The sequence below is a fragment of the Nerophis lumbriciformis genome, linkage group LG07 (assembly GCF_033978685.3).
Source record: "Nerophis lumbriciformis linkage group LG07, RoL_Nlum_v2.1, whole genome shotgun sequence".
Taxonomy (NCBI): domain Eukaryota; kingdom Metazoa; phylum Chordata; class Actinopteri; order Syngnathiformes; family Syngnathidae; genus Nerophis; species Nerophis lumbriciformis.
In genome coordinates this window covers 7,737,295-7,809,383 of record NC_084554.2, presented here as the reverse complement: position 1 = coordinate 7,809,383, position 72,089 = coordinate 7,737,295, and the positions used below count along the sequence as shown (strand labels likewise).

At 40.8% G+C, this 72,089-nt stretch overlaps 2 protein-coding genes across 2 annotated transcripts; both read right to left on the bottom strand.

Moving 5' to 3' along the window:
- Positions 1-13,323: 13,323 nt before the first annotated feature.
- On the bottom strand, positions 13,324-34,768 carry LOC133623590 (major histocompatibility complex class I-related gene protein-like). The gene is made up of 6 exons (XM_072913592.1): positions 34,558-34,768; positions 19,440-19,706; positions 18,688-18,956; positions 14,227-14,530; positions 13,988-14,061; positions 13,324-13,350 (listed from the first exon to the last, which is right to left on the bottom strand). Exons 1-6 carry the CDS (start codon positions 34,766-34,768, stop codon positions 13,324-13,326), a joined length of 1,152 nt encoding a protein of 383 aa, XP_072769693.1.
- Positions 34,769-58,036: 23,268 nt separating this feature from the next.
- Positions 58,037-63,794, bottom strand: LOC133609137 (class I histocompatibility antigen, F10 alpha chain-like). The gene is made up of 5 exons (XM_072913591.1): positions 63,666-63,794; positions 62,713-62,979; positions 61,853-62,131; positions 58,510-58,845; positions 58,037-58,062 (listed from the first exon to the last, which is right to left on the bottom strand). Exons 1-5 carry the CDS (start codon positions 63,718-63,720, stop codon positions 58,037-58,039), a joined length of 963 nt encoding a protein of 320 aa, XP_072769692.1. The 5' UTR covers positions 63,721-63,794.
- Positions 63,795-72,089: the final 8,295 nt, after the last annotated feature.

Genomic DNA, 72,089 nt, shown 5'->3' with positions numbered 1-72,089 from the left:
TCTCTGTCGCCATCTAAAGGCCATACTCCGCCATCGCAGTTGCAATGACGTTAAATAAACTACACATGAATGTAAACGCCGTCAACGAGACTAATTATCTCTCAATTGACCCAGAAACAACTGAACTTAGCATACGATGCACCAAACATGTGCAGAAGTAGCAAGGCACGACATTCAGTTTAAATGCTGTAACAGTATGTGACAAAACTTACATTTAGTCGTCAACGCACACAAGGCTGGCTGCCACCATTGATTGAAACCGGCTATTCTGACAAAGACGTGCTTTAAAGGGGAAATGACGTCACAGATTGACCTATCAACTTAAAGACACAGGAACATTACAAAACTGGTTAAAGACACACAATAGGCTTTCGTACACACACAAAAATATGTTTTTATTAATTCTTTCTTTTCATTTATATATATTTTAATGTTAGAGCTTTCTACTTTTTCAGATTATATTTTTATTTTTTACAGTTTCATTTAATTTTTCCAAGTTTCGCATCTTTTTCAGATTCAAATCTGTTAAGTTTTTTTCCAGGTTCCGACTTTGGCCCTTTTTTACATAATATTGGATATGGAGAACATTCAAACACTCCATTTGAATATAACATATTGACATTCAATGATTTGGTGCTTTTTCAAACAGTCAAAATGAAGTACAAAGAAAACTAAGCAAAAAAGTACAACAATTCTTCACAAAAATGAAGATAAATATAACCTCAGAGAAAAATGTCATCTAAAAAAAATTGCAATTTTGATATTGACAAGACTTTATTCAGCCCTTCAAAAACAGAGAGAAAACGTATTTTTCAATACAAAAATAAAGTTATAGACATTGTAAAACCATTATATGTGAGACATTAATGACTTAGTATATTAATCAATGAATTCATCTCTGCCTTCTTTTTATTCTGTCCTAACTTTTATTCACATTTTCATGCACATATAAACACATTTTATTCTTACTTGTTCAGTGTATTGGTATTTATATTATTATAATTCGGCTAAATTCTTTAAATTAGGGAACAAATAATAAATATTGATTTCACAGTTACAGCATGGGGATATGTGACCACCTTAAGGAGGATTTACAGTAAAAACATACATATACAATTATTTCCAATATTTTAGAGTCATTCTTACCAATACACTATTTGTTTGTGTACATTGAAATGATTCTGATCCTCATCTAATGACAGCTACAAGCAATTATTTTGTTGCTGAAAAGAAAAAAGGGTTAAAAAAGAGCCATAAATCCAAAGTCCAGAAGGCAGTTGCAGAAAGAAACACAACAGGAAGTAAAAGAGGGCCTACAGTGACCCCTGCTGGAATGATTAAGATAGTGGCAACAAATCCTGGAAAGAAACTAACACCATAACCATAGCCGGAAGCTATTAGTAGACTTCCTGTACTCTGCTGATGGTAATCCACGTTCTGATATTGCTCTGCAAAATATTATATATTACACTAAAGCTAACGTGAGATTTATTGTAAGATACAGTTATTTAATAGCAGTTGAAATGCTACGTTGTGGAATTTTCGTTTTGAATTGGTTGTTGCTCACGTCAGATGTATTACTATTTTGCACTGAAGTCGATATTATTTTCCCCCTGTAGACATCGAAATCAGCAGAGGTGTTAACCACATATTGTGTGTATGTGCGTTCTGATCACTCATTGCAGGTAATAATTGTTGCACTATGTGCGTTTTACGTGTCAAGACGTTCATATTTAAATTTGTATTGTTCGCCATTTTAACATGCGAACAACGTGGTCTGTCATATTCGCTAGTCACCACCAGAGGGTGCTAAAAGTCCATTTAGTTATTTGTGTCATGTATTGTATTTTGTATTTTTTTATTTTCTATTTCATAAATATTTAAAAAAGGATGATGTTGGTTGAAAACCAAGTTAAAAATATGTTTTACTGAATTAATTGTAATACCAGTAAAGATAAAAGCAAGTTAAAACCACTATACGATCACACACGAAAAAAGTATACTGTTAAAAACCATTGTATTAAGTCACATCTGTAATTGCATTTCATGTAATTGTAAAAATATGAAAATGTTATGTACTTGAGCAGACTTCCTGTACTGTTGATGACATCGAAATCAGCAGAGGTGTTAACCACATATTGTGTGGATGTGCGTTCTGATCACTCATTGCAGCTACCAGTAAAGAACCACATCACCCAATCCAGCCTGTGTGTGGGTTCTTGGCGGGACGGGTACACAGCAGTTACATATATATGCTTTTATTATTAAATCAACATAAAAAACACAAGATACACTTACAATTAGTGCACCAACACAAAAAACCTCCCTCCCCATTCACACTCATTGACACAAAAGGGTTGTTTCTTTCTGTTATTAATATTGTGGTTCCTACATTATATATCAATACAGTCTGCAAGGGATACAGTCCGTAAGCACACACGATTGTATTTTTTTATGACAAAAAAAAAAAAAAAGAAGGATAATAAATGATACAGAGGGAGGTCTCTAACAGCCTACAATGAAGAGAGCTTGGCCATGGCAGAATTCAAGCTGCAGGGTAAGGAGTTTGAAGTGCCTTAATGAACTCATATGGTGAATATCTTGGAGAAAGCACACTGTCAGAAAGTTTTTTAGTCTTATCTTATTCTGACGCAGTTTTGAGATGTTAGATTTCCTGTGCTCTTAATTTGGCGATCCAGTCTGAGACGTCATTTCCTGTTTGTAGCGTTTCCGCGTAATATGGGCTCTTGTGTAAACAGCATTGTGTGCGTTCCTGACTAAAATGTAAGTATACGTCGAATATAGCACGGTTATTAATGCTAAAATGCCTATAATGTGTTAGATGTAGCCTTAAACGAGTGTTTGTTTGCAACAATGTTTCTGCTTGACGACGTAATTCGCCAGCTCAACTTTCGCCCTGTTAATACTTCTTGTTACACAGTAGTTACCCTATCCTACCACTAGAGGGCGACACAGACCACGTTTAAATCACTGTCTAAATCACAGTGCTTATTCTCCATTCATCTCTTATGGACTGCTTTAATAGTCCATGTACATTTGTTTGTATATTTGTTTTATAACACATTGTAGAGTATATTATATTATATATAATATTATACATATCCTGTTGTATTATTGCATATTATATTGCCTAAATGTATCCTAATCATTATTTGTATGTGTTCCCTTAGACCAGGGGTCGGCAACCCAAAATGTTGAAGGAGCCATATTGGACCAAAAATACAAAAACAAATCTGTCTGGAGCCGCAAAAAATTAAAAGCCATATTACATATAGTGTGTCATGAGATATAAACTGAATTAAGAGGACTTAAAGGAAACTAAATTACCTCAAATATAGCTACAAATGAGGCATAATGATGCAATATGTATAGAGATGTCCGATAATATCGGCCTGCCGATATTCTCGGCCTATAAATGCTTTAAAATGTAATATCGAAAATTATCGGTATCGGTTTTTTTTATCGTTTGTTTTTTTTATATCAACATAAAAAACATAATACACACTTACAATTAGAGCCCCAACCCAAAAAACCTCCCTCCCCCATTTACACTCATTCACACAAAATGGTTTTTTCTTTCTGCTATTAATATTCTGGTTCCTACATTATATATCAATACAGTCTGCAAGGGATACAGTCCGTAAGCACACATGATTGTGCGTGCTGCTGGTCCACTAATAGTACTAACCTTTAATAGTTAATTTGACTCATTTTCATTAATTACTAGTTTCTATGTAACTGTTTTTTATATTGTTTTACTTTCTTTTTTATTCAAGAAAATATTTAAAATTGATTTATTTTATTTTATTTTATGAATTTTTTTAAAAAGGACCTTATCTTCACCATACCTGGTTGTCCAAATTAAGCATGATAATGTGTTAATTCCACAACTGTATATATCGGTATCGGTCGGTATCGGTAATTAAAGAGTTGGACAATATCGTAACATCGGATATCGGCAAAAAGCCATTATCGGACATCCCTAAATATGTACATGTAGCTAGCCTAAATAGCATGTTAGCATTGATTAGCTTGCAGTCATGCAGTGACCAAATATGTCTGATTAGCACTCCACACAAGTCAATAATATCAACAAAACTCACCTTTGTGCATTCATGCACAACCTTAAAAGTTTGGTGGACAAAATGAGACAGAAAAATCATTGGCATAAAACACGTCCTAGAAAGTCGGAGAAAGTTATACATGTAAACAAACTACGGTGAGTTCAAGGACCACCAAAATTAGTAGGACAAAACGGCGCTCACCAAATACTCGAATCAGTGAAGCATGTTTGATACAAACAGTGTGCTTTATAACAATTAGGGAGGTTTGTGTAATGATTGTCCTCCAATACACTATTTGTTTGTGTACATTGAAATGATTCTGATCCTCATCTAATGACAGCTACAAGCAATTATTTTGTTGCTGAAAATAAAAAAAGTGTTAAAAAAGAGCCATAAATCCAAAGTCCAGAAGGCAGTTGCAGAAAGAAACACAACAGGAAGTAAAAGAGGGCCTACAGTGACCCCTGCTGGAATTATTAAGATAGTGGCAACAAATCCTGGAAATAAACTAACACCATAACCATAGCTAACGTTGCTAGCTAGAAAACATGGACATAAAACAAAATGAAAGTACATTTATACGAGGTGACGCTTGAGTGCGACGGCGTGCAGGACGATGAGGACAGTGGTAGATGCGATGCTCAGCTTTTCCGCAATATAGACAAAGCAGAAGACGAAGGCGACGATCTCTCTCTGCTTGAGAGAGACGATTCCCTCCAAGCTGCATGGGTTCCTCCTCCCGTGATATCGGCAAGGCATCGACAACGGGTATCGGTGCGGACGTTGTTTGACGAGCTCCATGGCCACGCCCACTATACGTCGAGGTGCGAAGTCCTTGCCGTCGGAATCTCTCTCTCTCCCAGTCAATGAGGCGATTCTCAATCTCCACCGCCAATGCGACGAGCTACTGCAATTTAATGTTGGCCCCCGGGTCTTGGCTTTGACAGCCGTGCTCTACATCAGTGGTCCCCAACCACCGGGCCGTGGATCGATTGGTACCGGGCCGCACAAGAAATTAAAAAAATAAAATAAAACAAATATATATATATTTTTATTATTAAATCAACATAAAAAACACAAGATACACTTACAATTAGTGCACCAACCCCAAAAACCTCCCCCATCTACACAAAAGGGTTGTTTCTTTCTGTTATTAATATTTCTGGTTCCTACATTATATATCAATATATATCAATACAGTCTGCAGGGTTACAGTCCGTAAGCACACATGATTGTATTTTTTTATGACAAAAAAAAAAAAGAAGGATAATAAATGATACAGAGGGAGGTCTCTAACAGCCTACAATGAAGAGAGCTTGGCCATGGCAGAATTCAAGCTGCAGGGCAAGGAGTTTGAAGTGCATTAATGAACTCATATGGTGAATATCTTGGAGAAAGCACACTGTCAGAAAGTGTTTTAGTCTGATCTTATTCTGACGCAGTTTTGAGATGTTAGATTTCCTGTGCTCTTATTTTGGCGATCTAGTCTGAGACGTCATTTCCTGTTTGTAGCGTTTCTGCGTAATATGGACTCTTGTGTAAACAGCATTGTGTGCGTTCCTGACTAAAATGTAAGTATACGTAGAATATAGCACGGTTATTAATGCTAAAATGCCTATAATGTGTTAGATGTAGCCTTAAACGAGTGTTTGTTCGCAACAATGTTTCTGCTTGACGACATAATTCGCCAGCTCAACTTTCGCCCTGTTAATGCTTCTTGTTACACAGTAGTTACCCTATCCTACCACTAGAGGGCGACACAGACCACGTTTAAATCACTGTCTAAATCAACAGTGCTTATTCTCCATTCATCTCTTATGGACTGCTTTAATAGTCCATGTACATTTGTTTGTATATTTGTTTTATAACACATTGTAGAGTATATTATATTATATATACTATTATACATATTGTAAGGAAGGGATAGTAGTTCTTTTAGAGTTGGGACACAATGGACAGATTCCGGCCAGAGAATCCTTTAGTCATCTTTATTGCTGAAAGGTAGATGTGAATGCGTGTGTGTGTGTGTGTGTGTGTGTGTGTGTGTGTGTGTGTGTGTGTGTGTGTGGTCTAAACAAATAGAGAAAAGAGGAAAAAATACAATCCAATCATATACGCATTAATAGGCAGTAATATACATGTATATGCATACATAATATAACATAATATAAAGGTGTGGATAATGCATTTAACTATGCATGAACTTCAAACAAGTTTCTAAGCTTCAGAGCCATACATGGCGATTATGTGGTCTCTGTCGCCATCTAAAGGCCAAACTCCGCCATCGCAGTTGCAATGACGTTAAATAAACGCCATCAACGAGACTAATTATCTCTCAATTGACCCAAACACAACTGAACTTAGCACACGATGCACCAAACATTTGCAGAAGTAGCAAGGCACGACATTCAGTTCAAATGCTGTAACAGTATGTGACAAAACTTACATTTAGTCGTCAACGCACACAAGGCTGGCTGCCACCATTGATTGAAACCGGCTATCTTCTTCTTCTTCTTTTGTTTTTATGGCGGTTGGCAAGCAACCTTGTGGTGTGCATTACCGCCACCTACTGTAATGGAGTGTGGATCGAGGTGGATCCCTACTCTATATTCTTTTATTTAACCCAGTATTTTTTAAATATGTGCATATTGCTTTATAACCTATGTGTTCTGAGTGCAGTCCTAATATATCTTCCACTGCTAACCTAATATTCTCTTTCGCTAACTTACTTTCCAGTATTACCCTTTCTCTATTATATTTCCTACAATATATTAAAACATGTCCTACACTTTCTAGCTGTTGGCAAGAATCACACAGTCCTGTAGTATGTTTCCCTATTAATTGTAATGAACTATTTAGATATGTATGTCCTAATCTCATTCTAGTAATAATGTCTTCTTCCTTCCTATTTCTATTGCCTCCTCTCATTACACCTACTCTCCTCTGGACTTTGTAATACTCTCTACCTGTTGTTTCCTTATTCCAATTATCCTGCCACTTTTTATTGTGTTCCATCTTAATTATGTTCTTCACTTCCTCTTTACTGTGCTTAATCTCCATGTTTACTTCTGTTTTAGTGGTTGCTTGTTTTGCGTATTTATCCGCTAGTTCGTTCCCCTCAACTCCTACATGAGCAGGAACCCAAAGAAATGTTACCACACCTCCCGCTTTATTTATTCTGTAATTTGCCTGAACTATTTCATATACTAAATCTTGTCTTGTTTCTGATGCTATGTTTTTTATGCTCATCAATGCACTGCTTGAGTCCGAGCACACGACTGCTTTTCTTGCTTTATTTTCTTCTATCCAATGAATTGCCATATAAATTGCTACCAATTCTCCCGTAAAAACAGATAACTTATCACTAATTATTTTATTTAATACTATGTTTCCTTGTGGGATAACAGCTGCTGCTCCTACCTTATTATTTATAGTTTTTGATGCATCTGTGTACACCATGATGTTGTCTAAAAACGTTTCCTCAATCCATTGTTCTATCTGGTAACTATTTAAATTTCTATTCTTTAGTAATTGCATGTTTACATTTGGGTTTTCATACATCCACGGTGGTATTGCAGGGATTGGTACTGTAGGGCTAACTTTAATATTATCAATTTGAGCTTTATTACATATGTCTCCTATTATCCACCCGAAACTATTCATTTTTGTCTTCTCTTTTTCTTGGCAGTTTAATAACACTTGATGGGTTGGATGTCCTTGCTTGGATCCTTTTAAGTTTGCCCAATAAACTGCTGACAATTGATCTCTCCTCATATCTAAAGGTTTTTCATTCATCTCTACTTGTAATGCTGCAACTGGGGTTGATTTTGTAGCTCCACAACATAACCTTAAAGCCTGTGATTGGATCCTGTCTATTTTCCCAAGTAATGTTTTTGAAGCAGATTGATAAATAATGCATCCATAATCAATAACAGATCGAATTAAAGTCATATATATTGCTTTCAATGTCTGCCTATCAGCCCCCCAATCTTTACCCCTCAAAGCCCTCATTATATTTAACACCTTTTTACTTTTCTCCACTATTTTGCTGATGTGGGTTGACCAGTTAATATTTTTATCAAACCATATACCCAAATATTTAAATACTTGTACCTCTTCTATATTTTCTCCATAGAGTTTAATTTGGAGCTTGTTTTGTACTTTCCTCTTTGTAAAATTTATGACTTTTGTCTTTCCAACAGAGAATCTTAAACCCCAAGCCGTTCCCCATTCTTCAACATTATTTACCGCTTTTTGAATCTTCTTTTCTATATGATTAGTATTTCTACCTCTCTTCCACATCACACCATCATCAGCAAACAGTGCCACATCCACTAACCCTTCTACTTCACTAAAAACTTCATTTATCATTATTGAAAATAATACTGGACTTATTATACTTCCTTGCGGGGTCCCATTTTCCACTTCATATACTCTGCTGTATTCATTCTCTATTTTTACTAATATTTTTCTACTTGTTAAGAAGTCTTTTATCCATCTATACATTTTCCCTCTAATCCCAATTTTATTTAGTTTTATCAGCAACCCCTGTTTCCACAACATATCATAAGCTTTCTCTATATCAAAAAATACTGCAATTATACTTTATTTATTTATTTGTCCCTTTCTAATTTCCTCTTCCAGCTGCACTGCTGGGTCGTTTGTGTTTCTTGCTTTGCGAAATCCACTTTGGTAGTTTTTTATTATTTCTTTTGACTCTAAATAATATACTAGTCTTTCATTAATCATTTTTTCCATTACTTTGCCCAAATTTGAGGTCAATGCTATCGGCCTATAATTACCTGCCTCTTCTGGATCTTTCCCTGGTTTGCATATTGGAATTATTACAGCTTCTTTCCATTCCGCTGGTAATTTTCCTTCTTCATATATCCTATTATATAATTCCAAGACCACTTCTTTGCCAATACTACTTAAATTCTTGATCATCTGATAACTCACCTGGTCTTTTCCTGGTGTTGTATTTTTAACCTTTTTCAATATTCGAACCATTTCATTCAAAGAAAATTTCATATCTATAGTGTTGGTTACCCTATTATCGTTGTCTTCCATCATTTCCCCAATATTTAAACTAATTGTTTCTTCTCTCTTTTGTATTTCTACATTTCTCAAATTATCATTACTGTGCACTTTAACAAATGTTTTTGCTAAAAGTTCTGCTTTTTCTTTATTTTCTACCACACACCGTGTCCCATCTTTCATCACATGATTTTTATGTTCATTTCTGATCCCTGACATTTTCTTGATCATTCCCCACACTTGGCCTAAAGGAGTATTTCTATTTAATGATTCACAAAACTTTCTCCAGTAGTGTTTTCTTGTCTTTTTAATAACGTACCTTACTTTAGCTTGGTGCCTTTTATATTGGATCATATCTTGGAAATTATGTGTTCTTCTCAATATTCTAAATGCTCTATTCCGTTCTTTTATTGCGTCTGTGCACGCTTGTGTCCACCACGGCACTATCTTCCTTCTTTTCCCTATACTACTCCTTGGTATACTCTTTTTGGCTGCTTCCATTATGCACTTTGTAATATCTGTATTCAGTTGTTCAATATCTTGATTTATATCCACTTCCTTTAATGTCATGTCGGTACTTTCCCTATATTGTCCCCAGTCACCGTGATTATACTTCCATCTTCCTTCTATTTTAGTGCTTTCTGTCCTTTGATTTATGTTTATGTGAATGAATATTGGGTAGTGATCACTTCCTATAGTGCTGTCTTTATTTACTTCCCACTCTACCTTTCCTGCTAACCCTTGTGACACTATTGTTAAATCTATTGCTGTTTCTTTACCCGTAACTACATCTAACCTTGTTCCCGATCCATCATTCACACACACCAGTTCTTTTTCCTCCAAAAATGCTTCCAATGTTTCCCCATTCCAGTCATCCCTTTCACCCCACATTGTGCTATGTGCATTAAAGTCACCACACCAAATGATATTGCCACTCCAGTGCTCGACTATTGTTTCTAGTTGATGATTTTGTAATTTCTTGCACGGATTATAGAAGTTTAGCACTTTGTATCTTTCTTTATTATTCCATACTTCTACCCCTACTATTTCTAGTTCTTGTTTTTCTTTTAATATTGTATATTGCATGTCTTCTTTAATAAATATGGCACATCCTCCTCCTTGCCCATCATTCCTATCTTTACGTATTGTTATGTATCCTTTTATTATAAAGCTCAATTTTGGCTTCAGCCAGGTTTCTTGAATACATAGTATATGTGGTTTATTTTTCATATTATTAATATAACCCTTTAGTTCCTGTCCGTTTGCTATTAAGCTTCTGGCATTCCACTGAACAATTAACATGGCGTTGGATTGTGGTAACATGACTCGGTCTCGTCTACTCTCTGTAGTTCACCTTGTACCTGTTCCCAAGATAGTTCTTTTAAATTTAAGAACTTTGCTGCTGCTTTGACAATTATTTTGATCTTCTCAGTTTTATTTCTTGCCTGTTCTGTGCAGTTTATTACATATGCCAGGAACACAACTAGCTTGTCCATGGAAAGTCCTGTATTTGCTGCCTCTTGTTTTTTATTACTTGAACTATTGTCACATCTGTCTTGTTCTGATCTATTCTCACTTCTATCTTGTTCTACACTTTCTTTATTTCTTACTTTAACTGCCTCTGCGTATGTAATATTTCTTTCTACTCTGATTTGCTGTACTTCTGTTGCCTGTTTCCTAATGACACATCCTCCATACGCTGCTGTGTGATTCCCGCCACAGTTACAACACTTGACCAGTATATTGTCTCCACATTGTCCATATTCATGCTCTCCTCCACACCTTCCACATCTCAACTTAGCATGGCACACACTGGCTATGTGCCCATAGCGTTGGCACTTGAAACAGCGTACTGGGGGTGGGACGTAAGCTCTAACGTAAAAGCTTAAAAACCCAATCATAATTCTTTGCGGTAGAACTTCCTCGACAAACTGTACTAATACAGATTCGCTCTCCGTCTTTTCTCCATTTCTAAATGCCATCATTCTTGTCATCATCTTGACAGTACCCCCTTTTATTTGTCTTTTCAATTCTTCTAAATTTTCACCCCTTGGGATTCCTGTCACTACTCCTCTTGCCCCCTTTCGTTCCCCCACTTCCATTTTTTCCTTTATTATCTTATTGCACAGTTTTTGAAACCGCATTGCTTTGTTCTTTTGCTCTCCATTTTTGCATTTAATCAAAAGTCGTCCGTCCCTGAGCACCTTCGCTATCTCCACCTCTCCAATGTCCTTCTTTAACCCCTTAACCAGTGTCATCAAACTTATATCATTCATGTCTTGACCTGATTTAAATGTATATATGATCCTGTAATTATCTTCCATGGTCTTTTTCCTCTTTTCTACTTCTTCATCTTCTTCGTGTACTCTTTTAGCACTCGATTTTCCTTCATGCCCTCCACTCCCCTTCTTTCCTCTCTCCCCTCTAGTCCTATCCACGTCCATACTTTCCTCATAAATCCCGTCACTATCCCCTTCCATCTCGATCCAGTCACAATACAGCTTATGCACAACCGCCAAGGAGATTTAGATACGCTCACTCGTTAGCCACCACTCCTTGTTTTACTTCCGCCTTCGTTAACACGTCACCCGTCGTCCTTCCTTCTCCTCTCTCCACTTCTTCGCCTCCGTGGGCGGGTCCTGCCGTTTTAGGTCTGATATAAACCTTAGAACTGAGTTTTGCTAAATCAATTTATGTTGGAAGTCCAATGAAATTAATTTTATCACATAAAAAATAAGTTACGAAAATATTCACACTTTTATATATATAAATAAATTGATTTATTGGAATAAATATACTTTTAAAAATAAAGTAAAAAGGACAATACCACTGAAAGAGTTTTTACAGTGTACGTCACTTAAAACATTTGACTTCAAAATATTTTTCCGGGAAAATATTGGATATTTTGTGTTTGCCTTAAAAACAAAAGGTTTTTGACTAAAAGGGCAAAAACAAATAAAAAATGAAGAAGCTGTCACGTACTCGCATGGCTGCTCTAGTTGTGACCCCAAGATGCAGGAGACAGGAGGACGACGTACAGGTGAGAGTCTTTTAATTCCCACATGCAGCACAAGGAGGTGCAGCCGGGAAGTGCACAGAAGCATAAGCAGCATACAGCAAACCAGAGTAACCTTTAACAAAACAATCCTTGAGCCCTGACTGGAGGGCGAGGCAGGCATAAATAGAAGCCAGCTGGTTAGTTCAAGTTAAAGTAGCAATGATTGTCTCACACACACTAGGTGTGGTGAGATTATCTTCTGCATTTGACCCATCACCCTCACCCCATGACCAGGTGTGGCCAGGCTGCCAATCAGCGACAGGTGAGGAGGGAAAAGCGCTCAGGGAGACAAACAGGAAGTGGGACCAAAATAATAGCGCTGACTCAGAGATAAACACAAACGCAAACATACCATGTGACACCTGATGTGACAGGTCGTCACGGAAACGAGGGATGGATCTGAAGTTTATCGAGAGACTTAAGTGTTGAAAGTAAAAAAATAAATACATTTTTAAGGTATTTTTTGATTGTCATTGTTCAAAAAATAATGAATTAAAATCAATGATGTTATGAATTATTGACCTATTTAAGATTGCAATTACGTTTAGTAAACATTATTATTTAGTGGTTTTGCCATAACAAAACAGGGTTTTGACAAAAAAGGGCATAAAATATTAAAAAAAAAGAATATGATATGGACAGATAAACCTGAAACTGATCTAGGGATTTAAGTGTTGAATGAAAAAATACAAGATAAATAAAAATGAGCTATTTCTACCCTTGTTATGAGCGAGAGCCTTCCTGGTCGCCAAGAAAGCAGTGCGAGGCGAGTGGAGGACAAACGGATTTATTGACAGAGATGTGACACAATGTGATATTGATCATAAGCAGCGGCCATTCAAAGAAAGAAGAAATCCTCGTCATGATGTCAAGGCCATGAAACGTGAGCCCCGAATGATTTTCTAGCCACCAACGTTTGATGTTGAAAGTATTTTAACGGCCAAAGAAGAATAGATGGAATAGCGTGAGGAGCAGTGGGATGAAGAACAAAGCACATCTCCATGACGTCCCTCAGCGATGGAGACATCTCTCTGTGTTCCAGTGCACAAAGCATCCTGGAGGAAGAAGATGACTCAGCACATTCCCAACAGAAGCAAGTTGAACATCATCTTCACACAAGAACATTTGGAGGTGCAGACTTACTCAGCCTTCAGCCGCCACCTTCTTGAGCTGCGGGACAAACGTAAACGGTGAAGGAAGAACATCCAGAAGGTGCCTCGTCACTCACATCAGATCTTTGAGGTGTGACTTGGAAACATGAAGAAGCAGAGTGCTGCTCTTCTACTTCCTGACTAGGATACCTTCTTGATGAGTCAGCACACTTGAGGTCTCATTTGGCTGATCCTCATCATGAGGACTCATGACAAACGTGAGATATGCCACACTTTGTATTGCGTGTGCTCACAGGAGGGTCTTTTATTGTGAAGGAGTCAGCTCAAGTTGGGATTTTCAGGCTAAACTTGTAACAAAGGTCCACATCAGACCTCCATGTGAGTGACGCTTCACCACGGCTTTGTTTCTTGCGGCTCAAAGAAAAGATGTTTTACTTACGAGCTGGATCGTACTGGGCTGAAATGAAAGTGAAACAAGGTGAAATTGACTTTTTCCTCACGTCTTTCTATGTGAGAGTGTGCGCTCTGTCTCTGTGGATCTTTGAGTGTTTGGCTGGAAGGCAACTAAAACATGCAGCCCGGATGAAAGCATCAACTCACGGCCTGGACCGAGAAGAAGAAGAAGAAGAAGAAGAAGAAGACGGACGACATTGGTGTCCCTCACCTTGTCTGTTTCTGTGACGCCTGACCATGACGATGATGATGGCCGCCAGGACGGCCGCCACAGCGACGACCGCCGCCGTGGCAGCGAGGGCGACGCTCCAGTTGTCTGTGGAGAGCAAAAAAGCACAAGTGGAGTGACAAAGCATGAAGAGGAAACCTTCATGACTACTTTGCATGCAGACGTCAAGCGTTGTCATGGTGACATGGATCAATAATGGTGACAGGTGGACTTGTGATGGGAAACATCTCCAACTAAATGTGTCTTTCTCACCTTCATGGCTTGCGTTGCTCAGGATGCTTCTTCTCTCCAGCTTGGTGACCAGGTCCTCCTTGACGCCAGACAGCTGGAACACACATTCGTACTTGCCCTCCACCTCGGCCGTCACCTCCACTTTCAGCTCCACCGACATCTGGAAGGTTCCGTCGTGGTTGGGGAGCAGCTCTCCGTGCTCCACGTCCTCGAAGATCTGCTCGCCGTCTTTCCTCCAAAACAGGTCGGCTAAGTCGGGGTAGAAACCTGTCGCCATGCAGGTGACTGGAGAGGATGGCGTCTTCTGGAGGAGGAACACCTCTGGAAGCTCTGCACAGGAAGTGATGTCACGTGTGAACAGAAGACAATGTGGGGAGAAGGTGTGGATGGAGGTAAAGATGGAGAGAAGGTGTGGATGGAGGTAAAGATGGAGAGAAGGTGTGGATGGAGGTAAAGATGAAGAGAAGGTGTGGATGGAGGTAAAGATGGAGAGAAGATGTGGATGGAGGTAAATATGGAGAGAAGGAGTGGATGGAGGTAAAGATGGAGAGAAGGTGTGGATGGAGGTAAAGATGGAGAGAAGGTGTGGATGGAGAGAAGGTGTGAATGGAGGTAAAGATGGAGAGAAGGTGTGAATGGAGGTAAAGATGGAGAGAAGGCGTGGATGGAGGTAAAGATGGAGAGAAGGCGTGGATGGAAATAAAGATGGAGAGAAGGTGTGGATGGAGGTAAAGATGGAGAGAAGGTGTGGATGGAGGTAAAGATGGCGAGAAGGTGTGGATGGAAGTAAAGATGGAGAGAAGGTGTGGATGGAGGTAAAGATGGGGAGAAGGTGTGGATGGAGGTAAAGATGGGGAAAAGGTGTGGATGGAGGTAAAGATGGAGAGAAGGTGTGGATGGAGGTAAAGATGGAGAGACGGTGTGGATGGAGGTAAAGATGGAGAGAAGGTGTGGATGGAGGTAAAGATGGAGAGAAGGTGTGGATGGAGGTAAAGAGGGAAAGAAGGTGTGGATGGAGGTAAAGATGGAGAGAAGGTGTGGATGGAGGTAAAGATCGAGAGAAGATGTGGATGGAGGTAAAGATGGAGAGAAGGTGTGGATGGAGGTAAAGATGGAGAGAAGGTGTGGATGGAGGTAAAGATGGAGAGAATGTGTGGATGGAGGTAAAGATGGAGAGAAGGTGTAGATGCACGTAAAGATGAAGAGAAGGTGTGAATGGAGGTAAAGATAGGGAGAAGGTGTGGATGGAGGTAAAGATGGAGAGAAGGTGTGGATGGATGTAAAGATGAAGAGAAGGTGTGGATGGAGGTAAAGATGGAGAGAAGATGTGGATGGAGGTAAAGATGGAGAGAAGGTGTGGAAGGAAGTAAAGATAGAGGGAAGGTGTGGATGGAGGTAAAGATGAAGATAAGGTGTGGATGGAGGTAAAGATGAAGAGAAGGTGTGGATGGAGGTAAAGATGAAGAGAAGGTGTGGATGGAGATAAAGATGGAGAGAAGGTGTGGATGGAGGTAAAGATGAAGATAAGGTGTGGATGGAGGTAAAGATGAAGAGAAGGTGTGGATGGAGATAAAGATGGAGAGAAGGTGTGGATGGAGGTAAAGATGAAGAGAAGGTGTGGATGGAGGTAAAGATGGAGAGAAGATGTGGATGGAGGTAAATATGGAGAGAAGGAGTGGATGGAGGTAAAGATGGAGAGAAGGTGTGGATGGAGGTAAAGATGGAGAGAAGGTGTGGATGGAGGTAAAGATGGAGAGAAGGTGTGAATGGAGGTAAAGATGGAGAGAAGGTGTGAATGGAGGTAAAGATGGAGAGAAGATGAGAACGGAGGTTAAGATAGAGAGAAGGTGTGGATGGAGGTAAAGATGAAGATAAGGTGTGGATGGAGGTAAAGATGAAGAGAAGGTGTGGATGGAGATAAAGATGGAGAGAAGGTGTGGATGGAGGTAAAGATGAAGAGAAGGTGTGGATGGAGGTATAGATGGAGAGAAGATGTGGATGGAGGTAAAGATGGAGAGAAGGTGTGGATGGAGGTAAAGATGGAGAAAAGGTGTGGATGGAGGTAAAGATGGAGAGGAGGGGTGGATGGAGGTAAAGATGGAGAGAAGGTGTGGATGGAGGTAAAGATGGAGAGAAGGTGTGGATGGAGGTAAAGATGGAGAGAAGGTGTGGATGGAGGTAAAGATGGAGAGAAGGTGTGGATGGAGGTAAAGATGGAGAGAAGATGTGGATGGAGGTAAAGATGGAGAGAAGGTGTGGATGGAGGTAAAGATGAAGAGAAGGTGTGGGTGGAGGTAAAGATGGAGAGAAGGTGTGGATGGAGGTAAAGATGGAGAGAAGTTGTGGATGGAGGTAAAGATGGAGAGAAGGTGTGGATGGAGGTAAAGATGGAGAGACGGTGTGGATGGAGGTAAAGAGGGAGAGACGGTGTGGATGGAGGTAAAGATGGAGAGAAGATGAGAACGGAGGTTAAGATAGAGAGAAGGTGTGGATGGAGGTAAAGATGGAGAGAAGGTGCGGATGGAGGTAAATATGGAGAGAAGGTGTGGATGGAGGTAAAGATGGAGAGACGGTGTGGATGGAGGTAAATATGGAGAGAAGATGAGAACGGAGGTTAAGATAGAGAGAAGGTGTGGATGGAGGTAAAGATGGAGAGAAGGTGTGGATAGAGGTAAAGATGGAGAGAAGGTGTGGATGGAAGTATAGATGGAGAGAAGGTGTGGATGGAGGTAAAGTGGGAGAGAAGGTGTGGATGGAGGTAAAGATGGAGAGACGATGAGAACGGAGGTTAAGATGGAGAGAAGGTGTGGATGGAGGTAAAGATGGAGAGAAGGTGTGGATGGAAGTAAAGATGGAGAGAAGATGTGGATGGAGGTAAAGATGGAGAGGAGGGGTTGATGGAGGTAAAGATGGAGAGAAGGTGTGGGTGGAAGTAAAGATGGAGAGAAGGTGTGGATGGAGGTAAAGATGGAGAGAAGATGTGGATGGAGGTAAAGATGGAGAGAAGGTGTGGATGGAGGTAGAGATGAAGAAAAGGTGTGGATGGAGGTAAAGATGGAGAGAAGGTGTGGATAGAGGTAAAGATGGAGAGAAGGTGTGGATGGAAGTAAAGATGGAGAGAAGGTGTGGATTGAGGTAAAGATGGAGAGAAGGTGTGGATGGAGGTAAAGATGGAGAGAAGGTGTGGATGGAGGTAAAGATGGAGAGAAGATGTGGTTGGAGGTAAAGATGGAGAGGAGGGGTGGATGGAGGTAAAGATGGAGAGAAGGTGTGGATGGAGGTAAAGATGGAGAGAAGGAGTGGATGGAGGTAAAGATGGAGAGAAGGTGTGGATGGAGGTAAAGTGGGAGAGAAGGTGTGGATGGAGGTAAAGATGGAGAGACGATGAGAACGGAGGTTAAGATGGAGAGAAGGTGTGCATGGAGGTAAAGATGGAGAAGAGGGGTGGATGGAAGTAAAGATGGAGAGAAGATGTGGATGGAGGTAAAGATGGAGAGGAGGGGTTGATGGAGGTAAAGATGGAGAGAAGGTGTGGGTGGAAGTAAAGATGGAGAGAAGGTGTGGATGGAGGTAAAGATGGAGAGAAGATGTGGATGGAGGTAAAGATGGAGAGAAGGTGTGGATGGAGGTAGAGATGGAGAGAAGGTGTGGATGGAGGTAAAGATGAAGAAAAGGTGTGGATGGAGGTAAAGATGGAGAGAAGGTGTGGATGGAAGTAAAGATGGAGAGAAGGTGTGGATGGAGGTAAAGATGGAGAGAAGTTGTGGATGAGGTAAAGATGGAGAGAAGGTGTGGATGGAGGTAAAGATGGAGAGACGGTGTGGATGGAGGTAAAGAGGGAGAGAAGGTGTGAATGGAGGTAAAGATGGAGAGAAGATGAGAACGGAGGTTAAGATAGAGAGAAGGTGTGGATGGAGGTAAAGATGGAGAGAAGGTGTGGATGGAGGTAAAGATGGAGAGACGGTGTGGATGGAGGTAAAGATGGAGAGAAGATGAGAACGGAGGTTAAGATAGAGAGAAGGTGTGGATGGAGGTAAAGATGGAGAGACGGTGTGGATGGAGGTAAAGAGGGAGAGACGGTGTGAATGGAGGTAAAGATGGAGAGAAGATGAGAACGGAGGTTCAGATAGAGAGAAGGTGTGGATGGAGGTAAAGATGGAGAGAAGGTGTGGATGGAGGTAAAGATGGAGAGAAGGTGTGGATGGAGGTAAAGATGGAGAGAAGGTGTGGATGGAGGTAAAGATGGAGAGAAGGTGTGGATGGAGGTAAAGATGGAGAGAAGGTGTGGATGGAGGTAAAGTTGGAGAGAAGGTGTGGATGGAGGTAAAGATGGAGAGAAGGTGAGAGAAAGAGAAAAGAGTATAAAGAGACAGAGTGTAATGTCAGTAATGTTCCTATAGGGGGAGTGCTAACATGTTAAAAGGTGAAAGTACAAGGTGTGCTTCTACCTGTTCTCATTAGGACCTTCTTCCCATTCTTCACATACTTCTTCAAGTAAGAAGGACATTCCTCAGTGTAATAATACTTCTGGTGGTCTAGTATAAATATGTTCTGGTCCCACTTGAGTTTGTCAGGGAAAGCTTGTGGTTTTGCTGCAGTATATGTCCATGTCTTCATGTCCAACGATATGAAATCTTCTCCATCATAACCTTCCTGCTGCCAACCTTTAACCTCATCAGTCTCATCATTCCATTCACATCCTGACATCCTCTGGACAATGTGAACACCTGAGACACACAAAGTGTTGTAAAGCAGTCACACACACACACACGCACACACACACACACACACACACACACACACACACACACACACACACACACACACACACACACACACACACACACACACACACACAAATACACACAAACACACACACACAAACACACACACAAACACACACACACACAAACACACACACACAAACACACACACAAACACAAACACACACACACAAACACAAACACACACACACACATACACAAACACACACAAACACACACACACACACAAACACACACACACAAACACACACACAAACACAAACACACACACACACACACATACACACACACACACACACACACACACACACACACACACACAGTATTTGTGTAGGTTATTATGGGATGGACAGAGGCAAGGTATATCAGTGCAGTAATGTGTGTTTTACTACAGTATAACAAGAGTACATCAAATATATTGAAGTAGTAGAAAGTTCAACATAAACAAACCTCCAGTTTGGTTGAAAAGCTTCTTAAGAACTTCAAGGTTGTGTTTGGTAATTAACTCATTACCAACATTGATCTCTGTTACTCTCTGCCAGTATTTTGGATCCTCTGCTGTGATTTTGTTCATCCAGTCCTGTTTGGATTCTGCTTTCCTGATGTTGCTGTCATAGTAACTAATCTCAACTCCATCAACATAACCAACACTCACAAACTCTGGGAAGTTTGGAACTTGAGAGGACGCAGTTTCGAAATACTGCAGCGTGTGAATCACTGAAAGAAGAACACAACAACAAGATGACTTTTTATTATTTAGTTTCATGTTCAACAATCTTGCACTGTGAATATTTGAGCTCATTCAGTCTTCAGTGGGGTCTTAAAGTCAACATCAAACACTGCTAGATATCACAGTCAAGACTCACATGGTGTTCTATGACAAGTACAACACATGAATAATATATTTTATTATTGGACATCTGTTGACACTTTGAACATTTTGAAAATAAACATATCTTTTCTCCAATGGAGGCTGAATATGAACACAAGCTGTTCTGCCCATTTGATGTCGACTCTTACTGACACCTTGTGGCGGGATGATGTTACTACACTTGATTACTTTCTGACACTTCCGTGGTTGAAGATTTCAGGAAGTCAGTGTTCCTTCTTACAAGCCTTGGAAAAATAAGTCTTTCAACAAGAAAAACTGAAGCGAAAACAAATAACGGATTTCTCTGCTTCTAGAACTTTCTTGGAACACTTTGAATATTTTGTTGAGTGATAAAGAAAAAAGGAAAACAATAAAATATGTTTAAAAAGAACCAGGATGAAGTAATAAAGAGCTTGAATAATATAAGAATGAATATAATTAATAAGTAATAGAAACTCTCAGAAGTCAAATAAGTGAAGGCACAAAGAGGATTGATGAATAATCATTTATAAAGTTATAAAAAGGACTTACCAGGCGTCACGCTGTGCATTTGCACGACCAGAAGAAAGAATAAAAACAAGTTCATGATGTCAGCACGAAACAAAAAGATGTTTGTCACTTTTAATCCCGCAGAGAAAGACAAAAGTGACGAACACTCGCTTGACTCGCAAACAGGACAAATGAAGCAGGAAATGTCGAGGCTCTTTTAATAATGCTCCACCTGAGCCAATGAGGAGTCAGCATTCCATTCCGCGTCACTGTTACTAGGGAAGACCAAACGCTATTGTGAAGAGAAAAGTGGCAGCAGTCAACTAACAAGAAGTCTTCTACTGGACTCACTAGAGAGCGCCCCTTGTGGCCACGTCAGGTAAATGCGTGTGTGGCTTTTCTGGGAAATCACGTGACTTGACAAACAAAAGGTGTGTCAAGTTTGCCGCCAAACTTGGAAAGAAAAGAAAGAAAGAGGAATGAAGGTGAGATTTAGAGTTGAAAGTAATGACATCCAATCAGTGATGGTATTGTAGTCCTCTCAAGAAAGCATCAATACAAATAATGATTGATAGACATAAAGTCGCTACTTCTTTTTATTTCCTCCATTATGTCTCCCAAGCGTGAGGCGTCCCTGGTGGGGTAACGGGACACGCTTCGGCCTCGCATGGGTTGGATTCCCGGCCAGGGTTGCATCAGGAAGTTTCATCCTGAGTAAAAAGTCAGCAGAAAGCATTCATGCCATTGACTGGCTGTGGCCAAAGTGCTGAACGTGGGGGAAAAGTGTGAGGCAGACGCTTCTGCTGGCACAATATCAAAGAAAGTGAAAGTGAAATTAGACACGGTGAAGCCAAACATTGACTGCATGCTTGTTTCTAAACGCAGCGACCGTCACGAAAGATAAAGATGGTTTCTTGTGACAAATAAATCATTTTTATTATGTTTTGACTTTTATTTTGTCGTAGCTGTCAAAAGTGAGCACACTTATCCACATAGGTGAGTAGTAACCAGTTACATTTACTTAGATAAGAAACACAACTTTTACTTTGCTATATAACATTGTTACATTTATTGATATCATAGTTACTTATCATCTATTTAATATTGCTTGTCAAGGCCCTTGCTGGGAATTGTGGTCCCTCTGAAAGAGTATCTTTGTGGGCCCCTCTACCCCATTCATTGCCACCTTCAATCTTTGTCTTTTTTACTCTTCTTGACAGTGCCTGGCGTCATGCACACAATTTGTTTCATTTTCTTTCACGATGAACACTTAACAAGTCAGAGTATTATTATGTAAATGCTGTATTATTATTCAATGACACATTTTACAAGAGCACATGAAACACATCATGATAAGGTAACTAAGGTCATGATTCAGTAATTATTAAGAACAATGTTTCTTACTGAGTAGAAGTTGAATGTGTCACAATACAATTGTGTGTAACACACATGCACAGTCGCATCCTTGCTCTACAATCAACTGGCGACTGTTTTTTGTAATGAACTAGTGACTTGTCCAGAGTGTAGCACAGTCAGGTGACAGCTAACGTAGGCTCCAGAGCAGTGGTTCTTAACCTTGTTAGAGGTACTGAACCCCACCAGTTGCGCATTCACCGAACCCTTCTTTAGTGAAAATGAATAAATAATTCTTAATTTAATCTTAATGTATAACTATTAATCATGAAATGATGTTATTATATTAAAGAAATACTAATAAAGATATATTTTACAAACAGAAAGTTACAGGAATGTACACATGATGTTTACATCTCATTGTGCAACATGTGAATGTTTTAGTGGGAACTAAATGCGATATCGGAAAGGGGTACAAATTATTTCCAAAGCAGGACCCCCACCCAGACATACAACACTAGTACACAGCTCATGAACAACAATATGTTGTGTTACTGTCATTGTAAGTGGGCCAAAACACTTATTTTAGAAATTAATCCCATGGAAATGACTTCTGTCATTTGATTATAATAATAAAACATTGAACTTGGTATTTAGTCAGGTTTGGGACAGGTGTGTTCCTGGTGTGGCCTCAGTGTGCACATCTAAGTTAAAGTACCAATGATTGTCACACACTAGGTGTGGTGAAATTGTCCTATGCATTTGACCCATCAAATGTTTGTTCAGCCCCTGGGAGGTGAGGGGAGCAGTGAGCAGCAGCGGTGCCGCGCTCGGGAATCATTTTTGGTGATTTAACCCCCAATTCCAGCCCTTGATACTGAGTGCCAAGCAGGGAGGTAATGGCTCCCATTTTTATAGTCTTTGGTATGACTCGGCCGGGGTTTGAACTCACAACCTACCCATCTCAGGGCGGACACTCTAACCACTAGGCCACTGAGTAGGTCCACGCATATGGAAAAATAGAGGGAACATTGTTTGGGGGTATCAAACACGGAGGCTCCAGTGTACACGAGGACCACTTTATTTACCTTCTTTCAAAAACCTCCGCTCCACTCCAACGTGTCATCACTTCCGCTCTTAGCGCCTTCAAAATAAGAGCTCAAGGCATATACTGTATAACAGCGCATAACAGGAACTTAACATCACAAAGAGGAAAGCCCATAAAAATAGGTTACAAAAGTTATTTAATAAGAAGCCAAAAAGTGCAAAAACAATAATGTTCGTGTTGGAGGAGTTGTGAATTAGGTACACCTGCAGTCTGCAGGTGTACCTAATGTTGTGGCCCTGCAGTCATTCACAACTCCTCCAACATGAACATTATTGTTTTTGCACTTTTTGGCTTCTTATGAAATAACTTTTTTAAATAGATTCAATCTTGCACGTGGAAAGTTTAAGTGTGGGCTTTAGTTGATATAACAATTCTACGGCGGGGGTGCAGGAGGCGGGATTACTGCGAGCCTCAGCCAGTTCGTCTTTTGCAGCCGTTTTATGATCGCTCAGCACAAGAAATACGTTACACACATACAGTTGTTGACAAAATACACTGTACATTATATACCTCAGCTAACTAAACTATGGAAATGTATAATATAGGTCATATAGCAATACAGTCTCACTGCACAGCAGGCCAGCAGTTAGCCGAGTCCGGAATCCCCCTAGAGAGGGGGGGGGGGGTTACCCACATATGCGGTCCTCTCCAAGGTTTCTCATAGTCATTCACATCGACGTCCCACTGGGGTGAGTTTTTCCTTGCCCTTATGTGGGCTTTGTACCGAGGATGTCGTTGTGGCTTGCGCAGCCCTTTGAGACACTTGTGATTTAGGGCTATATAAATAAACATTGATTGATTGATTGATGTTGAGGCACTGAGTGACGTGCCTCAACTGGCTGCTGTTCACCGCACCGTCTCTTCTCAGTATTTGAACGGCAAATGTGAAAATTCAGCGATTTTGAATAAAAATAATCTAAAACTGGTGAAGTTAAATGGAAAATAACATTATAGTATAATCACTGGATACATATAACAATTTAATTTTTTTTTTTCTTTTTACATTTTTTTTCTTTCCATGATGGCAGGTGAGGCCCCGCCTCACCTGCCTCTAGTGACTGCACGTCACTGGAACAAGTAGACTCATTGTTTCACTAGTTTAACTCTCTCACTATTCTCAAAAAAAAGTTTTTAATGTTACAAACCACACAAAACAAGTCAAATGTTGAATTATAATAATCAATTAACGGCAGTCATTTTTATTATAATATTTTCTAATATAAATGATATGAAAAATATCTTGTTTTCATGAGCTGTACAAGATGGCGCCGCTGTAGTGGCTGCTGGTGGCAGGAGCTCTGTGCTCTTGTGTCATCCTTTTGTGTTCCGGATGTGTCCCTCTTCTTTTCATGTGGGCTTGTTTTTGCCTTTTGGGGCTGTGTGACAAGGGGTGGCACTTTCATGACTTCTGCGGTGCTTTTTTGTGAACTCCTGGATCTGCCTCCCGGGAGCCTTTTGGCCATGGAGACCAGCTGCTGGCTCTCTGCCACACCAGAGTCCGTTTGGAGAGACTGGAGGAGATGTGGATGAAGAGACATGGCTGCGGAGCTGGTGCTGAGCGCCGGGAAGGACAAACTTCACAGTGTCTTGGCTGAATGAGCAGGTATCGGACACCTCGGTCTCCTTGGACGTATCCTCGCTCATCCATGCAGACCAGGACACTGGCCGAGAGTTAGTGGGCGGCCGAGGGTGGAGTCGGCTCTCTTGGTTGCTTTGTTGGGTCTGCTCCTGTCTCTGGCCATGCTCCGCCCACCCCAGCAGACGATGTGTAGAACACCACAGAGTGTATATGTTTGTTTTTTGTTGTTGTTGTTTTACTTTTGAGGCTGTGTGTAGAAGTGGCTGGTTGCATCAGCTCTGCTCTTTTAATGTCTTTAATGTCCTTTGTGGTCTTTGATGTTTCCCTCTTACACACATGCTTATGGGTGCTATGGCTATGAGTTTTTTCCCCCATTGGCCTCAGTCTGGACCCCCTCTCCAGGGGCCCAGGTTTACACTGATTTTTTTTTTCCTCACCCCCCAGCTTTAACCTGTTTCTCACCTTTTTTTAAGAGGCGCCGGAAGTTGGCAGACCCATCAGTGATCCTGTTCTGTCTCCCTGTAATGTTTGTCTGCTCTTCAATGGGATTGTGCTGAAAATCTGTATTTCCCCTCAGGGATTATTAAAGTCATTCTGATTGTGATTCTGTATGTGGTATGTCTGGGTGGGTGTCCTACTGCGTAGAATGTGAGACATGTAACCCTTTCAGAGATCACATTTTGTTCCCCTTCAAACATTCACATTTTTCACAATGAGATGTGTGCTGTTGCACAAGCATGGGATAAAGTGTGTAACTTTTTGTTTGTAAAATACATCATTGCAGAGTTTTTTTTATTAGCATGTATGTAATCTAGGAACAACATTTCATAACTAATATCCAAAACCCCAAACCAGTGAAGTTGTCACATTGTGTAATTCCTAAATAAAAACAGAATACAATAATTTGCAAATCCTGTTCAACTTATATTCAATTGAATAGACTTTCAAATAGATTTTCAATGGGAGACAGGTCTGGACTACAGGCAGGCCAGTCTAGTACCCGCACTCTTTTACTATGAAGCCACACTGTTGTAACACGTGGCTTGGCATTGTCTTGCTGAAATAAGCAGGGGCGTCCATGATAACGTTGCTTGGATGGCAACATGTGTTGCTCAAAAACTTGTATGTACCTTTCAGCATTAATGGTGCCTTCACAGATGTGTAAGTTACCCATGCCTTGGGCACTAATACACCCCCATATCATCACACATGCTGGCTTTTGAACTTTGCACCTAGAACAATCCGAATGGTTCTTTTCCTCTTTGTTCCGGAGGACACAACGCCCACAGTTTTCAAAAACAATTTGAAATGTGGACTCGTCAGACAACAGAACACTTTTAGACTTTGCATCAGTCCATCTTAGATGAGCCCGGGCCCAGCGAAGCAGGCGGTGTTTCTGGGTGTTGTTGATAGATGGCTTTTGCTTTGCATTATAGAGTTTTAACTTGCACTTACAGATGTAGCGACCAACTGTAGTTACTGACAGTGGTTTTTTGAAGTGTTCCTGAGCCCATGTGGTGATATCCTTTACACACTGATGTGGCTTTTTGATGCAGTACCACCTGAGGGATCGAAGGTCACGGGGATTCAATGTTGGTTTTCAGCCTTGCTGCTTACGTGCAGCGATTTCCCCAGATTCTCTGAACATTTTGATGATATTACAGACCGTAGATGGTGAAATCCCTAAATTCCTTGCAATAGCTGGTTGAGAAATATTGTTCTTAAGCAATTGTTCACAAAGTGGTGACCCTTGCCCCGTACTTGTTTGTGAATGACTGAACATTTCATGGATGCTGCTTTTATACCCAATCATGGCACCCACCTGTTCCCAATTAGCCTGTTCACCTGTGGGATGTTCCAAATAAGTCTTTGATGAGCATTCCTCAACTTTCTCACTCTTTTTTACCACTTGTGCCGGCTTTTTTTAAACATGTTGCAGGCATCAAATTCCAAATGAGCTAATAATTGCAAAAAAATACAGTTTTCCAGTTTGAACGTTTATCTTGTCTTTGCAGTCTATTCAATTGAATATACGTGAAAAGGATTTGTTGTATTCTCTTTTTATTTACCATTTACACAACGAGACAACTTCACTGCTTTTGGGGTTTGTATATTGAAAAAAAGAACATTAAAAAATAATAAAGCCTACAAAAATGTATCAATCAATTTTTTTTAAATTAGCCCCTTAAGTCGTTCAGCAGCTATAAAATGATGTTGCTGAAAAGAGGATATGTGTCAAATGTGTGTGTGTGGAGCACAAGCACTGATCCTGCAGCCGTGTGTGGAAGTGTCAGTGTGCACACTTACTAAATAAAAGCTAAATAGTGCTGGCACCACAGCGATGAGTGTTGATAAATCATATTGGGCGTGATAAATCATTATATTGGCATTTTCTCCCAGTATCGTGGCTGTTTTAATGATCAGCATATATTCTGCATATTATTTTGCATATTCTGCTCACTTAAGAGACGCCATCCACTTTGCACAGGTTTAGTAGATCAGCTCTGCGTGTGCCATCAGGTTTTCACCTGTTTTAGTACACGCAAACCTTTAACAAATCAGGCCCTGTGAGTCCAACTCCATCCTGGAGAAGAGGATTGTACTTTGTCACACCTGTGCAACTTGGGTGTGCCACCTGAAGACTAAGCTCCTGCTGGTAGCTCTTAACCACAATAAGGTGACAATCTCAAATATGAAAGTGAAATCAATTCAATAAAGTATCCTTGATCCACATTTTTCAACCCATTTATCTTAACTAGATGGCCTAATTCTTCAACTGAATGTTCACCTTTAGTAGGACTTCACACACAATAGTCAATATTTACAAAAGTGACAAGTACAGTCCACTTATGAAGAAAACAAAAACATTCTTCTCAAACTAGTTCATCAACAAGTCAGCTGCATCATGCCTCAAAGTTTCCGCATTCTCTACGTATTCACACACAGAGAACCTTAACAGCACTGCCTACACTCTAGACATAGTCATCTTTTTTTTCAGCTTGTCTTTTACTCTACCAACTAACATGGAGTCATCAGTTCCCCTCTTCTTTGACATTATTTTCATTTCATTGTGTTGTCTGACCAGTAAACACTTGCAGCGTGAGGAAGTCCACATTGACACAAATAATGATAGCCTGCATCTTACTTTTCATCAACAGCAATAACAACTGGCCAAAATGTTTTTAATTGTCATTTTGAAGAATTTATCTGAATGTGCATGAACTATTTCAGTTCAAAATTGTTAGAAATGTGAAATGTTTGAATATTAACTGTCAGTTTACTGTACTGTGCCAACTGTACTACTATATGAGTACGTGTTTTCTATTGTTTCATTGAAAATAAAACAGCAAAGTCCATTTGGCTGTCATCTGTTTTAATTATGAGACACAATTGTGTCAAAGTCATGATTTTTTTATTTCATGCTTGAAATAAGAAATGATTACTTTAAAAAAGTAGTTTTATACTTGTGAGTGTTGATGACACAGCTTTGCAACACTTGATATTCTAGTTTCAAGCATGTTTTACTCAATATAGGTCATCAAATCTCAGCAACAAGCTGTAATATCTTACTGAGATCATTTAGGACCAAAACACTTAAAACAAGTAAAACACATAAAATCTGCTTAGTGAGAAGAATGATCTTATCAGACAGAAAATAAGCAAATATCACCCTTATTTGAGATATTCCATCTTACTTAGATGTCAGTTTTTGCAGTGCACCCCCTGGTGGCGCTATTGCTGAAAAGTGGCAGCAGTCAACTGACAAGAAGTCTTCTACAAGCGCCCCTTGTGGCCACGTCAGGTAAATGCCTGCGTGGCTTTTCTGGGAAATCACCTGACCTGACAAGCACAACAGGTGTGACAAGTTTGCCGCCAAAACTTCCTCATCGGCTGTTTTTCTACTGCTCACCAACTTATTCATTGAATCAAAGAAAAGAATAGAATAGAATGGACTTTATTGTCATTATATTTGCATATAACGAGATGAAGGACTCCAACTTAAGGTGCGGTAGTGGGAACAAATAGGGGATAGTGTTTCAGGGCTGTGAAGTCATCAGAAAGCACTTCTCACTAACTCTTACAACTTTAACACAATTTAGAAATCGCTCTGTAGTTATTTATATTAGTGGATTCACCGTCAAACTACAAAGAGTGATGAAGTGTTGCTATATATGTCTGTCTGCCGGAATAAATACATTCATTCATTCATTGAAAACTACATGAGAGAGGCTCAGCAACAAAATGTGCAGCCAATCTGAAGAGAAAAGGTATAATTTGGTCAGGTCCTGCTGCTTTACTTGTGTCCAGGCTCTTTTAACAGGGCCCAGGAAAGGCCAGCATATAACCCCAATTCTTCAGAGTGTGCACTGGATCCCTGTTCATCTTAGAATTGATTTTAAATCCTTGCTGTTTGTTTTTAAAGCTTGTCCAAAGTGCGGGCCGGGGGCCATTTGCGGCCCGCATGTCATTTTTTTAACGGCCCCACGGCACATTTTAAAAATACGGTTGAAAAAAATGAAAAACATAAAAAGTGGTATAAAAGAGCAAACAGGTGAAATGTAACAAGAACATGTTGCAATGTTTACTCTAATAACACAAAGCTGCCATGCAGGCTGTTTCTTTCTTTAAAAAATAATAGTGAATCAAAATCAATGTCATTATGAATTATTGACCTATTCAAGGCTCCAATTACATCACATTAAATATTCCACTTTGAGATATTTTTTGGGGCAAATGTTGCATATTTTGTGTTTGCCATATAAAAAACTGAGCTGTTTTTTTTTAAAAGAAGGGCCTAAAACGAACAAACAAAAAACATAAACAACAATAAAACTTATAATTGACGGATAGATCTGAAGTTGATCTTGAGACTATTGTGTTAAATGTAAACAGTAAAAAAAATGTATAATTTATTTTGTAACACTTTAATGAGTAGGACCCTTTTGGATCCCCAATCATTTTAGTGTGATTTGTTTTTAAGTGTCATTGCTCAAATAATAATAATGAATTAAAATCAATGGTGTTATTGACCTTTTTAAGGCTCCAATTATTATATAATCTCAAATATTCCACTTAAAAATTGTATTGGGTGAAAATATTGCATATTTTGTGTTTTTTTCCATAAAAAAAACATGGTTTTCTTTGACAAAAAGAGCATACAACTTAAATCTTTAAAAACTTTATATTGACAGATAGACCTAATGTTGATCTAGAGATTTAATACTTGAATAATAATACAAATAATAATACTGAATAATGACACATTTTTAATATTTTTTTGAGAAAAACCCTTTGGGGTCCCCAGGATCAAGCCCGAGTGGAGGCCTAAATGTATATTTTTTATACATATATTGTATTGGTTTTTAAAATAAATGGCCCCCGCTTGCTTTGATTTTTCAGTGTGCGGCCCTCAGTGGAAAAAGTTTGGACACCCCTGCTTTACATGGACTGGCACCTCACTATATCTCGGACCTCATCCACATTTACACTCCTGCGCGCGCTCTGAGGTCCGAGAGCCAGCTGCAGCTCGTGGTGCCCAAGACCAGACTTAAAACCAGGGGAGACAGGGCCTTCTCTGTGGTCGGCCCTAAGCTCTGGAACACTCTGCCCCTCCATGTTCAAACTGCTCCCACAGTGGACTGTTTTAAGTCTCGTCTTAAGACCCACTTTTATTCTCTGGCTTTTAACACTACGTGAGTTGTGTGGTCCTCTGTTGTCCTCTGTGTTTTTAAAACATTGATTTCTGTTTACTGTTTTAATTGGTTTTACCCTTTAAAATCGTTTTTAATCATATTTATTTTGTATTTTTTACAGTTTCATTGAATTTTTCCAAGTTTCGCATCTTTTTCAGATTCAAATCTGTTTTGTTTTTTTCCAGGTTCCCACATTGGCCCTTTTTTTTTTTTTTTTTTTTTTTTTTTTTACATAATATTGGATATAGAGAACATTCAAACACTCCATTTGAATATAAAATGTTTAATTTAATGATTTGGTGCTTTTTCAAACAGTCAAAATGATGTACAAAGAAAACTAAGCAAAAAGGTACAATAATTCTTCACAAAAATGAAGATAAATATAACCTCAGAGAAAAATGTCATCTAAAAAAAATTGCGATTTTGATATTGACAAGACTTTATTCAGCCCTTCAAAAACAATGAAAACATATTTTTCATACAAAAATAAAGTTATAGACATTGTAAAACCATTCTCTGTGAGACATTAATGACTTAGTATATTAATCAATGAATTAATCTCTGCCTTCTTTTTAATCTGTCCTAACTTTTATTCACACGTTCATGCACATATAAACACATTTTATTCTTACTTGTTCAGTGTATTTGTATCTATATTATTACAATTCGGCTAAATTCTTTAAATCAGGGTAAAAATAATAAACATTGATTTCACAGTTACAGCATGGGGATATGTGACCACCTTAAGGAGGATTTACAGTAAAAACATACATATACAATTATTTCCAATATTTTAGAGTCATTCTTACCAATACACTATTTGTTTGTGTACATTGAAATGATTCTGATCCTCATCTAATGACAGCTACACGCAATTATTTTGTTGCTGAAAAGAAAAAAAGGGTTAAAAAAGAGCCATAAATCCAAAGTCCAGAAGGCAGTTGCAGAAAGAAACACAACAGGAAGTAAAAGAGGGCCTACAGTGACCCCTGCTGGAATTATTAAGATAGTGGCAACAAATCCAGGAAAGAAACTATCACAATAACCATAGCCGGAAGCTCTTAGTAGACTTCCTGTACTCTGCTGATGGTAAGCCACGTTCTGATATTGCTCTGCAAAATATTATATATTACACTAAAGCTAACGTGAGATTTATTGTAAGATACACAGTTATTTAATAGCAGTTGAAATGCTACGTTGTGGAATTTTCGTTTTGAATTGGTTGTTGCTCACGTCAGATGTATTACTATTTTGCACTGAAGTCGATATTATTTTCCCCCTGTAGACATCGAAATCAGCAGAGGTGTTAACCACATATTGTGTGTATGTGCGTTCTGATCACTCATTGCAGGTAATAATTGTTGCACTATGTGCGTTTTACGTGTCAAGACGTTCATATTTAAATGTGTATTGTTCGCCATTTTAACATGCGAACAACGTGGTCTGTCATATTCGCTAGTCACCACCAGAGGGTGCAAAAGGTCCATTTAGTTATTTGTGTCATGTATTGTATTTTGTATTTTTTTTATTTTCTATTTCATAAATATTTAAAAAAGGATGATGTTGGTTAAAAACCAAGTTAAAAATATGTTTTATTGAATTAATTGTAATACCAGTAAAGATAAAAGCAAGTTAAAACCACTATACGATCACACACGAAAAAAGTATACTGTTAAAAACCATTGTATTAAGTCACATCTGTAATTGCATTTCATGTAATTGTAAAAATATGAAAATGTTATGTACTTGAGCAGACTTCCTGTACTCTGCTAATGACATCGAAATCAGCAGAGGTGTTAACCACATATTGTGTGTATGTGCGTTCTGATCACCCATTGCAGCTACCAGTAAAGAACCACATCACCCAATCCAGCCTGTGTGTGGGTTCTTGGCGGGACGGGTACACAGCAGTTACATATATATGCTTTTATTATTAAATCAACATAAAAAAACAAAAGATACACTTACAATTAGTGCACCAACACAAAAAACCTCCCTCCCCCATTCACACTCATTCACACAAAAGGGTTGTTTCTTTCTGTTATTAATATTGTGGTTCCTACATTATATATCAATACAGTCTGCAAGGGATACAGTCCGTAAGCACACATGATTGTATTTTTTTATGACAAAAAAAAAATGAAGGATAATAAATGATACAGAGGGAGGTCTCTAACAGCCTACAATGAAGAGAGCTTGGCCATAGCAGAATTCAAGCTGCAGGGCAAGGAGTTTGAAGTGCCTTAATGAACTCATATGGTGAATATCTTGGAGAAAGCACACTGTCAGAAAGTGTTTTAGTCTTATCTTAATCTGATGCAGTTTTGAGATGTTAGATTTCCTGTGCTCTTAATTTGGCGATCTAGTTTGAGACGTCATTTCCTGTTTGTAGCGTTTCTGCGTAATATGGGCTCTTGTGTAAACAGCATTGTGTGCGTTCCTGACTAAAATGTAAGTATAGGTCGAATATAGCACGGTTATTAATGCTAAAATGCCTATAATGTGTTAGATGTAGCCTTAAACGAGTGTTTGTTTGCAACAATGTTTCTGCTTGACGACATAATTCGCCAGCTCAACTTTCGCCCTGTTAATACTTCTTGTTACACAGTAGTTACCCTATCCTACCACTAGAGGGCGACACAGACCACGTTTAAATCACTGTCTAAATCAACAGTGCTTATTCTCCATTCATCTCTTATGGACTGCTTTAATAGTCCATGTACATTTGTTTGTATATTTGTTTTATAACACATTGTAGAGTATATTATATTATATATAATATTGTACATATCCTGTTGTATTATTGCATATTATATTGCCTAAATGTATCCTAATCATTATTTGTATGTGTTCCCTTAGACCAGGGGTCGGCAACCCAAAATGTTGAAGGAGCCATATTGGACCAAAAATACAAAAACAAATCTGTCTGGAGCCGCAAAAAATTAAAAGCCATATTACATATAGTGTGTCATGAGATATAAACTGAATTAAGAGGACTTAAAGGAAACTAAATTACCTCAAATATAGCTACAAATGAGGCATAATGATGCAATATGTATAGAGATGTCCAATAATATCGGCCTGCCGATATTCTCGGCCTATAAATGCTTTAAAATGTAATATCGAAAATTATCGGTATCGGTTTTTTTAGCGTTTGTTTTTTTTATTTTGTTTTTATTAAATCAACGTGGCGACTTGTCCAGGGTGTACCCCGCCTTCCGCCCGATTGTAGCTGAGATAGGCTCCAGCGCCCCCGCGACCCCAAAGGGAATAAGCGGTAGAAAATGGATGGATGGATAAATCAACATAAAAAACATAATATACACTTACAATTAGAGCCCCAACCCAAAAAACCTCCCTCACCCATTTACACTCATTCACACAAAAGGGTTTTTTCTTTCTGTTATTAATATTGTGGTTCCTACATTATATATCAATATATATCAATACAGTCTGCAAGGGATACAGTCCGTAAGCACACATGATTGTGCGTGCTGCTGGTCCACTAATAGTACTAACCTTTAATAGTTAATTTGACTAATTTTCATTAATTACTAGTTTCTATGTAACTGTTTTTATATTGTTTTACTTTCTTTTTTATTCAAGAAAATATTTTAAATTTATTTATTTTATTTTATTTTATTAATTTTTTTAAAAATGACCTTATCTTCACCATACCTGGTTGTCCAAATTAGGCATAATAGTGTGTTAATTCCACAACTGTATATATCGGTATCGGTAATTAAAGAGTTGGACAATATCGGAATATCGGATATCGGCAAAAAGCCATTATCGGACATCCCTAAATATGTACATGTAGCTAGCCTAAATAGCATGTTAGCATCGATTAGCTTGCAGTCATGCAGTGACCAAATATGTCTGATTAGCACTCCACACAAGTCAATAACATCAACAAAACTCACCTTTGTGCATTCATGCACAACCTTAAAAGTTTGGTGGACAAAATGAGACAGAAAAATAATTGGCATAAAACACGTCCTAGAAAGTCGGAGAAAGTTATACACTTAAACAAACTACGGTAAGTTCAAGGACCACCAAAATTAGTAGGACAAAACGGCGCTCACCAAATACTCGAATCAGTGAAGCATGTTTAATATAAACAGTGTGCTTTATAACAATTAGGGAGGTTTGTGTAATGATTGTCCTCCAATACACGATTTGTTTGTGTACATTGAAATGATTCTGATCCTCATCTAATGACAGCTACAAGCAATTGTTTTGTTGCTGAAAATAAAAAAAAGTGTTAAAAAAGAGCCATAAATCCAAAGTCCAGAAGGCAGTTGCAGAAAGAAACACAACAGGAAGTAAAAGAGGGCCTACAGTGACCCCTGCTGGAATTATTAAGATAGTGGCAACAAATCCTGGAAAGAAACTAACACCATAACCATAGCTAACGTTGCTAGCTAGAAAACATGGACATAAAACAAAATGAAAGTACATTTATACGAGGTGACGCTTGAGTGCGACGGCGTGCAGGACGATGAGGACAGTGGTAGATGCGATGCTCAGCTTTTCCGCAATATAGACAAAGCAGAAGACGAAGGCGACGATCTCTCTCTGCTTGAGAGAGACGATTCCCTCCAAGCTGCATGGGTTCCTCCTCCCGTGATATCGGCAAGGCATCGACAACGTGTCTCGGTGCGGACGTTGTTTGACGAGCTCCATGGCCACGCCCACTATACGTCGAGGTGCGAAGTCCTTGCCGTCGGAATCTCTCTCTCTCCCAGTCAATGAGGCGATTCTCAATCTCCACCGCCAATGCAACGAGCTACTGCAATTTAATGTTGGCCCCCGGGTCTTGGCTTTGACAGCCGTGCTCTACATCAGTGGTCCCCAACCACCGGGCCGTGGATCGATTGGTACCCGGCTGCACAAGAAATTAAAAAAATAAAATAAAACAAATATATATATATATATATATATATATATATAAATATATATATATATATATATATTTTTTTTTTTTTTTTTTTTTTTTTTTGTTATTATTAAATCAACATAAAAAACAGAAGATACACTTACAATTAGTGCACCAACCCAAAAAACCTTCCTCATTCACACAAAAGGGTTGTTTCTTTCTGTTATTAATATTCTGGTTCCTACATTATATATCAATATATATCAATACAGTCTGCAAGGGATACAGTCCGTAAGCACACATGATTGTATTTTTTTATGACAAAAAAAAAATGAAGGATAATAAATGATACAGATGGAGGTCTCTAACAGCCTACAATGAAGAGAGCTTGGCCATGGCAGAATTCAAGCTGCAGGGCAAGGAGTTTGAAGTGCATTAATGAACTCATATGGTGAATATCTTGGAGAAAGCACACTGTCAGAAAGTGTTTTAGTCTTATCCGGTTCACCGTGCGTGACTGCTCGCTGACTGCTCGCTGTTTCGAAAAAGCTAAGTATCGTTCTATTTGTGTGCTTTTAAATTGTTCTGCAGCTTTCTTTATTACTTTCTCAACATATTTAGTAGTACTATTTAACTTGCAAATCACCCGATCTCTGTCTCTCCACCCCTCCCGCAGCTAGCTAGCAGCTAGCTGCTAAGCTAACGAAGCTAGCGCGGAGAAAGGCGTCGCCGGGCGCCGGTCAGAAGGAGTCTACTCCTGCACACCGTGACCAGGACTTCTCGGAAGACAGCAGGAACTTCACTCGGTGACAGAAAACACCGTGAGTATGGCTTCCTGCGCGTCTTGCACCTTACTCACGGAGAGGCTGGCTCTGCTAGAGGGCCGTGTCCGCCAGTTAGAGCAGAGTAATCTCGTAACTTTAGATGTTGCGGACACATCTGCTAGCGTTAGCTGTAGCGAGCTAACTAGCCCAGCATGTAGTAGTCCTAAGCGGCCTACAAGCTACGGTGTACCGGTTGAGACGCATAATAGATTTAGCTCTTTAGCTAGTCCTACACCCCAGTCTACCGGGCACCACACCTTAGTCATAGGGGACTCCATCACCCGAAACATAAAGCTTAGCAAACCAGCCACAATTAAGTGCATCCCGGGGGCCCGAGCACCTGACATAGAGGCTAATCTTAGGGAGCTAACTCGCAACAGGCCTAGTAAACACGTACGACAGGCTAATCGCACCACTAGTTATGCGAATATAGTTGTACACGTTGGCTCCAATGACACTAGAATGAGACAGTCAGAGATTACAAAGAGAAACATAGCCAGGACTTGTGATCTCGCTAGAAAGATGTCCAGGCATCGAGTAATTGTCTCTGGCCCCCTGCCTGCGAGAGGCAATGATGAGAGATATAGCAGATTAGTCTCGCTTAACAAGTGGCTGGCTAGCTTCTGTAGACAACAGGGACTAACGTTTATTGATAATTGGCCCTCTTTCTGGGGCAAACCAGGCTTGCTGATGAGGGACGGCCTTCACCCTAACCAGGAAGGCGCCATCATCCTGTCTAAGAATATAGACTACTGTTTAAGTCACATTTGACTAACTACACTAGAGCAAGCCCGGTCACAGGCAATTACAGAGCCTGCTAGTCCGGGTGAGGAGTCAGTTAAGCTAGAACTAGCCAGCGCCAGGCTGGATAATTCCTGTACGCATAGCAATTTTCTTAGAATAACACACAACTCACATAATGTGTTTTCTGTTGTGAATGTGTCCGGGGTAGATATGCATTCTACTGAGGTGGCAAATCATGATGCGTTTAGTCGATCGCAGCATCAAGTAAACAATCTGAAAATTCCCGTCGTATCAATTCCTAGATATGGTCGAAACTATTTAAAGTGCACTACGTATAATAAACGCAACATTATTAATATTTCTACTACGGATAATTTAAACAAAAACTCGTCAAAACAGCCCAATACTTATAATATGGGCTTTTTAAACATAAGATCATTGTCTCCCAAAACGTTATTAGTTAATGAGGTCATTAGAGACAACAATCTTAACGTCATTGGTCTTAGCGAAACCTGGCTCAAACCAGACGAATTTTTTGCGCTAAATGAGGCATCTCCTCCTAACTATACGAATGCGCATATTGCCCGTCCCCTTAAAAGGGGTGGGGGGGTCGCATTAATATACAATGAAAACTTTAACCTTACCCCTAACCTAAATAATAAATACAAATCGTTTGAGGTGCTTACTATGAGGTCTGTCGCACCGCTGCCTCTCGATATGGCTGTTATCTACCGCCCCCCAGGGCCCTACTCGGACTTTATTAATGAATTCTCAGAGTTCGTTGCTGATCTAGTGACGCACGCAGACAATATAATCATAATGGGGGACTTTAATATCCATATGAATACCCCATCGGACCCTCAGTGCGTGGCGCTCCAGACTATAATTGATAGCTGTGGTCTTACACAAATAATAAATGAACCTACGCATCGCAACGGCAATACGATAGATCTAGTGCTGGTCAGGGGTGTCACCACCTCCAAAGTTATGGTACTCCCGTATACTAAAGTAATGTCCGATCATTACCTTATAAAATTCGAAGTTCTGACTCATTGTCAACAAACTAATAATAATAATAACTGCTATAGCAGCCGCAACATTAATGCCGCCACAACGATGACTCTTGCTGACCTACTGCCTTCGGTAATGGCACCATTCCCAAATTATGTCGGCTCTATTGATAACCTCACTAACAACTTTGACAATGCCCTGCGCAAAACCATTGATAGTATAGCACCGCTAAAACAAAAAAGGGCCCCTAAAAGGCGCACCCCATGGTTTACAGAGGAAACCAGAGCTCATAAATTATCATGTAGAAAGTTGGAACGCAAATGGCGCGCGACCAAGCTTGAGGTTTTCCATCAAGCATGGAGTGATAGTTTAATATCGTATAAACGCATGCTTACCTTAGCTAAAGCTAAATATTACTCAAATCTCATCCGCCTCAACAAAAACGACCCTAAATTTTTGTTTAGTACAGTAGCATCGCTAACCCAACAAGGGACTCCTCCCAATAGCTCCACCCACTCGGCAGATGACTTTATGAATTTCTTTAATAAGAAAATTGAACTCATTAAAAAGGAGATTAAAGACAACGCATCCCAGCTACAACTGGGTTCTATGAACACAGATACAACTGTATCTACGACGGATACTGCAATACAAAATAGTCTCTCTCTTTTTGATGAAATAACATTAGAGGAACTATTACAGCGTGTACGTGGGATAAAACAAACAACATGTTTACTTGACCCACTTCCTGGGAAACTTATCAAGGAGCTTTTTGTATTATTAGGTCCATCAGTGCTAAATATTATAAACTTATCACTTTCCTCTGGCACTGTTCCCCTAGCATTCAAGAAAGCGGTTATTCATCCTCTGCTCAAAAGACCTAACCTTGATCCTGACCTCATGGTAAACTACCGACCGGTGTCCCACCTTCCCTTTATTTCGAAAATCCTCGAAAAAATTGTCGCACAGCAGCTAAATGAACACTTAGTGTCTAACAATCTCTGTGAACCTTTTCAATCCGGTTTCAGGGCAAATCACTCTACGGAGACAGCCCTCGCAAAAATGACTAATGATCTACTGCTGACGATGGATTCTGATGCGTCATCTATGTTGCTGCTTCTTGATCTTAGCGCTGCTTTCGATACCGTCGATCATAATATTTTATTAGAGCGTATCAAAACACGTATTGGTATGTCAGACTTAGCCTTGTCGTGGTTTAACTCTTATCTTACTGACAGGATGCAATGCGTCTCCCATAATAATGTGACCTCTGACTATGTTAAGGTAACGTGCGGAGTTCCTCAGGGTTCGGTTCTTGGCCCTGCACTCTTTAGTATTTACATGCTGCCGCTAGGCGACATCATACGCAAATACGGTGTTAGCTTTCATTGCTATGCTGATGACACCCAACTCTACATGCCCCTAAGGCTGACCAACACGCTGAATTGTAGTCAGCTGGAGGCGTGTCTTAATGAAATTAAACATTGGATGTCCGCTAACTTCTTGCAACTCAACGCCAAGAAAACGGAAATGCTGATTATCGGTCCTGCTAAACACCGACATTTATTTAATAATACCACCTTAACATTTGACAACCAAACAATTACACAAGGCGAATCAGTAAAGAATCTGGGTATTATCTTCGACCCAACTCTCTCGTTTGAATCACACATTAAGAGTGTTACTAAAACGGCCTTCTTTCATCTCCGTAATATTGCTAAAATTCGTTCTATTTTATCCACTAGCGACGCTGAGATCATTATTCATGCGTTCGTTACGTCTCGTCTCGACTACTGTAACGTATTATTTTCGGGTCTCCCTATGTCTAGCATTAAAAAATTACAGTTGGTACAAAATGCGGCTGCTAGACTTTTGACAAGAACAAGAAAGTTTGATCATATTACGCCTATACTGGCTCACCTGCACTGGCTTCCTGTGCACTTAAGAAGTGACTTTAAGGTTTTACTACTTACGTATAAAATACTACACGGTCTAGCTCCGTCCTATCTTGTCGATTGTATTGTACCATATGTCCCGGCAAGAAATCTGCGTTCAAAGAACTCCGGCTTATTAGTGATTCCCAGAGCCCAAAAAAAGTCTGCGGGCTATAGAGCGTTTTCTATTCGGGCTCCAGCACTATGGAATGCCCTCCCGGTAACAATTAGAGATGCTACCTCAGTAGAAGCATTTAAGTCCCATCTTAAAACTCATTTGTATACTCTAGCCTTTAAATAGCCCCCCTGTTGGACCAGTTGATCTGCCGTTTCTTTTCTTTTCTCCTCTGCTCCCCTTTTCCTTGAGGGGGGGGGGGGCACAGGTCCGGTGGCCATGGATGAAGTGCTGGCTGTCCAGAGTCGGGACCCGGGGTGGACCGCTCGCCTGTGCATCGGCTGGGAACATCTCTACGCTGCTGACCCGTCTCCGCTCGGGATGGTGTCCTGCTGGCCCCACTATGGACTGGACTCTTACTATTATGTTGGATCCACTATGGACTGGACTCTCACAATATTATGTCAGACCCACTCGACATCCATTGCTTTCGGTCTCCCCTAGAGGGGGGGGGTTACCCACATATGCGGTCCTCTCCAAGGTTTCTCATAGTCATTCACATCGACGTCCCACTGGGGTGAGTTTTTCCTTGCCCTTATGTGGGCTTTGTACCGAGGATGTCGTTGTGGCTTGTGCAGCCCTTTGAGACACTTGTGATTTAGGGCTATATAAATAAAGATTGATTGATTGATTGATGTAAACAAACTACGGTGAGTTCAAGGACCACCAAAATTAGTAGGACAAAACGGCGCTCACCAAATACTCGAATCAGTGAAGCATGTTTGATACAAACAGTGTGCTTTATAACAATTAGGGAGGTTTGTGTAATGATTGTCCTCCAATACACTATTTGTTTGTGTACATTGAAATGATTCTGATCCTCATCTAATGACAGCTACAAGCAATTATTTTGTTGCTGAAAATAAAAAAAGTGTTAAAAAAGAGCCATAAATCCAAAGTCCAGAAGGCAGTTGCAGAAAGAAACACAACAGGAAGTAAAAGAGGGCCTACAGTGACCCCTGCTGGAATTATTAAGATAGTGGCAACAAATCCTGGAAATAAACTAACACCATAACCATAGCTAACGTTGCTAGCTAGAAAACATGGACATAAAACAAAATGAAAGTACATTTATACGAGGTGACGCTTGAGTGCGACGGCGTGCAGGACGATGAGGACAGTGGTAGATGCGATGCTCAGCTTTTCCGCAATATAGACAAAGCAGAAGACGAAGGCGACGATCTCTCTCTGCTTGAGAGAGACGATTCCCTCCAAGCTGCATGGGTTCCTCCTCCCGTGATATCGGCAAGGCATCGACAACGGGTATCGGTGCGGACGTTGTTTGACGAGCTCCATGGCCACGCCCACTATACGTCGAGGTGCGAAGTCCTTGCCGTCGGAATCTCTCTCTCTCCCAGTCAATGAGGCGATTCTCAATCTCCACCGCCAATGCGACGAGCTACTGCAATTTAATGTTGGCCCCCGGGTCTTGGCTTTGACAGCCGTGCTCTACATCAGTGGTCCCCAACCACCGGGCCGTGGATCGATTGGTACCGGGCCGCACAAGAAATTAAAAAAATAAAATAAAACAAATATATATATATTTTTATTATTAAATCAACATAAAAAACACAAGATACACTTACAATTAGTGCACCAACCCCAAAAACCTCCCCCATCTACACAAAAGGGTTGTTTCTTTCTGTTATTAATATTTCTGGTTCCTACATTATATATCAATATATATCAATACAGTCTGCAGGGTTACAGTCCGTAAGCACACATGATTGTATTTTTTTATGACAAAAAAAAAAAAGAAGGATAATAAATGATACAGAGGGAGGTCTCTAACAGCCTACAATGAAGAGAGCTTGGCCATGGCAGAATTCAAGCTGCAGGGCAAGGAGTTTGAAGTGCATTAATGAACTCATATGGTGAATATCTTGGAGAAAGCACACTGTCAGAAAGTGTTTTAGTCTGATCTTATTCTGACGCAGTTTTGAGATGTTAGATTTCCTGTGCTCTTATTTTGGCGATCTAGTCTGAGACGTCATTTCCTGTTTGTAGCGTTTCTGCGTAATATAGACTCTTGTGTAAACAGCATTGTGTGCGTTCCTGACTAAAATGTAAGTATACGTAGAATATAGCACGGTTATTAATGCTAAAATGCCTATAATGTGTTAGATGTAGCCTTAAACGAGTGTTTGTTCGCAACAATGTTTCTGCTTGACGACATAATTCGCCAGCTCAACTTTCGCCCTGTTAATACTTCTTGTTACACAGTAGTTACCCTATCCTACCACTAGAGGGCGACACAGAACACGTTTAAATCACTGTCTAAATCAACAGTGCTTATTCTCCATTCATCTCTTATGGACTGCTTTAATAGTCCATGTACATTTGTTTGTATATTTGTTTTATAACACATTGTAGAGTATATTATATTATATATACTATTATACATATTGTAAGGAAGGGATAGTAGTTCTTTTAGAGTTGGGACACAATGGACAGATTCCGGCCAGAGAATCCTTTAGTCATCTTTATTGCTGAAAGGTAGATGTGAATGCGTGTGTGTGTGTGTGTGTGTGTGTGTGTGTGTGTGTGTGTGTGTGTGTGTGTGTGTGTGTGTGTGTGTGTGGTCTAAACAAATAGAGAAAAGAGGAAAAAATACAATCCAATCATATACGCATTAATAGGCAGTAATATACATGTATATGCATACATAATATAACATAATATAAAGGTGTGGATAATGCATTTAACTATGCATGAACTTCAAACAAGTTTCTAAGCTTCAGAGCCATACATGGCGATTATGTGGTCTCTGTCGCCATCTAAAGGCCAAACTCCGCCATCGCAGTTGCAATGACGTTAAATAAACGCCATCAACGAGACTAATTATCTCTCAATTGACCCAAACACAACTGAACTTAGCACACGATGCACCAAACATTTGCAGAAGTAGCAAGGCACGACATTCAGTTCAAATGCTGTAACAGTATGTGACAAAACTTACATTTAGTCGTCAACGCACACAAGGCTGGCTGCCACCATTGATTGAAACCGGCTATTCTGACAAAGACGTACTTTAAAGGGGAAATGACGTCACAGATTGACCTATCAACTTAAAGACACAGGAACATTACAAAACTGGTTAAAGACACACAATAGGCTTTCGTACACACACAAAAATATGTTTTTATTAATTCTTTCTTTTCATTTATATATATTTTAATGTTGGAGCTTTCTACTTTTTCAGATTACATTTTTATTTTTTACAGTTTCATTTAATTTTTCCAAGTTTCGCATCTTTTTCAGATTCAAATCTGTTACGTTTTTTTTCCAGGTTCCGACTTTGGCCCCTTTTTACATAATATTGGATATGGAGAACATTCAAACACACCATTTGAATATAAAATATTGAAATTCAATGATTTGGTGCTTTTTCAAACTGTCAAAATGAAGTACAAAGAAAACTAAGCAAAAAAGTACAACAATTCTTCACAAAAATGAAGATAAATATAACCTCAGAGAAAAATGTCATCTAAAAAAAATTGCGATTTTGATATTGACAAGACTTTATTCAGCCCTTCAAAAACAGAGAGAAAACGTATTTTTCAATACAAAAATAAAGTTATAGACATTGTAAAACCATTATATTTGAGACATTAATGACTTAGTATATTAATCAATGAATTAATCTCTGCCTTCTTTTTATTCTGTCCTAACTTTTATTCACACGTTCATGCACATATAAACACATTTTATTCTTACTTGTTCAGTGTATTGGTATTTATATTATTATAATTCGGCTAAATTCTTTAAATTAGGGAAACAATAATAAATATTGATTTCACAGTTACAGCATGGGGATATGTGACCACCTTAAGGAGGATTTACAGTAAAAACATACATATACAATTATTTCCAATATTTTAGAGTCATTCTTACCAATACACTATTTGTTTGTGTACATTGAAATGATTCTGATCCTCATCTAATGACAGCTACACGCAATTATTTTGTTGCTGAAAACCGGAAGCTATTAGTAGACTTCCTGTACTCTGCTGATGGTAAACCACGTTCTGATATTGCTCTGCAAAATATTATATATTACACTAAAGCTAACGTGAGATTTATTGTAAGATACACAGTTATTTAATAGCAGTTGAAATGCTACGTTGTGGAATTTTCGTTTTGAATTAGTTGTTGCTCACGTCAGATGTATTACTATTTTGCACTGAAGTCGATATTATTTTCCCCCTGTAGACATCGAAATCAGCAGAGGTGTTAACCACATATTGTGTGTATGTGCGTTCTGATCACTCATTGCAGGTAATAATTGTTGCACTATGTGCGTTTTACGTGTCAAGACGTTCATATTTAAATTTGTATTGTTCGCTATTTTAACATGCGAACAACGTGGTTTGTCATATTCGCTAGTCACCACCAGAGGGTGCTAAAAGTCCATTTAGTTATTTGTGTCATGTATTGTATTTTGTATTTTTTTTATTTTCTATTTCATAAATATTTAAAAAAGGATGATGTTGGTTAAAAACTAAGTTAAAAATATGTTGTATTGAATTAATTGTAATACCAGTAAAGATAAAAGCAAGTTAAAACCACTATACGATCACACACGAAAAAAGTATACTGTTAAAAACCATTGTATTAAGTCACATCTGTAATTGCATTTCATGTAATTGTAAAAATATGAAAATGTTATGTACTTGAGCAGACTTCCTGTACTCTGCTAATGACATCGAAATCAGCAGAGGTGTTAACCACATATTGTGTGTATGTGCGTTCTGATCACTCATTGCAGCTACCAGTAAAGAACCACATCACCCAATCCAGCCTGTGTGTGGGTTCTTGGCGGGACGGGTACACAGCAGTTACATATATATGCTTTTATTATTAAATCAACATAAAAAACACAAGATACACTTACAATTAGTGCACCAACACAAAAAACCTCCCTCCCCCATTCACACTCATTCACACAAAAGGGTTGTTTCTTTCTGTTATTAATATTGTGGTTCCTACATTATATATCAATACAGTCTGCAAGGGATACAGTCCGTAAGCACACATGATTGTATTTTTTTATGACAAAAAATAAATAAATAAATAAATGAAGGATAATAAATGATACAGAGGGAGGTCTCTAACAGCCTACAATGAAGAGAGTTTGAAGTGCTTTAATGAACTCATATGGTGAATATCTTGGAGAAAGCACACTGTCAGAAAGTGTTTTAGTCTTATCTTATTCTGACGCAGTTTTGAGATGTTAGATTTCCTGTGCTCTTAATTTGGCGATCTAGTCTGAGACGTCATTTCCTGTTTGTAGCGTTTCTGCGTAATATGGGCCCTTGTGTAAACAGCATTGTGTGCGTTCCTGACTAAAATGTAAGTATACGTCGAATATAGCGCGGTTATTATTGCTAAAATGCCTATAATGCGTTAGATGTAGCCTTAGACGAGTGTTTGTTTGCAACAATGTTTCTGCTTGACGACGTAATTCGCCAGCTCAACTTTCAACCTGTTAATACTTCTTGTTACACAGTAGTTACCCTATCCTACCACTAGAGGGCGACACAGACCACGTTTAAATCGCTGTCTAAATCAACAGTGCTTATTCTCCATTCATCTCTTATGGACTGCTTTAATAGTCCATGTACATTTGTTTGTATATTTGTTTTATAACACATTGTAGAGTATATTATGTTATATATAATATTATACATATCCTGTTGTATTATTGCATATTATATTGCCTAAATGTATCCTAATCATTATTTGTATGTGTTCCCTTTAGACCACACACACCTATACTACAATTGTTCAACTTCATCATTAAAGAGTGCCTGAAAGCCTCTCTGTGCCCTACTCTCTGACCGGAGTCCTTGTCCTAAGAAGATATCAGACCAGCATTCCGCATCCAGAGTAACCTACTCTATCACACACACCATCACTTGAAGTAAATAGTAGTATTTCAGTTTGAGCACATCATTAAATAGTTAGTTTGACATTTGCATGTAGACTGGAGTAGTTCAGGCAATACATGGGCAATAAGATGGGATGTTGCTATGTGACAGGAAGGAGGTATATAAAACCGCTTCGGCTTCTCCAAGTTAGGAGTGCCACATTTGTTGGACTTGACCTCCTCCAGGAACTGCAGTTCTGTATGACCACGCTCGCTTGTAATAAAGCAACTTTTTGTTCAGTCAAGCGTCTCTGACCTCATTTTTGATCCAGCCGCACTGCCGTGTCGCCCTTCTGTCCGGACCAGGATGACAAGACCAGAAATACACGTCAAGTTCAGGTATTGCTGTGTATTGCTGATAGCAGAAGTAAAAGCAATATCAAGATTTTCTGTTTCATTTTGTGAGATAACCCAATGAAAACATTCTTTGGCGGAATTTGCGGCCCGCAGCTAATCTTTTAACGGCCCACGACACATTCTACAAATACTATATAAAAAAACCTAAGTAGTGGAATAAAAGAGGTTAAAACAGGTGAAATGTAACAAAGAAAAGTTGCATTGTTGATTCTAATAAAGCTGCCATGCAGGTTGTTTTCTCTTTAAAGCTGTCATTGCTCAAAAATAATGAATCAAACTCAATGTTATCAATCATTTAAACTATTCAAGGTTCCAAATACACTGTAAAAACTGTTGCCTGGATCGAACTCAATAAAAATAAGGCAACATTTTCCAAGCAATTTTTGCTAGTTTAGTCAACTAATTGGTATTTTGAGTAAGTAGAACTTAATAATATGCATTTCGATTTATGCAAAGAGATTAAGTTGCGTTTACAGAAAAAGCCAAGAAATGGAGTAAAATCAATGAAAAAAACATCAGCATATTAAACACACAAGACTTAATTAAAATAAGTAACATTTAGATGAAAAAATAATTTTTGTACTCATTTTTATTAATTTAGACCAACTTACCCTTTCTTTGTTTTGAAAATGGAAACTGCTTAAAATAATTACTTAGAATAATAATTAAAAAAAATCAAGACACATCAAATTCCAACCTTTATTAAATCATTACCATATAAAAACAGTGGCAATGAGCTGGACAGTATGAACAGTCAACATCCATATTTAGTGCATAGAATGCATGACCTCAACTTTTTAAAGTGCTGTAAAGAACACCTTCACAGTAGTTTTCTTTTTTTAACCGTATACATATTATTAAAACGTTTTCACAAGCCATATCCAAACCGTGTCAATAAGCTGGACAGTATTAACAGTCAAGAACATCAGTATTTAGTGCATAAAAGAATGCATGACCTCAGCATCTCAAGTTGTACTTAGAACATTCACAGTATAGTTTCTTGCTAAAACAATTTAACATTAAGATTATCTGTACTTCTGTAACAATTCACAAGCAGAACACCTTCACCATAGTGTCTTTCAGTGTGTATATTTTGAAACATTTGAACTTAAACAACTCACAGATCCCTCCTTCTGACCAGCTGGAGCTTCACAGTGGGGCAATTTAGTGTGTATAAAACATAAAACAACTTCATTTACACACCAGAAACGATGACCTGGAGCTTTGTATAAAACCTGAAGAGGACAAACCGTTACAACATTCTGAAGAATTCCACTCAATGAACAATGTATAATGATTTTGAACAGACATAAAAAAAACCATCTAATTTTATATTTATTATAAGTTGTATGATTTAATTCAGATAATGATTACTTTTGTGAAGACCATTTTGAAAACTTCTGAATTCTAATTTGAGATCTTGTACATTAAACTTGGTACAATAGATGCATTTCCAGCCACATGTTTTTTATTGGCATTTCTAATTTGCATATAAAAAAACCTGAGTAGAACCACCAGAAATTAAAACAAACAAACAACAGTAATATGTTATATATATATATATAGAGTAAATGTTTTAATGCTTGTTTAAGGGGAGTATTTTTTGTTTGCATTGTTTTTTTTAGGGCAAACAGAAACACAAGACAGAAAGGCATCACTCTGTGGTGCTATGCTAATTGGCTATCCTGGGGCTCCTGCCAACTAGCTGCATGCTGGACCTCCACCTGACAACTGCTGGTTCAGTCAGTTCACATAAAAGTAAACCCAATTTAAGCTTGTACATCAGACTGATCCAAACCTGCTTTTAAACAATACTTACACAGTAGTCAGAGATTAGCTCCTGTCCACTCTCTCTCATGTAGTCTCCGTGGCATCTCAGAGTCACATCTCTCTTCATCACTGCAGAGGCACTTGGGTCCTAGAGTTAATAGAAGAAGAATAAATAAATGAATTTTGTTGGCAATTTTACTCCAAATCTGTGATACCGTTATTAGAGTTTTAAACTTGTAAACCACTTTGAACCCACCTGTATCAGTTCTATCAACAAGTTCTTGATGTGCTGACCAGTCACTCCTCCTTTTGCACCGAAGAGCTCCAGGAGTTTTGGAGTGTACCTGTCCAGTTGGGACATAAATGTTGATTCCAGTGGAACAGCTGTGCACCTTCAGAACTCTTCATTAAAGGGGAACATTATCACAATTTCAGAAGGGTTAAAACCATTAAAAATCAGTTCCCAGTGGCTTATTTTATTTTTCAAAGTTTTTTTCAAAATTTTACCCATCACGCAATATCCCTAAAAAAAGCTTCAAAGTGCCTGATTTTAACCATCGTTTGCCTGTGACGTCACATAGTGATGCCAACACAAACAAACATGGCGCATAGAACAGCAAGCTATAGCGACATTAGCTCGGATTCAGACTCGGATTTCAGCGGCTTAAGCGATTCAACAGATTACGCATGTATTGAAACGGATGGTTGTAGTGTGGAGGCAGGTAGCGAAAACGAAATTGAAGAAGAAACTGAAGCTATTGAGCCATATCGGTTTGAACCGTATGCAAGCGAAACCGACGAAAACGACACGACAGCCAGCGACACGGGAGAAAGCGAGGACGAATTCGGCGATCGCCTTCTAACCAACGATTGGTATGTGTTTGTTTGGCATTAAAGGAAACTAACAACTATGAACTAGGTTTACAGCATATGAAATACATTTGGCAACAACATGCACTTTGAGAGTGCAGACAGCCCAATTTTCATCAATTAATATATTCTGTAGACATACCCTCATCCGCGCTCTTTTCCTGAAAGCTGATCTGTCCAGTTTTGGAGTTGATGTCAGCAGGCCAGGGAAGCTAGGGTCAATATTCTTCTCTTGATCATCTTCGGTGGCATAAGGGACGGTGTGAGCCAAGACATCCAGGGGGTTTAGCTCGCTCGTCTGCGGGAACAAACTGCCGCCATTGCTTGCCGTGCTACCGAGGTCCTTTGTCCCTGAATTGCTCACACACTCCGGCAGATTCAATGGGGGTCTGGCGGCAGATTTCTTTGACTTTATCGTTGGAAATGCATCTGCTTTGAGTGTCGCAGGATATCCACACATTCTTGCCATCTCTGTCGTAGCATAGCTTTCGTCGGTAAAGTGTGCGGAACAAACGTCCAATTTCTTGCCACTTTCGCATCTTTGGGCCACTGGTGCAACTTGAATCCGTCCCCGTTCGTGTTGTTACACCCTCCGACAACACACCGACGAGGCATGATGTCTCCAAGGTACGGAAAACAGTCGAAAAAACGGAAAATAACAGAGCTGATTTGACTCGGTGTTTGAGAAAATGGCGGATTGCTTCCCGATGTGACGTCACGTTGTGACGTCATCGCTCCGAGAGTGAATAATAGAAAGGCGTTTAATTCGCCAAAATTCACCCATTTAGAGTTTGGAAATCGGTTAAAAAAAAAAAAGGTCTTTTTTCTGCAACATCAAGGTATATATTGACGCTTACATAGGTCTGGTGATAATGTTCCCCTTTAATCTGTAAGACAGCAAATGTTGACCGTTACTGATATTAAGGGTTTTATTATACATTTTCAGGCAAAAAGTGAGTCTAGTATGTCATGTCCAAGTCACAATGGAAACTTGGTCAGGAAAAATAGAATGATAAATCATTTACCTGGAATGGTTCGAAGAGGGCAGGCCATCTTTCCTTAAATTCTGCCACCCCAGGAGACTTGGCAACCACTTCCTGTCGTCTCCAATTGTATACGTTCTGGCCATCATATCATTGGTGCTCCTGGCACAGTCCTTTTACACAGGGGGCAGGTGAATGAAGGACTTACTTGAGGTGAGTTGAGGAATTTGACTTCTGGGTGGTATCTTGACAGATGAGAGCGAAAGGAAGTCCAGCATTTAAAGGAGCATGGGCAACCTACATGAATGCAAGGCAAGGCATGGCTGTGTCCAAAGGTCCCATGGTGCAGTCTGTAATGCTTTGAAAAATAACTCTTGGTTGGTACAACAGTGCTGCACAATTTACAGGTCCATCCCATCTGTCATTGTAGAGAGAGAGGAAAAAAAGACAAGTTATGGTTCATGTCTAACCTCTTGGATATATAAGCCTGATGAGAGCCCTTTATATCTGGTTTTTCTACACCCTAATATACTCAATTGCAGTGTTTCCTCTAGATTTTTCTGTAGCCGCAGTGGTCTAAGTTGGTAACCTAGCAACAGTAGGGGGGTCCGGGGGCATGCCCCCACGGAAGAAAAATTTGAAAAATGACCCTTTAAATGGTGACTACTGGTGAGATTTTGGGGGGGAAATGTTGAGATTGAGACTTACACAATGAGTGTTATTCTTACAATAGTGTGTGTAGGAGTGTGCATGGACAGCAGGTCTGAGGGGGCGTCAGATAGCTCTGTCAAGTGTACCTTGCTAGCAACTTTTAATGCAAGCTAGTGAAGCAGCTTTAATGTAGGGCTGTGTCACGCCAAATTTTTTCCCCCTACATAAACCTCCCCCCCCCCCATTTACTTCCGGGGTCATTTCCTCTTACGTCATTGACAGCGATCGATGACACTTCGGCTTTGACTGCCCGTCGCTGGGAGGATACTTGTTTTTTTGTTTTTTTTATAATATAGCGTTAACAAAACGTCTGTATTAATCGGACAAATTAACTTGAGGATATTCCTGACTGCACATTTGACGGAGAATTAATTTTTGATTCGTTTTCCACGGGTCAACACTACTTCAGGGTTAATTTTTCTTTCAGACGGATGGGTTTTAGGTTGATATTGTTGGCAAACACGATTTACTGAGATTCACTCTAACTTCGAGTAAGAACATACCTTTACTGTATGCGGCTGGTCCGTGGTAGCCCAGTATTGAGACGTGAGTAGGAGCAGTTTTTAGCAAATAATAAAAATAATTGCCAACAACCCCGATAATAACCCTGACATGACTTTGAATTCTCTACAATTATAAACTTTGCCCTCCGTGTCAAGTCACTTTCCGTAATGAGCCAATTATCAGTTGAGGTATAATTGAAGCTGCCTAATAATAAGTATATGCCCAATTGTTTGTCCATAATGTAAATAGCACTGCACATATGTACCTCAGTGAAGTCAGGTGACCCGTGGTCAGACAAACGACAATATTTAGAATAAGAACATAAAAATAAAGAAAATACTTGGGTATTTCTTCAAGACTTTAAAATGAGGCAAAAAACTGCAATGTAAAATGATTTTTTATTGTTTACAAATTTTTTGTTCCAAACATTGTTAAAGTACAGACATTTAACAGTATTATATATTAATTAATATTTTTTGCACGTTACCACGAAGACAGAAGTTCCCAGCAGCGGCCCTAACACTCCGCCTGGAATTTTTCGAAGCCTGCTGGTGTTTGACATAAGTCCCCTGGGAAAGATAAAGACAAATGTAATTCAGTGACACCACCATTTTCAGGAGTAGTGATGGGTCCGGCAACACCGATGCATCGGCGCATGCGTCGAGCTCAAAGAGCGAAACCCTGTGTCGGTGCGCGTACCGCTTTTAGAAAGTCACGTGACCGATCATGAGCTGTTTTGGTCACGTGACCGATACGCGAACTGTGTCGCACTGACGCCTCCTCTGTGCCCTGTGAGCGGGTCTTTTCTACAGCCGGAGAAATAATAACTAAGAAGAGAAATCGTCTAAAATGTAATACGTCAGAAAAACTTTTTTTTTTTTTTTTTTAATAAAAATGTGTAAAAAAATTAAATTAAAAAAATTCCCAGTCCACAATCATCCACAACACGTTCTCTTAGATTTCCATGTTATGATACATGTTCACATTATTTATTGACTGTATCTAAAAAAGATAAAAATATATTTTTATTTAAATGAAGATATGAAATAATCCTAAATGAAATACAATGACTTGGTTTATATTATTGGCCTGTTCTAAAAATAGCTCAAAGAGCAGCACTTACCAGTGAGCTGCTTCAATTTTTTAAATTTTATTTATTTACTAGCAAGCTGGTCTCGCTTTGCTCGACATTTTTAATTCTAAAAGAATCAAAACTCAAAAAGAATTTGAAAATATTTTAAAGACTTGGTTTTCACTTGGAATAAGCGGTAGAAAATGGATGGATGGATGGGTCTTCACTTGTTTAAATAAATTCATTTATTTTTTTTACTTCTTATTACTTTTAGAAATACAATTTTAGAGAAATACAACCTTAATGATTTTAGGATTTTTAAACAAATATACCTTTTTTTTTACCTTTTAAATTTCTTCCTCTTCTTTCCTGACAATTTAAATCAATGTTCAAGTAAATGTATTTATTTTTTATTGTAAAGAATAATATTTTAGCTTCTGTTTTTTCGATGAAGAATATTTGTGAAATATTTCTTCAAACTTACTATGATTAAAATTCAAAAAAAATATTCTGGCAAATCTAGAAAATCTGTAGAATCAAATTTAAATCTTATTTCAAAGTATTTTGAATTTCTTTTAAAATTTTTGTTCTGGAAAATCTAGAAGAAATACTGATTTGTCTTTGTTAGAAATATAGCTTGGTCCAATTTGTTAAATATTCTAACAAAGTGCAGATTGGATTTTAACCAATTTAAAACATGTCATCAAAATTCTAAAATGTATCTTAATCAGGAAAAATTACTAATGATGTTCCATAAATCCTTTTTTTAATTTTTTCAAAAAGATTCAAATAAGCTAGTTTTTCTCTTTTTTCCGGTTGAATTTTGAATTTTAAAGAGTCGAAATTGAAGAAACTATGTTTCAAAATTTTATTTTAAATTGTTTTCGTGTTTTCTCCTCTTTTAAACCGGTTTTTTTTTCATCATTTATTCTCCAAAAAACCTTCCGTAAAAGGAAAAAAAAATGTACGACGGAATGACAGACAGAAATACCCATTTTTTTATATATATAAATTTATTTTGCTATTCTTGTTTAAATCACTTATGTGTAACTTACAAATGACAATATATTTATTTGTGTATCAAACTGGTAGCCCTTCGCATTAATCAGTACCCAAGAAGTTGTTTTTGGTTTCAAAAAGGTTGGTGACCCCTGTACTAGGGCATAAAATCAGTGTTAGTTGGGTCGGTCCATAGGTTGCCTGTAGGGATTTTTAATGTCCAGCAGATGTCAGTATTTAGTGACACAGTATCGACACAGTATCAATACAGTTTTGCAATGTGTCGAAACGCTTCATGATGCCTCATCAACCCATCACTATTCAGGAGATTTGGATTCTATCGATCGCTGTCAATGACGTAAGAGGAAATGACCCCAGGAGTAAGAAGGTTTTTGTAGGGGGAATAAATTTGGTGTGACAGCTGCAACTAACGATTCATTTGATAATCGATTAATCTGTCGATTATTACTTCGATTAATAATCGGATAAAAGAGAAACTACATTTCTATTCTTTCCGGTATTTTATTGAAACAAACCAGCATACTGGCACCATGTTCTGGACATTGGGGGTGCAGCATACAGCAATAACAACACAGAAATGTAACTCATCAGATCAGAACTGAATCAAATATTGTACACGTTTCTGTTGTGAATAATAAAGGATTAATTTTAGGCTGCCTCTGAATAATAACATGAAATATTCCAGCACCTTCATAACGTTTAGTTATACTAAAGCAGGGGTGGGCAATTAATGTTTACCGGGGGCCGCATGAGCAACCCGAGCACTGCTGGAGGGCCACACCGACAATATTTCAATTACATTTTGCTCAAATTATTTTTGATATACCGTAAGATAAATAATAATAATAATAATATTTTCATTTAACCTAACTTATCTTTATACAAAAGCAGATGGCTTTTGATGGTTTTATTTTTAACACTTTCTTACACAACACTCCCTGGTGTATATTACAATGCAAAAATTTAAATTTCTGTCACTTTATCCTGCATCCTCTTTGTTGTGAACGTAGCACACCTGTAAGGTGATTGGCGAAGAAGGAGGAAGCGTTGCTGTTGCGGAAATGATGAGTGAGAATAGACGTGCGTGTGGAAAGAACGAGATAAGTTGAGCTGTGTTAGTATAGGTTGCTCAATAAAAGTTTAAAAAGAGCGTCAGACTTGGTGTGCACTTCTTCTGGACGCTACAATTGGTGTCAGAAGTGGGATGAAATGCCTCCAAGTTCGCCTTGCCATCAAACCTGGGAGTCTTCATTGAGGGCGGAATCCCCCCATGCCAAGCAGCGTGCACTGCACCTGTCGATGCTGCCTCTCTCCTTCCACCCTCTCTCTATCTCTTTGTGTGAATCCCGGACGTGAGCTCGTCGCAGACATCCCCTCCCGTTCAATCTTGACAAAGTCGCCAGGAAACGTCGTGGCACGTACCTCCCGATGACGTAGCAGGCTGAGCACACAAGTTTTACTTCTGACACCAATTGTAGCGTCCAGAAGAAGTGCACACCAAGTCTGACGCTCTTTTTAAACGTTTATTAAGCAGCCTATACTAACACAGCTCAACTTATCTCGTTCCTTCCACACGCACGTCTATCCTCACTCCTCATTTCCGCAACTCAAGAACACAACATCAACTTCAGCAGGTCGTTACAATATATTCTTTGAACACAGCAACATGTGTACCACAAATTAAGCACACGGCTTTACCTTTCATTTCTGTGAAGAAATACTTGGCAGTCCATGTCTTGTTGAAAACACGCCATTCGTCATCAACTTTTCTTTTTTTAGCGTCAAAATAAAAGCAGCACAGTTGCATTGCACGCACGACATAGATGTATTTTTTTTTTTTATTTTGTAATTTGGGATTGCCGCTGTTCACATTCACTCACAATCACACACGCGCATACGTCCGCACGGAAGTAATACAAATAACGCTTTTCAAAACAAAAGCAGCACCGTCGTATTGCACACTCGAGATAGATACTTTTTTAAATTTATTTGGTAATTTATGATTGGCCTCACGCGGGCCGGACAGGGACTTACAAAGGGCCGGATGTGGCCCGCGGGCCGCAGAATGCCCAGGTCTGTACTAAAGCGTCACTCAAATCTAAATATATTTATATAGCTTTACATTGATCCATTATGAAACCAACCTGAGATATTTCTGGCCGTTACGTTTATTTCCAAATTGCTAACCTTGCGTTTTCTCTCTCAAAACGGAGTCAAATGTGCCGGAGACACATTATCAGCCCCGCGTTGCAACAAAGGCATAACGTTAACGTTACTCCCAAAAAAGCTGAACTCATGAATGCTTGTTGCCACTATGGACTTAAAAAGTTACGTAGCGTGAGTTCTTCCCTTCATCCATGGCTCCAACATGTTTCCTTTTCAGCTGCTCCTGAAGCAATGTTGTACTTCCGTGCCATTTTGCAGGAAACGCTCTTCTTTGAAGTCTTTAAAGTGAAGTGTTCCCACACTTTTGACGACTTAGGTCGTACACTTTTCTCCATCGAAGCAATAACCTCAAGATGTTTCTCCGCTGAACTATCCGTACGGTTTTCCTGCGCCATTTTCGAATGTTCCAGCAAAGGAGACGGCGTCGTCACGTGAGCTGCACATGACACATCATTGGCTGGCTTACCTCCACCTCATGAGACGTAACCTCAGCGCTGATTTGTACTGTTTTTGTACTTATTTTGATTATTGTTTCTCAGCTGTTTGTAAATGTTGCAGTTTATAAATAAAGGTTTATAAAACAAAAAAATTAAAAATTAAAAATAAGCCACCGCGCATGCGCATAGCATAGTTCCAATGAATGATGACTAATTAATCGCCAACTATTTAAAACATCGATTAGTTGTTGCAGCCCTACTTTAATGTGGCTGCTTATAAACTGAAGGATAAAATGTTAAACTACCACGCAAAGAAAACGCTAACTATAAACTGCACAGCTATAAACAATGTTTGGTTGAAGTTAATGAGCTGTTGGAGGTAAGAGCACATTCGAAATGGCGGTCGGCGGGAAAAGTAGCAAACTAAATATAACGTTGAAACATGCTTTTGAAAATGTATATATTTCAATCCTGGCAAATACTGACTTTTAACAATATAAATTGTTACTTACATGAGTTCTGTAAAGTGTTTTCCTTGGGCTCCGTGAAGAAACGTGTCTGGGCTTGTTCTTCCACAGCTGCATGCAGGTGGGCGGGTCCTGACGTTTTAGGTTCTGATATAAACCTTTGAACTGAGTTTTGCTAAATCAATTTATGTTGGAAGTCCAATAAAATTAATTTTATCACATAAAAAAGTAAGTTACGAAAATATTCACACTTTTAAATATATAAATAAATTGATTTATTGGAATAAACATACTTTTAAAAATAAAGTAAAAAGGACAATACCACTGAAAGAGTTTTTACAGTGTACGTCACTTCAAACATTTGACTTCAAAATATTTTTCCGGGAAAATATTGGATATTTTGTGTTTGCCTTAAAAACAAAAGGTTTTTGACTAAAAGGGCAAAAACAAATAAAAAATGAAGAAGCTGTCACGTACTCGCATGGCTGCTCTAGTTGTGACCCCAAGATGCAGGAGACAGGAGGACGACGTACAGGTGAGAGTCTTTTAATTCCCACAGGGAGCACAAGGAGGTGCAGCAGGGAAGTGCACAGAAGCATAAGCAGCATACAGCAAACCAGAGTAACCTTTAACAAAACAATCCTTGAGCCCTGACTGGAGGGCGAGGCAGGCATAAATAGAAGCCAGCTGGTTAGTTCAAGTTAAAGTAGCAATGATTGTCACACACACACTAGGTGTGGTGAGATTATCCTCTGCATTTGACCCATCACCCTCACCCCATGACCAGGTGTGGCCAGGCTGCCAATCAGCGACAGGTGAGGAGGAAAAAGCGCTCAGGGAGACAAACAGGAAGTGGGACCAAAATAAGAGCGCTGACTAGGAGATAAACACAAACGCAAACAGACCATGTGACACCTGACGTGACAGGTCGTCACAGAAACGAGGGATGGATCCGAAGTTTATCGAGACTTAAGTGTTGAAAGTAAAAAAATAAATACATTTTTAACATTTTTATGCCATTTTTTAAATTGTCATTGCTCAAAATTGAATGAATTAAAATCAATGATGTTATGAATTTTTGACCTATTTAAGATTGCAATTACGTTTAGTAAAAATTATTATTTAGTGGTTTTGCCATAACAAAACAGGGTTTTGACAAAAAGGGCATCAAAAATTAAAAAAAGAATATGATATGGACAGATAAACCTGAAACTGATCTAGGGATTTAAGTGTTGAATGAAAAAATACAAGATAAATAAAAATGAGCTATTTCTACCATTATTATGAGCGAGAGCCTTCCTGGTCGCCAAGAAAGCAGTGCGAGGCGAGTGGAGAACAAACGGATTTATTGACAGAGATGTGACACAATGTGATATTGATCATAAGCAGCGGCCATTCAAAGAAAGAAGAAATCCTCGTCATGATGTCAAGGCCATTAAACGTGAGCCCCGAATGATTTTCTAGCCACCAACGTTTGATGTTGAAAGTATTTTAACGGCCAAAGAAGAATAGATGGAATAGCGTGAGGAGCAGTGGGATGAAGAACAAAGCACATCTCCATGACGTCCCTCAGCGATGGAGACATCTCTCTGTGTTCCAGTGCACAAAGCATCCTGGAGGAAGAAGATGACTCAGCACATTCCCAACAGAAGCAAGTTGAACATCATCTTCACACAAGAACATTTGGAGGTGCAGACTTACTCAGCCTTCAGCCGCCACCTTCTTGAGCTGCGGGACAAACGTAAACGGTGAAGGAAGAACATCCAGAAGGTGCCTCGTCACTCACATCAGATCTTTGAGGTGTGACTTGGAAACATGAAGAAGCAGAGTGCTGCTCTTCTACTTCCTGACTAGGATACCTTCTTGATGAGTCAGCACACTTGAGGTCTCATTTGGCTGATCCTCATCATGAGGACTCATGTCAAACGTGAGATATGCCACACTTTGTATTGCGTGTGCTCACAGGAGGGTCTTTTATTGTGAAGGAGTCAGCTCAAGTTGGGATTTTCAGGCTAAACTTGTAACAAAGGTCCACATCAGACCTCCATGTGAGTGACGCTTCACCACGGCTTTGTTTCTTGCGGCTCAAAGAAAAGATGTTTTACTTACGAGCTGCATCGTACTGGGCTGAAATGAAAGTGAAACAAGGTGAAATGGACTTTTTCCTCACGTGTTTCTATGTGAGAGTGTGCGCTCTGTCTCTGTGGATCTTTGAGTGTTTGGCTGGAAGGCAACTAAAACATGCAGCCCGGATGAAAGCATCAACTCACGGCCTGGACCGAGAAGAAGAAGAAGAAGAAGAAGAAGACGGAGGACATTGGTGTCCCTCACCTTGTCTGTTTCTGTGACGCCTGACCATGACGATGATGATGGCCGCCAGGACGGCCGCCACAGCGACGACCGCCGCCGTGGCAGCGAGGGCGACGCTCCAGTTGTCTGTGGAGAGCAAAAAAGCACAAGTGGAGTGACAAAGCATGAAGAGGAAACCTTCATGACTACTTTGCATGCAGACGTCAAGCGTTGTCATGGTGACATGGATCAATAATGGTGACAGGTGGACTTGTGATGGGAAACATCTCCAACTAAATGTGTCTTTCTCACCTTCATGGCTTGCGTTGCTCAGGATGCTTCTTCTCTCCAGCTTGGTGACCAGGTCCTCCTTGACGCCAGACAGCCGGAACACACATTCGTACTTGCCCTCCACCTCGGCCGTCACCTCCACTTTCAGCTCCACCGACATCTGGAAGGTTCCGTCGTGGTTGGGGAGCAGCTCTCCGTGCTCCACGTCCTCGAAGATCTGCTCGCCGTCTTTCCTCCAAAACAGGTCGGCTAAGTCGGGGTAGAAACCTGTCGCCATGCAGGTGACTGGAGAGGATGGCGTCTTCTGGAGGAGGAACACCTCTGGAAGCTCTGCACAGGAAGTGATGTCACGTGTGAACAGAAGACAACGTGGGGAGAAGGTGTGGATGGAAATAAAGATGGAGAGAAGGTGTGGATGGACGTAAAGATGGAGAGAAGGTGTGGATGGAGGTAAAGATGGAGAGAAGGTGTGAATGGAAGTAAAGATGGAGAGAAGATGAGAACGGAGGTTAAGATGGAGAGACGGTATGGACGGAGCTTAAGATGGAGAGAAAGTGTGAATGGAAGTAAAGATAGAGAGAAGGTGTGGATGGAAGTGAAGATGGACAGAAGGTGTGGATGGAGGTAAAGATGAGAGAAGGTGTGGATGGAAGTAAAGATGGAGAGAAGGTGTGGATGGACGTAAAGATGGAGAGAAGGTGTGGATGGAGGTAAAGATGGAGAGAAGGGGTGGATGGAGGTAAAGATGGAGAGAAGGTGTGGATGGAGGTAAATATGGAGAGAAGGTGTGGATGGAGGTAAAGATGGAGAGAAGGTGTGGATGGAGGTAAAGATGGAGAGAAGGTGTGGGTGAACGTAAAGATGGAGAGAGGGTGTGGATGGACGTAAAGATGGAGAGAAGGTGTGGATGGAGGTAAAGATGGAGAGAAGGTGTGGATGGAGGTAAAGATGGAGAGGAGGTGTGGGTGGAGGTAAAGATGGAGAGAAGGTGTGGATGGAGGTAAAGATGGAGAGAAGGTGTGGATGGAGGAAACGATCGAGAGACGGTGTGGATGGAGGTAAAGATGGAGAGAAGGTGTGGATGGAGGTAAAGATGGAGAGAAGGTGTGGATGGAGGAAACGATCGAGAGACGGTGTGGATGGAGGTAAAGATGGAGAGAAGGTGTGGATGGAGGTAAAGATGGAGAGAAGGTGTAGATGGAGGAAACGATCGAGAGACGGTGTGGATGGAGGTAAAGATGGAGAGAAGGTGTGGATGGAGGTAAAGATGGAGAGGAGGGGTGGATGGAGGTAAAGATGGAGAGAAGGTGTGGATGGAGGTAAATATGGAGAGAAGGTGTGGATGGAGGTAAAGATGGAGAGAAGGTGTGGATGGACGTAAAGATGGAGAGAGGGTGTGGATGGACGTAAAGATGGAGAGAAGGTGTGGATGGAGGTAAAGATGGAGAGAAGGGGTGGATGGAGGTAAAGATGGAGAGAAGGGGTGGATGGAGGTAAAGATGGAGAGAAGGTGTGGATGTGTTACAGCGCACGCGCAGTCTACTTCTCCCTTCTCTGCGGGAGCACTTGGAGGAGCCGATGACAGCGCGCTCGGACACGCCCCTGCTCGCGCTGAGCGCAGCACGCCCACGCAGCGACAAGCCTGCACACCTGGGACTGATGAGGGCGAGATGTATAAAAGACCAGTGGACCCAAGGATCGGGGCGGGAACTTAGCTTTCTCATGGTGTACCGTAAGCAACAAGCTTTATGCTATATTCGTGTTTCCTCTCCGTGCCTTGATTTGTCCCTTGTCTTCTCCCGTGTCCCCGCAGTACCCTTCGTCACCTGGAAAGTGAGCTGTGCGTCTCATTTTCCCCTGGATCTCCCTCTGGACTCTGACTGCTTCCTTCGTTCCTCGACCTCTTGCTCGCCCCTGGATTCCGACGCCTCTCTCTCGCCCCGGATAACCTGCCTGCCCCATGGACTTCCTCGTATCTCGTTCAACACGTTGGTAACACTCACTTCAGTTAACTACACACATAGTCTTACACCACACACTCTTGTATTCTAGTTCACACTCCATTTCCTTAGTTTAGTAGTATTGTTTGTTATTATTTATATATATATATATGTTGACTATATATATATATATATATATATATATATATATATATATATATATATATATATATATATATATATATATATATATAATAAATAATTGTATATACTGCCCCCTGGTGTCTGTTTGCCGTCACCTCCTCTCAGTAAACACAACAGTAAGTTCCCGCCAAAATTATTAAGGACCTGACGGCACAGTTCCTTAGCCCCACCCCTAGTGACTTTCGTTCCGGCTCCTGTGACATTTTTTTTTTTTTTTCTGCCTCTTGCCCCATTCACCATGTCTTTTTCTTTTTTTCGCTCCACACCGGAGGAGTTGTCGTGTCCTGCCAAACTGTCGTGGAAAGGCATGTTTAGCAGTGATGTGAGCAAGGAGGAATTTACCCGTCGCCTGGACACCCTCCTCCCACCCTTAGTGACTGTTCCTCAGCCAGAGAGAAGCGTCTGGCATCCGCTTTCGGAGAGGGGGGGGTAGTACTGGTGGCTGTGCTGATGGGGTGGCGCAGCTGCACCAAGACAGGCTACCCTCTGCCAGACTAATTCCATCTGTCTTCCGCTTTTCCCAGCCGCAACCACCAGTCCCCTGGCTAGCGTCCGAGCTAGCACCAGCCCCCTGGCTAGCGTCTGAGCTAGCACCTGTCCCCTGGCTAGCGTCTGAGCTAGCACCTGTCCCCTGGCTAGCGTCTGAGCTAGCACCTGTCCCCTGGCTAGCGTCTGAGCTAGCACCTGTCCCCTGGCTAGCGTCTGAGCTAGCACCTGTCCCCGAGCTAGCGTCTGAGCTAGCACCTGTCCCCGAGCTAGCACTTGTCCCTGAGCTAGCGTCCGAGCTAGCACTTGTCCCCGAGCTAGCGTCCGAGCTAGCACTTGTCCCCGAGCTAGCGTCCGAGCTAGCACTTGTCCCCGAGCTAGCGTCCGAGCTAGCACTTGTCCCCGAGCTAGCGTCAGAGCTAACACCAGTCCCTCGGCTAGCGTCAGAGCTAGCACCAGTCCCTCGGCTAGCGTCAGAGCTAGCACCAGATGGAGGAAACGATCGAGAGACGGTGTGGATGGAGGTAAAGATGGAGAGAAGGTGTGGATGGAGGTAAAGATGGAGAGAAGGTGTGGTTGGAGGTAAAGATGGAGAGAAGGTGAGAGAAAGAGAAAAGAGTATAAAGAGACAGAGTGTAATGTCAGTAATGTTCCTATAGGGGGAGTGCTAACATGTTAAAAGGTGAAAGTACAAGGTGTGCTTCTACCTGTTCTCATTAGGACCTTCTTCCCATTCTTCACATACTTCTTCAAGTAAGAAGGACAATGCTCAGTGTAATAATACTTCTGGTGGTCTAGTATAAATATGTTCTGGTCCCACTTGAGTTTGTCAGGGAAAGCTTGTGGTTTTGCTGCAGTATATGTCCATGTCTTCATGTCCAACGATATGAAATCTTCTCCATCATAACCTTGCTGATGCCAACCTTTAACCTCATCAGTCTCATCATTCCATTCACATCCTGACATCCACTGGACAATGTGAACACCTGAGACACACAAAGTGTTGTAGAGCAGTCACACACACACACACACACACACACACACACACACACACACACACACACACACACACACACACGCGCACACACACACACACACACACACAAACACAAACACACAAACACACTCACACACACATACAAACACACAAACACGAACACACACACACAAACACACACACACACACACAAACACACACACACACACACAAACACACACACACACACTCACACACACATACACGCATACACAAACACACAGACACACAAACACACACACAAACACACTCACACACACACACACACAAACACAAAGACACACACAAACACAAACACACACACACACACATACACACACACACACACACAAACACACACACACACACACACACACACACACACACACACACACACACACACACACACACACACACACACACAGTATTTGTGTAGGTTATTATGGGATGGACAGAGACAAGGTATATCAGTGCAGTAATGTGTGTTTTACTACAGTATAACAAGAGTACATCAAATATATTGAAGTAGTAGAAAGTTCAACATAAACAAACCTCCAGTTTGGTTGAAAAGCTTCTTAAGAACTTCAAGGTTGTGTTTGGTAATTAACTCATTACGAACATTGATATCTGTTACTCTCTGCCAGTATTTTGGATCCTCTGCTGTGATTTTGTTCATCCAGTCCTGTTTGGATTCTGTTTTCCTGATGTTGCTGTCATAGTAACTAATCTCAACTCCATCAACATAACCAACAATCACAACCTCTGGGAAGTTTGGAACTTGAGAGGACGCAGTTTCGAAATACTGCAGCGTGTGAATCACTGAAAGAAGAACACAACAACAAGATGACTTTTTATTATTTAGTTTCATGTTCAACAATCTTGCACTGTGAATATTTGAGCTCATTCAGTCTTCAGTGGGGTCTTAAAGTCAACATCAAACACTGCTAGATATCACAGTCAAGACTCACATGGTGTTCTATGACAAGTACAACACATGAATAATATATTTTATTATTGGACATCTGTTGACACTTTGAACATTTTGAAAATAAACATATCTTTTCTCCAATGGAGGCTGAATATGAACACAAGCTGTTCTGCCCATTTGATGTCGACTCTTACTGACACCTTGTGGCGGGATGATGTTACTACACTTGATTACTTTCTGACACTTCCGTGGTTGAAGATTTCAGGAAGTCAGTGTTCCTTCTTACAAGCCTTGGAAAAATAAGTCTTTCAACAAGAAAAAACTGAAGCGAAAACAAATAAAGGATTTCTCTGCTTCTAGAACTTTCTTGGAACACTTTGAATATTTTGTTGAGTGATAAAGAAAAAAGGAAAACAATAAAATATGTTTAAAAAGAACCAGGATGAAGTAATAAAGAGCTTGAATAATATAAGAATGAATATAATTAATAAGTAATAGAAACTCTCAGAAGTCAAATAAGTGAAGGCACAAAGAGAATTGATGAATAATCATTTATAAAGTTATAAAAAGGACTTACCAGGCGTCACGCTGTGCATTTGCATGACCAGAAGAACGAATAAAAACAAGTTCATGATGTCAGCACGAAAAAAAAAGATGTTTGTCACTTTTAATCCCGCAGAGAAAGACAAAAGTGACGAACACTCGCTTGACTCGCAAACAGGACAAATGAAGCAGGAAATGTCGAGGCTCTTTTAATAATGCTCCACTTGAGCCAATGAGGAGTCAGCATTCCATTTCGCGTCACTGTTACTAGGGAAGACCAAACGCTATTGTGAAGAGAAAAGTGGCAGCAGTCAACTAACAAGAAGTCTTCTACTGGACTCACTAGAGAGCGCCCCTTGTGGCCACGTCAGGTAAATGCTTGTGTGGCTTTTCTGGGAAATCACGTGACTTGACAAACAAAAGGTGTGTCAAGTTTGCCGCCAAACTTGGAAAGAAAAGAAAGAAAGAGGAATGAAGGTGAGATTTAGAGTTGAAAGTAATGACATCCAATCAGTGATGGTATTGTAGTCCTCTCAAGAAAGCATCAATACAAATAATGATTGATAAGTGGCTACTTCTTTTTATTTCCTCCATTATTGGCGCAGTGGAAGAGTGGCCGTGCGCGACCCGAGGGTCCCTGGTTCAATCCCCACCTAGTACCAACCTCGTCATGTCCGTTGTGTCCTGAGCAAGACACTTCACCCTTGCTCCTGATGGGTGCTGGTAGCGCCTTGCATGGCAGCTCCCTCCATCAGTGTGTGAATGTGTGTGTGAATGGGTAAATGTGGAAGTAGTGTCAAAGCGCTTTGAGTACCTTGAAGGTAGAAAAGCGCTATACAAGTACAACCCATTTATCATTTATCATTTATTATGTCTCCCAAGCGGGGTAACGAGCAGAGGTGGGTAGTAACGCGCTACATTTACTCCGTTACATCTACTTGAGTAACTTTTGGGATAAATTGTACTTCTAAGAGTAGTTTTAATGCAACATACTTTTACTTTTACTTGAGTATATTTTATAGAGAAGAAACGCTACTTTTACTCCGCTACTTTTACTCCGCTACTTTTACTCCGCTACTTTTATCTACATTCATCTCGCTACTCGCTACTAATTTTTATCGATCTGTTAATGCACGCTTTGTTTGTTTTGGTCTGTCAGACAGACCTTCAAAGTGCCTGCCTTACTGGTGACGTTTCACTTCGTTCCACCAATCAGATGCAGTCACTGGTGACATTGGACCAATCAAACAGAGCCAGGGGTCACATGACCTGACTTAAACAAGTTGAAAAACTTATTGGGGTGTTACCATTTAGTGGTCAATTGTACGGAATATGTACTGTACTGTGCAATCTACTAATACAAGTTCCAATCAATCAATCAAAAGTGTGAAGGAAAAAAGAATTTTTTTTATTTCAACCGTACACCCCGTCAAAAGCCTAAAGACTGACTGCACAGTTCCTGTCTTCACAATAAAAGTGCCGCTCCATCGCGCCTGCGCTTTCAAAATAAGAGTCTCCGAAAGCCTGCGCAAACAAGCTAGCAAGCTACGGAGTTTGCCGCCAATGTATTTCTTGTAAAGTGTATAAAAAACGAATATGGAAGCTGGACATATAAGATGCCAAAAACCAACCACTTTCATGTGGTATTAGACAGAAAGGAGGAACTTTTTTTCTCCTCCATTTGAAAACGTGGACGTTTGTCATCACTACTGTCTGATTACAATCAATGCAAGTCATAAGAATCAGGTAATACACCAACTTATATTCTTGTCTTCATGAAAGAAAGGAATCTATATGTGTTAAACATGCATGTATATTCATTAAAACACTATTAACATGTAAAAACAAAAACGGCAAAACAAATAAATATAAATTATATACTGTATATATCAATGTATGTATATATATATATATATATATATATATATATATATATATATATATATATATATATATATATATATATATATATATATATATATGATATGTGTGTGTATGTTACTCATCAGTTACTCAGTACTTGAGTAGTTTTTTTACAACATACTTTTTACTTTTACTTAAGTAAATATTTGGGTGACTACTCCTTACTTTTACTTGAGTAATAAATCTCTAAAGTAACAGTACTCTTACTTGAGTACAATTTCTGGCTACTCTACCCACCTCTGGTAACGGGACACACTTCGGCCTCGCATGGGTTGGATTCCCGGCCAGGGTTGCATCAGGAAGTTTCATCCTGAGTAAAAAGTCAGCAGAAAGCATTCATGCCATTGACTGGCTGTGGCCAAAGTGCTGAACGTGGGGGAAAAGTGTGAGGCAGACGCTTCTGCTGGCACAATATCAAAGAAAGTGAAAGTGAAATTAGACACGGTGAAGCCAAACATTGACTTCACAACTCCTCCAACACGAACATTATTGTTTTTGCACTTTTTGGCTTCTTATGAAATAATTTTTTTAAATAGATTAAATCTTAAACGTGGAAAGTTTAAGTGTGGGCTTTAGTTGATATAACAATTCTACGGCGGGGATGCAGGAGGCGGGATTACTGGAGCCTCAGCCAGTGCGTCTTTTGCAGCCGTTTTATGATCGCTCAGCACAAGAAATACGTTACACACATACAGTTGTTGACAAAATACACTGTACATTATATACCTCAGCTAACTAAACTATGGAAATGTATAATATAATTCATATAGCAATACAGTCTCACTGCACAGCAGGCCAGCAGTTAGCCGAGTTCGTCCATGTTGAGGCACTGAGTGACGTGCCTCAACTGGCTGCTGTTCACCGCACCGTCTCTTCTCAGTATTTGAACGGCAAATGTGAAAATTCAGCGATTTTGAATAAAAATAATCTAAAACTGGTGAAGTTAAATGGAAAATAACTTTATGGTATAATCACTGGATACATATAACAATTTAATTTATTTTTTTTCTTTTTACATTTTTTTTCTTTCCATGATGGCAGGTGAGGCCCCGCCTCACCTGCCTCTAATGACTGCACGTCACTGGAACAAGTAGACTCATTGTTTCACTAGTTTAACTCTCTCACTATTCTCAGAAAATTTTTTTAATGTTACAAACCACACAAAACAAGTCAAATGTTGAATTATAATAATCAATTAACGGCAGTCATTTTTATTATAATATTTTCTAATATAAATGATATGAAAAATATCTTGTTTTCATGAGCTGTACAAGATGGCGCCGCTGTAGTGGCTGCTGGTGGCAGGAGCTCTGTGCTCTTGTGTCATCCTTTTGTGTTCCGGATGTTTCCCTCTTCTTTTCATGTGGGCTTGTTTTTGCCTTTTGGGGCTGTGTGACAAGGGGTGGCACTTTCATGACTTCTGCGGTGCTTTTTTGTGAACTCCTGGATCTGCCTCCCGGGAGCCTTTTGGCCATGGAGACCAGCTGCTGGGTCTCTGCCACACCAGAGTCCGTTTGGAGAGATGGAGGAGATGTGGATGAAGAGACATGGCTGCGGAGCTGGTGCTGAGCGCCGGGAAGGACAAACTTCACAGTGTCTTGGCTGAATGAGCAGGTATCGGACACCTCGGTCTCCTTGGACGTATCCTCGCTCATCCATGCAGACCAGGACACTGGCCGAGAGTTAGTGGGCGGCCGAGGGTGGAGTCGGCTCTCTTAGTTGCTTTGTTGGGTCTGCTCCTGTCTCTGGCCATGCTCCGCCCACCCCAGCAGACGATGTGTAGAACACCACAGAGTGTATATGTTTGTTTTTTGTTGTTGTTGTTTTACTTTTGAGGCTGTGTGTAGAAGTGGCTGGTTGCATCAGCTCTGCTCTTTTAATGTCTTTCATGTCCTTTGTGGTCTTTGATGTTTCCCTCTCACACACATGCTTATGGGTGCTATGGCTATGAGGTTTTTCCCCCTGGCCTCAATCTGGACCCCTCTCCAGGGGTCCAGGTTTACACTGAATTCTTTTTTTCTCACCCCCAGCGTTTACCTGTTTCTCACCTTTTTTTTAAGATTCGCCAGAAGTTGGCAGACCCATCAGTGATCCTGTTCTGTCTCCCTGTAATGTTTGATCCTGTTCTGTCTCCCTGTAATGTTTGTCTGCTCTTGAATGGGATTGTGCTGAAAATCTGTATTTCCCCTCGGGGATTATTAAAGTAATTCTGATTGTGATTCTGTATGTGGTATGTCTGGGTGGGTGTCCTACTGTGTAGAATGTGAGACATGTAACCCTTTCAGAGATCACATTTTGTTTCCCTTCAAACATTCACATTTTTCACAATGAGATGTGTGCTGTTGCACAAGCATGGGATAAAGTGTGTAACTTTTTGTCTGTAAAATACATCATTGCAGAGTTTTTTTTATTAGCATGTATGTAATCTTGTTTTGTTTACTGAGAGGGAGGTGACGGCAAACAGACACCAGGGGGCAGTATGTACAATTTATTTATTATATATAATAAATATATATAATAATAATAAACAATACAACTAAACTATAGATATGGAGTGTGTGACTAAAATACAAGAGTGTGTGTGGTGTAAGACTATGTGTGTAGTTAACTGAAGTGAGTGTTACCAACGTGTTGAACGAGATACGAGGAAGTCCATGGGGCAGGCAGGTTATCCGGGGCGAGAGAGAGGCGTCGGAATCCAGGGGCGAGCAAGAGGTCGAGGAACGAAGGAAGCAGTCAGAGTCCAGAGGGAGATCCAGGGGAAAAAATGAGACGCACAGCTCACTTTCCAGGCGACGGAGGGTACTGCGGGGACACGGGAGAAGACGAGGGACAAATCAAGGCACGGAGAGGAAACACGAATATAGCATAAAGCTTGTTGCTTACGGTACACCATGAGAAAGCTAAGTTCCCGCGCCGATCCTTGGGTCCACTGGTCCTTTATTGAGCTTGCCCTCATCAGACCCAGGAGTGTAGATTGCCGGTGAGTGATTGCAGCTGGTGGCTGCTGCAGGGCGGGGACGCGCGCGGCGCGTCCCTGGATGTGCGCACCCGTGGGCGTGTCCCGAGGTGCGCACAGACGGATGAGCGGCGTTGGCAGGAGCCTGAGCCGTAACAGTACCCCCCTCCTTATGGACAGCTCCCAGATGTCCTACAGGTCGTACCACAAAAGGCACAGGAAAAAAAAAAATCAAGGGAGGGCGGAGGGGTGAATTGGTGGTGGGTCGCCGACCCAAATGTCCCCGAATCCACCGAGCACGAGTCTGATGGCGGCGGCGAGAAGAACGCCGCTGAAGCCGGCGAGGCGGGCGACCAAGGGACGGCCACCATCTTGGCCGTCGGGAAGGCAGACGTGATTGGCGCCATGGTGCGTCTCGCCGGAAACGAGGCTATGACGTCGTCGGCGGCGTGGAAGCGGCAGACGTCGGCGGCGGCGTGGAGGAAGACGTCATCGGCGAGGCAGGCGTGGAGGAAGACGTCATCGGCGGCGTGGAAGCGGCAGACGTCATCGGCGGCGTGGAAGCGGCAGACGTCATCGGCGGCGTGGAAGCGGCAGACGTCATCGGCGGCGTGGAAGCGGCAGACGTCATCGGCGGCGTGGAAGCAGCGGACGTCAAAGGCGTGGAAGCAGCGGACGTCAAAGCCGGAGACGAGGAGGGCAGCTGAGGAGCTGGCCGAGGTGCTGAAGTCGGCGGAGCAGGCCGAGGTGCTGAAGTCGGCGGAGCAGGCCGAGGTGCTGAAGTCGGCGGAGCAGGCCGAGGTGCTGAAGTCGGCGGAGCAGGCCGAGGGGCTGAAGTCGGCGGAGCAGGCCGAGGGGCTGAAGTCGGCGGAGCAGGCCGAGGGGCAGAAATCGGCGGAGCAGGCCGAGGGGCAGAATTCGAGGCCAGCCTGGGAGCTGGTGGAGACGTGGGGGCCAGCCTGGGAGCTGGTGGAGACGTGGGGGCCAGCCTGGGAGCTGGTGGAGACGTGGGGGCCAGCCTGGGAGCTGACGGAGACGAGGGGACCAGCCTGGGAGCTGGTGCTAGCTCGGAGACTAGCCTGGGGACTGGTGATAGCTCAGAGGTTAGCCTGGGGGCTGGTGCTAGCTCAGAGGCTAGCCGAGGGGCTGGTGCTAGCTCGGACGCTAGCCGAGGGGCTGGTGCTAGCTCGGACGCTAGCCGAGGGGCTGGTGCTAGCTCGGACGCTAGCCGAGGGGCTGGTGCTAGCTCGGACGCTAGCCGAGGGGCTGGTGCTAGCTCGGACGCTAGCCGAGGGACTGGTGCTAGCTCGGGCGCTAGCCGAGGGACTGGTGCTAGCTCGGGCGCTAGCCGAGGGACTGGTGCTAGCTCGGGCGCTAGCCGAGGGACTGGTGCTAGCTCGGACGCTAGCCGAGGGACTGGTGCTAGCTCGGACGCTAGCCGAGGGACTGGTGCTAGCTCGGGCGCTAGCCGAGGGACTGGTGCTAGCTCGGACGCTAGCCGAGGGACTGGTGCTAGCTCGGACGCTAGCCGAGGGACAGGTGCTAGCTCGGACGCTAGCCGAGGGACAGGTGCTAGCTCGGACGCTAGGCGAGGGACAGGTGCTAGCTCGGACGCTAGCCGAGGGACAGGTGCTAGCTCGGACGCTAGCCGAGGGACAGGTGCTAGCTCGGACGCTAGCCGAGGGACAGGTGCTAGCTCGGACGCTAGCCGAGGGACAGGTGCTAGCTCGGACGCTAGCCGAGGGACAGGTGCTAGCTCGGACGCTAGCCGAGGGACAGGTGGTTGCGGCTGGGAAAAGCGGAAGACAGGTGGAATTAGTCTGGCAGAGGGTAGCCTGTCTTGGTGCAGCTGCGCCACCCCATCAGCACAGCCACCAGTACTACACCCCCTCTCCGAAAGCGGATGCCAGACGCTTCTTTCGGGCTGAGGAACAGTCACTATGGGTGGGAGGAGGGTGTCCAGGCGACGAGAAAATTCCTCCTTGCTCATATCGCTACTAAACATCCCCTTCCAAGACATGTCGACAGGGCAAGAAAAATCCTCCCGTGTGGAGCGAAAAAAAGAAAAAGACATTGTGAATGGGGCAAAAAGAGGAAGAAAAAAAAATTCACAGGGGCGGAACTAAAGTCACTGGGGCGGGGCTAAGGAACTGTGCCGTCAGGTCCTAAATAATTTTGGCGGGAACTTACTGTTATGTTTGGACTAAAGGGAAGGTGACGGCTCAGACACCAGGGGGCAGTATGTACAATTTATTTATTATATATAATAAATATATATAATAATAATAAACAATACAACTAAACTATAGATATGGAGTGTGTGACTAAAATACAAGAGTGTGTGTGGTGTAAGACTATGTGTGTAGTTAACTGAAGTGAGTGTTACCAACGTGTTGAACGAGATACGAGGAAGTCCATGGGGCAGGCAGGTTATCCGGGGCGAGAGAGAGGCGTCGGAATCCAGGGGCGAGCAAGAGGTCGAGGAACGAAGGAAGCAGTCAGAGTCCAGAGGGAGATCCAGGGGAAAAAATGAGACGCACAGCTCACTTTCCAGGCGACGGAGGGTACTGCGGGGACACGGGAGAAGACAAGGGACAAATCAAGGCACGGAGAGGAAACACGAATATAGCATAAAGCTTGTTGCTTACGGTACACCATGAGAAAGCTAAGTTCCCGCCCCGATCCTTGGGTCCACTGGTCCTTTATTGAGCTTGCCCTCATCAGACCCAGGAGTGTAGATTGCCGGTGAGTGATTGCAGCTGGTGGCTGCTGCAGGGCGGGGACGCGCGCGGCGCGTCCCTGGATGTGCGCACCCATGGGCGTGTCCCGAGGTGCGCACAGACGGATGAGCGGCGTTGGCAGGAGCCTGAGCCGTAACAAATCTAGGAACAACATTTCATAATTAATATCCAAAACCCCAAACCAGTGAAGTTGTCACATTGTGTAATTCCTAAAAAAAGGAGAATACAATCATTTGCAAATCCTGTTCAACTTATATTCAATTGAATAGACTTTCAAATAGATTTTCAATGGGAGACAGGTCTGGACTACAGGCAGGCCAGTCTAGTACCCGCACTCTTTTACTATGAAGCCACACTGTTGTAACACGTGGCTTGGCATTGTCTTGCTGAAATAAGCAGGGGCGTCCATGATAACGTTGCTTGGATGGCAACATGTGTTGCTCCAAAACCTGTATGTACCTTTCAGCATTAATGGTGCCTTCACATATGTGTAAGTTACCCATGTCTTGGGCACTAATACACCCCCATACCATCACAGATGCTGGCTTTTACACTTTGACCCTAGAACATTCCGGATGGTTCTTTTCCTTTTTGTTCCGGAGGCCACAGTTTCCAAAAACAATTTGAAGTGTGGACTCGTCAGACCACAGAACACTTTTCCACTTTGCATCAGTCCATCTTAGATGAGCCGGGCCCAGCGAACCCGGCGGCGTTTCTGGGTGTTGTTGATAAATGGCTTTTGCTTTGCATAGTAGAGTTTTAACTTGCACTTACAGATGTAGCGACCAACTGTAATTGCTGACAGTAGTTTTCTGAAATGTTCCTGAGCCCATGT

What these genes read in the sequence shown, in the direction of transcription:
- LOC133609137 (XM_072913591.1), bottom strand. Translation starts at nt 63,720, where the DNA reads ATGAACTTGTTTTTATTCGTTCTTCTGGTCATGCAAATGCACAGCGTG. An exon ending in GCTTTTCAACCAAACTGGAG is followed by an intron (nt 62,132 to 62,712) that starts GTTTGTTTATGT and finishes TGTGTGTCTCAG; the next exon opens with GTGTTCACATTGTCCAGTGG. An exon ending in GAAGGTCCTAATGAGAACAG is followed by an intron (nt 58,846 to 61,852) that starts GTAGAAGCACAC and finishes CTTCCTGTGCAG; the next exon opens with AGCTTCCAGAGGTGTTCCTC.
- LOC133623590 (XM_072913592.1), bottom strand. Translation starts at nt 34,768, where the DNA reads ATGGAGCTCGTCAAACAACGTCCGCACCGAGACACGTTGTCGATGCCT. An exon ending in GCTTTTCAACCAAACTGGAG is followed by an intron (nt 18,957 to 19,439) that starts GTTTGTTTATGT and finishes GTGTGTGACTGC; the next exon opens with TTTACAACACTTTGTGTGTC. An exon ending in TCCTGGCGGCCATCATCATC is followed by an intron (nt 13,351 to 13,987) that starts GTCATGGTCAGG and finishes TTTGTCCCGCAG; the next exon opens with CTCAAGAAGGTGGCGGCTGA.